The 67,076-nt window shown below is 45.5% G+C and overlaps 1 protein-coding gene across 1 annotated transcript; it reads left to right on the top strand.

Moving 5' to 3' along the window:
- The first annotated feature begins 11,405 nt into the window (after positions 1-11,405).
- LOC109876419 (retinoschisin-like) lies at positions 11,406-51,994 on the top strand. The gene is made up of 4 exons (XM_031821625.1): positions 11,406-11,649; positions 26,472-26,613; positions 47,333-47,528; positions 48,433-51,994. Exons 1-4 carry the CDS (start codon positions 11,406-11,408, stop codon positions 48,583-48,585), a joined length of 735 nt encoding a protein of 244 aa, XP_031677485.1. The 3' UTR covers positions 48,586-51,994.
- Positions 51,995-67,076: the final 15,082 nt, after the last annotated feature.

The raw sequence follows: 67,076 nt of genomic DNA on the forward strand, positions 1-67,076 counted from the left end.
GGTTAGTGTTAGGTTAGTACTGTTGGGTTGGGGTTAGTACTGTTGGGTTAAGGTTAGTACTGTTGGTTAGTACTGTTGGGGTTGGGTTTAGTACTGTTGGGTTAGTACTGTTGGGTTGGAGTTAGAACTGTTGGGTTAGGGTTAGTACTGTTGGGTTAGGGTTAGTAATGTTGGGTTGGGGTTAGTACTGTTGGGTGGAGTTAGTACTGTTTGGTTAGGGTTAGTACTGTTGGGTCAGGGTTAGTACTGTTGGTTAGTACTGTTGGGTTGGGGTTAGTACTGTTGGGTTAGTGTTAATACTGTTGGGTTAGTACTGTTGGGTTGGGGTTAGTACTGTTGGGTTAGTACTGTTGGGTTGGGGTTAATACTGTTGGGTTAAGGTTAGTACTGTTGGGTTAGGGGTCAATACTGTTGGGTTAGTACTGTTGGGTTGGGGTTAGTACTGTTGGGTTAGGGTTAGTACTGTTGGATTAGTACTGTTTGGGTTAGGTTTAGGGTTAGTACTGTTGGGTTAGTACTGTTGGGTTGGGGTTAGTACTGTTGGGTTGGGGTTAGTACTGTTGGGTTGGGGTTAGAACTGTTGGGTTAGGGTTAGTACTGTTGGGTTAGGTTTAGTACTGTTGGGTTAGGGTTAGTACTGTTGGGTTAGGGTTAGTACTGTTGGGTTGGGGTGAGTACTGTTGGGTCAGGGTTAGTACTGTTGGGTTAGGGTTAGTACTGTTGGGCTGGGGTTAGTACTGTTGGTTTGGGGTTAGTACTGTTGGGTTAGGGTTAGTACTGTTGGGTTGGGGTTAGTACTGTTGGGTTAGGGTTAGTACTGTTGGGTTAGGGTTAGTACTGTTGGGTTAGGGTTAGTACTGTTGGGTTAGGTTTAGTACTGTTGGGTTGGGGTTAGTACTGTTGGGTTGGGGTTAGTACTGTTGGGTTAGGATGAGGGTTAGTACTGTTGGGTTGGGGTTAGTACTGTTGGGTTAGGTTTTGTATTGTTGGTTTGGGGTTAGTGCTGTTGGGTTAGGATTAGGGTTTGTACTGTTGGGTTAGTGTTGGCGTTAGTACTGTTGGGTTGGGGTTAGTACTATTGGGTTGGCATTAGTACTGTTGGGTTGGGGTTAGTACTGTTAGGTTAGGGTTAATACTGTTAGGTTGGGGTTAGTACTGTCGGGTTAGGGTTAGTACTGTCGGATTTGGGTTAGTACTGTTGGGTTAGGGTTAGTACTGTTGGGTTGGGGTTAGTACTGTTGGGTTGGGGTTAGTACTGTTGGGTTGGGGTTAGTACTGTTGTGTTGGGGTTAGTACTGTTGGGTTAGGGTTAGTATTGTTGGGTTAGTGTTAGTACTGTTGGGTTAGGGTTAGTACTGTTGGGTCAGTAATGTTGGGTTAGGGTTCGTATTGTTGGGTTGGGTTAGTACTGTTGGGTTGGGTTAGTACTGTTGGGTTGGGATTAGTACTGTTGGGTTAGGGTTAGTACTGTTGGGTTAAGGTTAGTACTGTTGGGTTGGGGGTAGTACTGTTGGGTTGGGGTTAGTACTGTTGGGTTAGGATTAATGTTAGTACTGTTGGTTAGGGTTAGTACTGTTGGGTTAGGACTAGGGTTAGTTCTTTTTGGTTAGGGTTAGTACTGTTGGGTTAGGGTTAGTACTGTTGGGTTAGGGTTAGTACTGTTGGGTTAGGGTTAGGGTTAGTATTGTTGGGTTAGGGTTAGTACTGTTGGGTTAGGGTTAGTACTGTTGGGTTGGGGTTAATACTGTTGGGTTAGGGTTAGGACTGTTGGGTTGGGGTTATTACTGTTGGGTTGGGGTTAGTACTGTCGGGTTAGGGTTAGTACTGTTGGGTTGGGGTTAGTACTGTTGGGTTGGGGTTAGTACTGTTGGGTTGGGGTTAGTACTGTTGTGTTGGGGTTAGTACTGTTGGGTTAGGGTTAGTACTGTTGGGTTAGTGTTAGTACTGTAGGGTTAGAGTTAGTACTGTTGGGTCAGTAATGTTGGGTTAGGGTTAGTATTGTTGGGTTGGGTTAGTACTGTTGGGTTGGGTTAGTACTGTTGGGCTGGGATTAGTACTGTTGGGTTAGGGTTAGTACTGTTGGGTTAAGGTTAGTACTGTTGGGTTGGGAGTAGTACTGTTGGGTTAGTACTGTTGGGTTAGGATTAATGTTAGTACTGTTGGGTTAGGGTTAGTACTGTTGGGTTAGGACTAGGGTTAGTACTTTTTGGTTAGGGTTAGTACTGTTGGGTTAGGGTTAGTACTGTTGGGTTAGGGTTAGTACTGTTGGGTTAGGGTTAGGGTTAGTACTGTTGGGTTAGGGTTAGTACTGTTGCGTTAGGGTTAGTACTGTTGGGTTGGGGTTAGTACTGTTGGGTTAGGGTTAGTACTGTTGGGTTGGGGTTATTACTGTTGGGTTGGGGTTAGTACTGTTGGGTTAGGGTTAGTACTGTTGGGTTAGGGTTAGTACTGTTGGGTTAGGGTTAGTACTGTTGGGTTAGTGTTAGGGTTAGTACTGTTGGGTTGGGGTTAGTACTGTTGGGTTAAGGTTAGTACTGTTTGGTTAGTACTGTTGGGTTGGGGTTAGTACTGTTGGGTAGTACTGTTGGGTTGGAGTTAGTACTGTTGGGTTGGGGTTAGTACTGTTGGGTTGGAGTTAGTACTGTTTGGTTAGGGTTAGTACTGTTGGGTCAGGGTTAGTACTGTTGGGTTAGGGTTAGTACTGTTGGGTTGGGGTTAGTACTGTTGGGTTAGTGTTAATACTGTTGGGTTAGTACTGTTGGGTTGGGGTTAGTACTGTTGGGTTAGTACTGTTGGGTTGGAGTTAATACTGTTGGGTTAAGGTTAGTACTGTTGGGTTAGGGTTAATACTGTTGGGTTAGTACTGTTGGGTTGGGGTTAGTACTGTTGGGTTAGGGTTAGTACTGTTGGATTAGTACTGTTTGGGTTAGGTTTAGGGTTAGTACTGTTGGGTTAGTACTGTTGGGTTGGGGTTAGTACTGTTGGGTTGGGGTTAGTACTGTTGGGTTGGGGTTAGAACTGTTGGGTTAGGGTTAGTACTGTTGGGTTAGGTTTAGTACTGTTGGGTTAGGGTTAGTACTGTTGGGTTAGGGTTAGTACTGTTGGGTTGGGGTGAGTACTGTTGGGTCAGGGTTAGTACTGTTGGGTTAGGGTTAGTACTGTTGGGCTGGGGTTAGTACTGTTGGTTTGGGGTTAGTACTGTTGGGTTAGGGTTAGTACTGTTGGGTTAGGGTTAGTACTGTTGGGTTAGGGTTAGTACTGTTGGGTTAGGTTTAGTACTGTTGGGTTGGGGTTAGTACTGTTGGGTTGGGGTTAGTACTGTTGGGTTAGGATGAGGGTTAGTACTGTTGGTTGGGGTTAGTACTGTTGGGTTAGGTTTGTACTGTTGGGTTGGGGTTAGTGCTGTTGGGTTAGGATTAGGGTTAGTACTGTTGGGTTAGGGTTAGTACTGTTGGGTTAGTACTGTTGGGTTAGGGTTAGGGTTAGTACTGTTGGGTTAGTACTGTTGGGTTGGGGTTAGTACTGTTAGATTAGGGTTAGTACTGTTGGGTTAGTACTTTTGGGTTGGGGTTAGTACTGTTGGGTTAGTACTGTTGGGTTTGGGGTTAGTACTGTTGGGTTAGGGTTAGTACTGTTGTGTTAGGGTTAGTACTGTTGGGTTAGTACTGTTGGGTTAGGGTTAGTACTGTTGGGTTAGTACTGTTGGGTTAGTACTGTTGGGTTAGTACTGTTGGGTTATGGTTAATACTGTTGGGTTGGGGTTAGTACTGTTGGGTCAGGGTTCGTACTGTTGGGTTAGGGTTAGTACTGTTAGGTTAGTACTTTTGGGTTGGGGTTAGTAATGTTGGGTTAGGGTTAGTACTGTTGGGTTAGTACTGTTGGGTTAGGGTTAGTACTGTTGGGTTGTGGTTAGTACTGTTGGGTTGGGGTTAGTACTGTTGGGTTAGGGTTAGTACTGTTGGGTTAGTACTCTTGGGATAGGGTTAGTACTGTTGGGTTGGGGTTAGTACTGTTCGGTTAGGGTTAGTACTGTTGGGTTAGTACTGTTGGGTTAGTACTGTTGGGTTAGGGTTAGTACTGTTGGGTTATGGTTAGTACTGTTGGGTTGGGGTTAGTACTGTTGAGTTAGGTTTAGTACTGTTGGTTTGGGGTTAGTGCTGTTGGGTTAGAGTTAGTCAGGGTTCGTACTGTTGGGTTAGGGTTAGTACTGTTAGGTTGGGGTTAGTACTGTTGGGTTGGGGTTTGTACTGTTGGGTTAGGGTTAGTACTGTTGGGTTAGTACTGTTGGGTTAGGGTTAGTACTGTTGGGTTGTGGTTAGTACTGTTGGGTTTGGGTTAGTACTGTTGGGTTAGGTTTAGCACTGTTGGGTTAGAGTTAGTCAGGGTTCGTACTGTTGGGTTAGGGTTAGTACTGTTAGGTTGGGGTTAGTACTGTTGGGTTGGAGTTAGTACTGTTGGGTTGGGGTTAGTACTGTTGGGTTGGGGTTAGTACTGTTGGGTTAGTACTCTTGGGACAGGGTTAGTACGGTTGGGTTGGTGTTAGTACTGTTGGGTTAGTACTGTTGGGTAGGGTTAGTAATGTTGGGTTGGGGCTAGTACTGTTGGGCTGGGGTTAGTACTGTTGGGTTGGGGTTAGTACTGTTGGGTTGGGGTTAGTACTGTTGGGTTGGGGTTAGTACTGTTGGGTTAGCTTTAGGGTTAGTACTGTTGGGTTAGCTTTAGGGTTAGTACTATTGGGTTAGCTTTAGGGTTAGTACTGTTGGGTTGGGGTTAGTACTGTTGGGTTAGTACTGTTGGGTTGGGGTAAGTACTGTTGGGTTGGGGTTAGTACTGTTGGGTTGGGGTTAGTACTGTTGGGTTAGCTTTAGGGTTAGTACTGTTGGGTTAGCTTTAGGGTTAGTACTGTTGGGTTAGCTTTAGGGTTAGTACTGTTGGGTTGGGGTTAGTACTGTTGGGTTAGTACTGTTGGGTTGGGTTAGTACTGTTGGGTTGGGGTTAGTACTGTTGGGTTAGTACTGTTGGGTTAGTACTTTTGGGTTGGGGTTAGTACTGTTGGATTAGGGTTAGTACTGTTGGGTTGGGGTTAGTACTGTTGGGTTGGGGTTAGTACTGTTGGGTTAGGGTTAGTACTGTTAGGTTGGGGTTAGTACTGTTGGGTTAGGTTTTGTATTGTTGGTTTGGGGTTAGTGCTGTTGGGTTAGGATTAGGGTTTGTACTGTTGGGTTAGTGTTGGCGTTAGTACTGTTGGGTTGGGGTTAGTACTATTGGGTTGGCATTAGTACTGTTGGGTTGGGGTTAGTACTGTTAGGTTAGGGTTAATACTGTTAGGTTGGGGTTAGTACTGTCGGGTTAGGGTTAGTACTGTCGGATTTGGGTTAGTACTGTTGGGTTAGGGTTAGTACTGTTGGGTTGGGGTTAGTACTGTTGGGTTGGGGTTAGTACTGTTGGGTTGGGGTTAGTACTGTTGTGTTGGGGTTAGTACTGTTGGGTTAGGGTTAGTATTGTTGGGTTAGTGTTAGTACTGTTGGGTTAGGGTTAGTACTGTTGGGTCAGTAATGTTGGGTTAGGGTTCGTATTGTTGGGTTGGGTTAGTACTGTTGGGTTGGGTTAGTACTGTTGGGTTGGGATTAGTACTGTTGGGTTAGGGTTAGTACTGTTGGGTTAAGGTTAGTACTGTTGGGTTGGGGGTAGTACTGTTGGGTTGGGGTTAGTACTGTTGGGTTAGGATTAATGTTAGTACTGTTGTTTAGGGTTAGTACTGTTGGGTTAGGACTAGGGTTAGTTCTTTTTGGTTAGGGTTAGTACTGTTGGGTTAGGGTTAGTACTGTTGGGTTAGGGTTAGTACTGTTGGGTTAGGGTTAGGGTTAGTATTGTTGGGTTAGGGTTAGTACTGTTGGGTTAGGGTTAGTACTGTTGGGTTGGGGTTAATACTGTTGGGTTAGGGTTAGGACTGTTGGGTTGGGGTTATTACTGTTGGGTTGGGGTTAGTACTGTCGGGTTAGGGTTAGTACTGTTGGGTTGGGGTTAGTACTGTTGGGTTGGGGTTAGTACTGTTGGGTTGGGGTTAGTACTGTTGTGTTGGGGTTAGTACTGTTGGGTTAGGGTTAGTACTGTTGGGTTAGTGTTAGTACTGTAGGGTTAGAGTTAGTACTGTTGGGTCAGTAATGTTGGGTTAGGGTTAGTATTGTTGGGTTGGGTTAGTACTGTTGGGTTGGGTTAGTACTGTTGGGCTGGGATTAGTACTGTTGGGTTAGGGTTAGTACTGTTGGGTTAAGGTTAGTACTGTTGGGTTGGGAGTAGTACTGTTGGGTTAGTACTGTTGGGTTAGGATTAATGTTAGTACTGTTGGGTTAGGGTTAGTACTGTTGGGTTAGGACTAGGGTTAGTACTTTTTGGTTAGGGTTAGTACTGTTGGGTTAGGGTTAGTGCTGTTGGGTTAGGGTTAGTACTGTTGGGTTAGGGTTAGGGTTAGTACTGTTGGGTTAGGGTTAGTACTGTTGGGTTAGGGTTAGTACTGTTGGGTTGGGGTTAGTACTGTTGGGTTAGGGTTAGTACTGTTGGGTTGGGGTTATTACTGTTGGGTTGGGGTTAGTACTGTTGGGTTAGGGTTAGTACTGTTGGGTTAGGTTAGTACTGTTGGGTTAGGGTTAGTACTGTTGGGTTAGTGTTAGGGTTAGTACTGTTGGGTTGGGGTTAGTACTGTTGGGTTAAGGTTAGTACTGTTTGGTTAGTACTGTTGGGTTGGGGTTAGTACTGTTGGGTTAGTACTGTTGGGTTGGAGTTAGTACTGTTGGGTTGGGGTTAGTACTGTTGGGTTGGAGTTAGTACTGTTTGGTTAGGGTTAGTACTGTTGGGTCAGGGTTAGTACTGTTGGGTTAGGGTTAGTACTGTTGGGTTGGGGTTAGTACTGTTGGGTTAGTGTTAATACTGTTGGGTTAGTACTGTTGGGTTGGGGTTAGTACTGTTGGGTTAGTACTGTTGGGTTGGAGTTAATACTGTTGGGTTAAGGTTAGTACTGTTGGGTTAGGGTTAATACTGTTGGGTTAGTACTGTTGGGTTGGGGTTAGTACTGTTGGGTTAGGGTTAGTACTGTTGGATTAGTACTGTTTGGGTTAGGTTTAGGGTTAGTACTGTTGGGTTAGTACTGTTGGGTTGGGGTTAGTACTGTTGGGTTGGGGTTAGTACTGTTGGGTTGGGGTTTAGAACTGTTGGGTTAGGGTTAGTACTGTTGGGTTAGGTTTAGTACTGTTGGGTTAGGGTTAGTACTGTTGGGTTAGGGTTAGTACTGTTGGGTTGGGGTGAGTACTGTTGGGTCAGGGTTAGTACTGTTGGGTTAGGGTTAGTACTGTTGGGCTGGGGTTAGTACTGTTGGTTTGGGGTTAGTACTGTTGGGTTAGGGTTAGTACTGTTGGGTTAGGGTTAGTACTGTTGGGTTAGGGTTAGTACTGTTGGGTTAGGTTTAGTACTGTTGGGTTGGGGTTAGTACTGTTGGGTTGGGGTTAGTACTGTTGGGTTAGGATGAGGGTTAGTACTGTTGGGTTGGGGTTAGTACTGTTGGGTTAGGTTTTGTACTGTTGGGTTGGGGTTAGTGCTGTTGGGTTAGGATTAGGGTTAGTACTGTTGGGTTAGGGTTAGTACTGTTGGGTTAGTACTGTTGGGTTAGGGTTAGGGTTAGTACTGTTGGGTTAGTACTGTTGGGTTGGGGTTAGTACTGTTAGATTAGGGTTAGTACTGTTGGGTTAGTACTTTTGGGTTGGGGTTAGTACTGTTGGGTTAGTACTGTTGGGTTGGGGTTAGTACTGTTGGGTTAGGGTTAGTACTGTTGTGTTAGGGTTAGTACTGTTGGGTTAGTACTGTTGGGTTAGGGTTAGTACTGTTGGGTTAGTACTGTTGGGTTAGTACTGTTGGGTTAGTACTGTTGGGTTATGGTTAATACTGTTGGGTTGGGGTTAGTACTGTTGGGTCAGGGTTCGTACTGTTGGGTTAGGGTTAGTACTGTTAGGTTAGTACTTTGGGTTGGGGTTAGTAATGTTGGGTTAGGGTTAGTACTGTTGGGTTAGTACTGTTGGGTTAGGGTTAGTACTGTTGGGTTGTGGTTAGTACTGTTGGGTTGGGGTTAGTACTGTTGGGTTAGGGTTAGTACTGTTGGGTTAGTACTCTTGGGATAGGGTTAGTACTGTTGGGTTGGGGTTAGTACTGTTCGGTTAGGGTTAGTACTGTTGGGTTAGTACTGTTGGGTTAGTACTGTTGGGTTAGGGTTAGTACTGTTGGGTTATGGTTAGTACTGTTGGGTTGGGGTTAGTACTGTTGAGTTAGGTTTAGTACTGTTGGTTTGGGGTTAGTGCTGTTGGGTTAGAGTTAGTCAGGGTTCGTACTGTTGGGTTAGGGTTAGTACTGTTAGGTTGGGGTTAGTACTGTTGGGTTGGGGTTTGTACTGTTGGGTTAGGGTTAGTACTGTTGGGTTAGTACTGTTGGGTTAGGGTTAGTACTGTTGGGTTGTGGTTAGTACTGTTGGGTTGGGGTTAGTACTGTTGGGTTAGGTTTAGCACTGTTGGGTTAGAGTTAGTCAGGGTTCGTACTGTTGGGTTAGGGTTAGTACTGTTAGGTTGGGGTTAGTACTGTTGGGTTGGAGTTAGTACTGTTGGGTTGGGGTTAGTACTGTTGGGTTGGGGTTAGTACTGTTGGGTTAGTACTCTTGGGACAGGGTTAGTACGGTTGGGTTGGTGTTAGTACTGTTGGGTTAGAGTTAGTACTGTTGGGTTAGTACTGTTGGGTAGGGTTAGTAATGTTGGGTTGGGGCTAGTACTGTTGGGCTGGGGTTAGTACTGTTGGGTTGGGGTTAGTACTGTTGGGTTGGGGTTAGTACTGTTGGGTGTTGGGGTTAGTACTGTTGGGTTGGGGTTAGTACTGTTGGGTTAGCTTTAGGGTTAGTACTGTTGGGTTAGCTTTAGGGTTAGTACTATTGGGTTAGCTTTAGGGTTAGTACTGTTGGGTTGGGGTTAGTACTGTTGGGTTAGTACTGTTGGGTTGGGGTAAGTACTGTTGGGTTGGGGTTAGTACTGTTGGGTTGGGGTTAGTACTGTTGGGTTAGCTTTAGGGTTAGTACTGTTGGGTTAGCTTTAGGGTTAGTACTGTTGGGTTAGCTTTAGGGTTAGTACTGTTGGGTTGGGGTTAGTACTGTTGGGTTAGTACTGTTGGGTTGGGTTAGTACTGTTGGGTTGGGGTTAGTACTGTTGGGTTAGTACTGTTGGGTTAGTACTTTTGGGTTGGGGTTAGTACTGTTGGATTAGGGTTAGTACTGTTGGGTTGGGGTTAGTACTGTTGGGTTGGGGTTAGTACTGTTGGGTTAGGGTTAGTACTGTTAGGTTGGGGTTAGTACTGTTGGGTTGGTGTTAGTACTGTTGGGTTAGGGTTAGTACTGTTGGGTTGGGGTTAGTACTGTTGGGTTAGGGTTAGTACTGTTGGGTTGGGGCTAGTACTGTTGGGCTGGGGTTAGTACTGTTGGGTTGGGGTTAGTACTGTTGGGTTGGGGTTAGTACTGTTGGGTTGGGGTTAGTACTGTTGGGTTAGCTTTAGGGTTAGTACTGTTGGGTTAGCTTTAGGGTTAGTACTGTTGGGTTAGCTTTAGGGTTAGTACTGTTGGGTTGGGGTTAGTACTGTTGGGTTAGTACTGTTGGGTTGGGGTTAGTACTGTTGGGTTGGGGTTAGTACTGTTGGGTTAGTACTGTTGGGTTAGTACTTTTGGGTTGGGGTTAGTACTGTTGGATTAGGGTTAGTACTGTTGGGTTGGGGTTAGTACTGTTGGGTTGGGGTTAGTACTGTTGGGTTAGGGTTAGTACTGTTAGGTTGGGGTTAGTACTGTTGGGTTGGTGTTAGTACTGTTGGGTTAGGGTTAGTACTGTTGGGTTGGGGTTAGTACTGTTGGGTTAGGGTTAGTACTGTTGGGTTGGGGCTAGTACTGTTGGGCTGGGGTTAGTACTGTTGGGTTGGGGTTAGTACTGTTGGGTTGGGGTTAGTACTGTTGGGTTGGGGTTAGTACTGTTGGGTTAGCTTTAGGGTTAGTACTGTTGGGTTAGCTTTAGGGTTAGTACTGTTGGGTTAGCTTTAGGGTTAGTACTGTTGGGTCGGGGTTAGTACTGTTGGGTTAGTACTGTTGGGTTGGGGTTAGTACTGTTGGGTTAGTACTTTTGGGTTGGGGTTAGTACTGTTGGATTAGGGTTAGTACTGCTGGGTTGGGGTTAGTACTGTTGGGTTGGGGTTAGTACTGTTGGGTTAGTACTGTTGGGTTGGGGTTAGTACTGTTGGATTAGGGTTAGTACTGTTGGGTTGGGGTTAGTACTGCTGGGTTGGGGTTAGTACTGTTGGGTTGGGGTTAGTACTGTTGGGTTAGGGTTAGTACTGTTGGGTTGGGGTTAGTACTGCTGGGTTGGGGTTAGTACTGTTGGGTGGGGGTTAGTACTGTTGGGTTAGTACTGTTGGGTTGGGGTTAGTACTGTTGGATTAGGGTTAGTACTGTTGGGTTGGGGTTAGTACTGCTGGGTTGGGGTTAGTACTGTTTGGTTGGGGTTAGTACTGTTGGGTTAGCTTTAGGGTTAGTACTGTTGGGTTAGGTCTAACCTTAACCCTAACCCAGTGGCACCATTGTAAAGGTTGTCACACTACACTGCACTTCAACCCATCATGCTAATAAAAAGGCCTTCTTCAATTGCACAAGTCAATATGCCCTTGAGCAAATCACTTAACCCTAGTTGCTCCTTTAAATCGCTCTGGATAACTGTGTTTGCTAAATGACAAAAACAATCAAATCAATTACATTTTATTTTAGAACTTAATGCAATATTCATTCAACTCAGTTTCAAATCATGAAATACAAGTAAAATTGATGAATTCAATGATTCAATTTGTGCATCACAAATTCCAAAATATTACATCCAAATTCAATATCCTAATACAAATTCAAATACAATTTCTGTTGGCACTGAAATCGCTCCATAGGAGAGTCAGTTAGGAAGAGAAGAAAGAAGGAGAGATAGCATATGTTGGATGCCATTAGATGATCTCATTACTGTAGTGGCAATGTGATGAACAGATTACGTCCCTAAATAAGCCTGTCACTCAAAAGCCCTACTGCTCCCTGATACTGGGCCCAGGAGCACACGTGATGGAGGGCAGCCTGTGGACTTTGGAGCTGGCAACCATAGTTGATCCAGCATAGTGGATTAGAAGCTGCCTTTTACATAAACTGCTGGTGGGATGAAGCACCACTTTAGGGGACGACTGACCATCTGCTCCCAGCAGCCTCCCTCTCAGTCTCACTGCATGGGGTCAGAGCATCCAGTAGCCTCCCTCTCAGTCTCCCTGCATGGGGTCAGAGAACCCAGCAGCCTCCCTCTCAGCCTTCCAGCATGGGGTCAGAAGATCTGGCAGCCTCCCTCTCAGCCTCCCAGCATGGGGTCAGAGCAGCCAGCAGCCCCCTAGCATGGGGTCAGAGTCTGTCCTGGATGTTGAGCTCCCAGCAGCCTTCCTCTCAGCCTCCAAGCATGGGGTCAAAGCCTGTCCTGGATGTTGAGCTCCCAGCAGCCTCCCTCTCAGCCTCCAAGCATGGGGTCAGAGCACCCAGCAGCCTCTCTCTCAGCCTCCCAGCATGGGGTCAGAGCACCCAGCAGCCTCCCTCTCAGCCTCCCAGCATGGGGTCATAGCACCCAGCCACCTCCCTCTCAGCCTCCCAGCATGGGGTCAGAGCCTGTCCTGGATGTTGAGCTTCCAGCAGCCTCCCTCTCAGCCTCCCAGCTAGGGGTCAGAGCCTGCTTGTGTTCCCAGCTCCAACAGTGCAGTAATATTTAACTAAATGCTTGTGTTCCTAGCTCCAACAGTGCAGTAATATCTAACTAAATGCTTGTGTTCCTAGCTCCAACAGTGCAGTAATATCTAACTAAATGCTTGTGTTCCTAGCTCCAACAGTGCAGTAATATCTAACTAAATGCTTGTGTTCCTAGCTCCAACAGTGCAGTAATATCTAACTAAATGCTTGTGTTCCTAGCTCCAACAGTGCAGTAGTATCTAACTAAATGCTTGTGTTCCTAGCTCCAACAGTGCAGTAATATCTAACTAAATGCTTGTGTTCCTAGCTCCAACAGTGCAGTAATATCTAACTAAATGCTTGTGTTCCTAGCTCCAACAGTGCAGTAATATCTAACTAAATGCTTGTGTTCCTAGCTCCAACAGTGCAGTAGTATCTAACAATTCACAACAATACACACACATCTAAAAGTAAAAGAATGGAATTAAGAAATATATAAATATTAGGATGAGCAATGTCGGAGTGGTATTGACTAGAATACTGTCGTGACGTTGTATTAGTTCATGTGACGACTGTTGCTCATCGAATGATTAAAGGTTTCTAATTGTGTGATTAAATGAATCAAGCAATTATTAACTCATTAACCTGGGGCACTATGGGAAATTTGTTTTATTGAGTTTCTATTTCCCAAATTAACTCAAAGAATATCAGAATATCGATTTTACAACAGTCGCTAATTAATCAGTTTCCTCTACAGTCTCGTTCTGAACGTCGCATAATCCGGGAATCTGCATGGACCCGGGTCCCACCAATCTTAGTTGAGTATTTATGTACTAGAAAGCTAAAATGATGATAAAATATACACATACACAAAAACAGTCTAGGCTATTAATTAGAACTTAGTATAACGGGCCAACACACTAAGGCGCGTGTTACCCAAAATGGGGATTTAAAAGAGAGAGAAAAAGAGAACGTACACGAGAGAAATATAAATTTGGGTGCATTTGTCAGCTATACTTATTTTAACCCTTGCCCCAATCTGCCGCTCTTATGGGTCAGAATATAATGATGTAATTACGTGTGGGAGGTCTCAGATGGGAAGCTCCTCGTGGACCGTTTAGGCTTCTCAATGACGCACTTCTCCGGCGCAACTCTCTGGCTGTCCTCACGATGTCAGGGTCCTTTTGGCTTAGTGGTCTGTTCCCTCGCTCTTGCTCTGGAAGGGGTCTTCTGAGGACAGATAGCTCAGAGCTCACAGTGTAGGAATGAAACAGTGTAGATACCACGATTCGATGGAGAGTGGAGGCTAGGTGGTCCAGCTTGAATTCACCCGCTTAGACACAACTACTCATCCGTAGCTTGGGTAGAAAAAACCTTGTGTTGCATTTTGGGTTCGTTGACTTTTTAGACCATGGCTGCAGCTTGGGTCACTTAGTCTGATATGTTAATTCTTAACTCACATGTCTTATACCCTCGGGTCAGAAGTGGGAGTAACTGGGTGTACCAAGTTAAGAGGCAAGGTCTAGATTTTACTCAAATCCAATTTTAGACAACTAACTTCACATTTCATCTTTACCAAAACATTCTCTTTGATTTGGACATTTTCCACACAACGTACAATGTATAAACATCAAACATATACTAGGAAAACTCTTAAAGTTACAATGTTTTCATAATAACGTCATCTATTAACCTTTAATAACAAAACAAAAATGACATACATTTTCATATTCCATCTATCATCATGACCACCATTGTGGCTGACGGAAACCATTGTTCCAAAGTCCCTTTATTTCATGTTTAATGTTCTGAGGCTGGTTCTCCATAGTGAGAAGACAAAGGAATGTTGTCTGTGGCCTAAGATTTACCAGGGGCGTGAGGGGTCATAAAACCCCAACATCTTCAGACCCCTAGATCTCTCCTCCTCTGTTGGGGGTGAGAGATAATCTGTAGGGTTATGGTCTCCTGTAACCTGACCTGATCGGGACAGTCATGACAATACAGTAGAATAGAATACAGTATATACATATGAGATGAGTAAAGCAGTATGTAAACATTATTAAAGTGACCAGTGATTCCATGTTTATCTATATAGGGCAGCAGCATTTAAGTTGCAGGGTTGAGTAACCGGGTGGTACCCTGATAGTGATGGCTGTTTAACAGTCTGATTGTAACACGGGGCGAAGCAAGTGAACCCAAGTGCAGACTCAGACGGGGAGACAGGGATAAGGTAACTAAGGTATTTATTGAAAAGCGGGGGGAGATGGGGTGCAGGCCAGGGGGAGCTGGGGCGGGTAGCAGGGAACCAGGAACTGGGGCTGAGGCTGGGGCAAGTGGAGAAAGGGCAGACTAAGCAGGTCCGGAGCGGAATCCAAGGAAGCAGTAGAGCGGGGTTCCAGGGCAGAGAAGCAGGATTGACGTAACGAGGGATTGGACACAGGAACCAGTCAGAGCGGACAGAACTGTAGAGGAGAGAAAAGCAGCGTTGGGCTAGGGAAAAACAGGCACAACAAGATAACAAGATCTATGCGGGAACAAACGGCTGACTGAACAGGGGCTACGAACTGGCAGCGTGGAAGTGGCAGGGTTGAGTATTTGTAGATGCTTTGATTATGGAACAGGTTGCAACTGCCACCACTCACACAATCACACACACACATACACAGAGGTCTAATGTCCATTGCTCGTGTTTCTTGTCCCAAGCAAGTCTAATCGTCTTACTGGTGTCCTTTAGTATTGGTTTCTTTGCAGCAATTCGACCTGGTTCACGCAGTCTCCTCTGAACAGTTGATGTTGAGATGTGTCTGTTACTTGAACTCTGTGAAGCAGAGGGGAGGTATGTGAGGTGACATTGGCTCCCTCTGCTGGGATTACGGGAGCTGGGCACCCCCCGACACAGACAGATCTAAGTGGAGGTAATTAGAGGAAAGTGCCAACCAGCCATGGAGGCTAAATAAAAGGAGCACGATGGCACACCACGGGAGAGAAGGGAGATAGACGGAAACCAGTCAAGAGAGAAAAGGGAGAGAGAGAAGGGAGAGAGACGGACACCAGTTAAGAGAGAGAAGGGAGAGAGACGGACACCAGTCAAGAGAGAGAAGGGAGAGAGACGGACACCAGTCAAGAGAGAGAAGGGAGAGACGGACACCAGTCAAGAGAGAGAGACGGACACCAGTTAAGAGAGAGAGACGGACACCAGTCAAGAGAGAGAGAGACGGACACCAGTTAAGAGAGAGAGACGGACACGAGTTAAGAGAGAGAAGGGAGAAAGACGGACACCAGTTAAGAGAGAGAGATGGACACCAGTCAAGAGATAGAAGGGAGAGAGACGGACACCAGTTAAGAGAGAGAAGGGAGAGAGACGGACACCAGTCAAGAGAGAGAAGGGAGAGAGACGGACACCAGTCAAGAGAGAGAAGGGAGAGAGACGGACACCAGTCAAGAGAGAGAAGGGAGAGTGACGGACACCAGTTAAGAGAGAGAGACGGACACCAGTTAAGAGAGAGAAGGGAGAGAGACGGACACCAGTTAAGAGAGAGAGAGATGGACACCAGTTAAGAGAGAGAAGGGAGAGAGACGGACACCAGTCAAGAGATAGAAGGGAGAGAGACGGACACCAGTTAAGAGAGAGAGAGACGGACACCAGTTAAGAGAGAGAAGGGAGAGAGACGGACACCAGTTAAGAGAGAGAGACGGACACCGGTCAAGAGAGAGAGACGGACACCAGTTAAGAGAGAGAAGGGAGAGAGACGGACACCAGTTAAGAGAGAGAGACGGACACCAGTCAAGAGAGAGAAGGGAGAGAGACGGACACCAGTTGAGAGAGAGACGGACACCAGTCAAGAGAGAGAAGGGAGAGAGACGGACACCAGTTAAGAGAGAGAGACAGACACCAGTTAAGAGAGAGAAGGGAGAGAGACGGACACCAGTTAAGAGAGAGAGACGGACACCAGTTAAGAGAGAGAAGGGAGAGAGACAGACACCAGTCAAGAGAGAGAGACGGACACCAGTTAAGAGACAGAGACGGACACCAGTCAAGGGAGAGAGACGGACACCAGTTAAGAGAGAGAGACGGACACCAGTTAAGAGAGAGAGACGGACACCAGTCAAGAGAGAGAAGGGAGAGAGACGGACACCAGTTGAGAGAGAGACGGACACCAGTCAAGAGAGAGAAGGGAGAGAGATGGACACCAGTTAAGAGAGAGAGACGGACACCAGTTAAGAGAGAGAAGGGAGAGAGACAGACACCAGTTAAGAGAGAGAGACGGACACCAGTTAAGAGAGAGAGACGGACACCAGTTAAGAGAGAGAAGGGAGAGAGACGGACACCAGTTAAGAGAGAGAGACGGACACCAGTTAAGAGAGAGAGACGGACACCAGTTAAGAGAGAGAGACGGACACCAGTTAAGAGAGAGAAGGGAGAGAGACGGACACCAGTTAAGAGAGAGAAGGGAGAGAGACGGACACCAGTTAAGAGAGAGAAGGGAGAGAGACGGACACCAGTTAAGAGAGAGAGACGGACACCAGTTAAGAGAGAGAAGGGAGAGAGACGGACACCAGTCAAGAGAGAGAGACGGACACCAGTTAAGAGAGAGAAGGGAGAGAGACGGACACCAGTTAAGAGAGAGAGACGGACACCAGTCAAGAGAGAGAGACGGACACCAGTTAAGAGAGAGAGACGGACACCAGTTAAGAGAGAGAAGGGAGAGAGACCGACACCAGTTAAGAGAGAGAGACGGACACCAGTCAAGAGAGAGAGACGGACACCAGTTAAGAGAGAGAAGGGAGAGAGACGGACACCAGTTAAGAGAGAGAAGGGAGAGAGACGGACACCAGTTAAGAGAGAGAAGGGAGAGAGACGGACACCAGTTAAGAGAGAGAGAGACGGACACCAGTTAAGAGAGAGAAGGGAGAGAGACGGACACCAGTTAAGAGAGAGAGAGACGGACACCAGTTAAGAGAGAGAGAGACGGACACCAGTCAAGAGAAAGAAGGGAGAGAGACAGACACCAGTTAAGAGAGAGAGACGGACACGAGTTAAGAGAGAGAGACGGACACCAGTCAAGAGAAAGAAGGGAGAGAGACGGACACCAGTCAAGAGATAGAAGGGAGAGAGACGGACACCAGTTAAGAGAGAGAAGGGAGAGAGACGGAAACCAGTCAAGAGAGAGAAGGGAGAGAGACGGACACCAGTCAAGAGAGAGGAGGGAGAGACGGACACCAGTCAAGAGAGAGAAGGGAGAGAGACGGACACCAGTCAAGAGAGAGAATGGAGAGAGAAGGACACCAGTCAAGAGAGAGAAGGGAGAGAAACAGACACCAGTCAAGAGAGAGAAACGGCCACCAGTTAAGAGAGAGAAGGGTGAGAGACGGACACCAGTTAAGAGAGAGAGACGGACACCAGTTAAGATAGAGAAGGGAGAGAGACGGACACCAGTCAAGAGAGAGAGACGGACACCAGTTAAGAGAGAGAGACGGACACCAGTTAAGAGAGAGAAGGGAGAGAGACGGACACCAGTTAAGAGAGAGAGACGGACACCAGTTAAGAGAGAGAGACGGACACCAGTTAAGAGAGAGAGACGGACACCAGTCAAGAGAGAGAAGGGAGAGAGACGGACACCAGTTAAGAGAGAGAGACGGACACCAGTCAAGAGAGAGAAGGGAGAGAGATGGACACCAGTTAAGAGAGAGAGACGGACACCAGTCAAGAGAGAGAAGGGAGAGAGACGGACACCAGTTAAGAGAGAGAGAGATGGACACCAGTTAAGAGAGAGAAGGGAGAGAAACGGACACCAGTTAAGAGAGAGAGACGGACACCAGTTAAGAGAGAGAAGGGTGAGAGACGGACACCAGTTAAGAGAGCGAGACGGACACCAGTTAAGAGAGAGAAGGGAGAGAGACGGACACCAGTCAAGAGATAGAAGGGTGAGAGACGGACACCAGTTAAGAGAGAGAGATGGACACCAGTTAAGAGAGAGAAGGGAGAGAGACGGACACCAGTCAAGAGAGAGAGACGGACACCAGTTAAGAGAGAGAGACGGACACCAGTTAAGAGAGAGAAGGGAGAGAGACGGACACCAGTTAAGAGAGAGAGACGGACACCAGTCAAGAGAGAGAGACGGACACCAGTTAAGAGAGAGAAGGGAGAGAGACGGACACCAGTTAAGAGAGAGAGAGACGGACACCAATCAAGAGAGAGAAGGGAGAGAGACAGACACCAGTTAAGAGAGAGAGACGGACACCAGTTAAGAGAGAGAGACGGACACCAGTCAAGAGAGAGAAGGGAGAGAGACGGACACCAGTTAAGAGAGAGAAGGGAGAGAGACAGACACCAGTTAAGAGAGAGAGACGGACACCAGTCAAGAGAGAGAAGGGAGAGAGACAGACACCAGTTAAGAGAGAGAGACAGACACCAGTTAAGAGAGAGACGGACACCAGTTTAAGAGAGAGAGGGGAGAGAGACGGACACCAGTTAAGAGAGAGAAGGGAGAGAGACGGACACCAGTTAAGAGAGAGAGACGGACACCGGTCAAGAGAGAGAGACGGACACCAGTTAAGAGAGAGAAGGGAGAGAGACGGACACCAGTTAAGAGAGAGAGACGGACACCAGTCAAGAGAGAGAAGGGAGAGAGACGGACACCAGTTAAGAGAGAGAAGGGAGAGAGACAGACACCAGTTAAGAGAGAGAGACGGACACCAGTCAAGAGAGAGAAGGGAGAGAGACAGACACCAGTTAAGAGAGAGAGACAGACACCAGTTAAGAGAGAGACGGACACCAGTTTAAGAGAGAGAGGGGAGAGAGACGGACACCAGTTAAGAGAGAGAAGGGAGAGAGACGGACACCAGTTAAGAGAGAGAGACGGACACCGGTCAAGAGAGAGAGACGGACACCAGTTAAGAGAGAGAAGGGAGAGAGACGGACACCAGTTAAGAGAGAGAGACGGACACCAGTCAAGAGAGAGAAGGGGGAGAGACGGACACCAGTTGAGAGAGAGACGGACACCAGTCAAGAGAGAGAAGGGAGAGAGACGGACACCAGTTAAGAGAGAGAGACGGACACCAGTTAAGAGAGAGAAGGGAGAGAGACAGACACCAGTCAAGAGAGAGAGACGGACACCAGTTAAGAGACAGAGACGGACACCAGTCAAGGGAGAGAGACGGACACCAGTTAAGAGAGAGAGACGGACACCAGTTAAGAGAGAGAGACGGACACCAGTCAAGAGAGAGAAGGGAGAGAGACGGACACCAGTTGAGAGAGAGACGGACACCAGTCAAGAGAGAGAAGGGAGAGAGATGGACACCAGTTAAGAGACAGAGACGGACACCAGTCAAGGGAGAGATACGGACACCAGTTAAGAGAGAGAAGGGAGAGAGACGGACACCAGTTAAGAGAGAGAGACGGACACCAGTTAAGAGAGAGAAGGGAGAGAGACAGACACCAGTCAAGAGAGAGAGACGGACACCAGTTAAGAGAGAGAAGGGAGAGAGACGGACACCAGTCAAGAGAGAGAGAGACGGACACCAGTTAAGAGAGAGAGACGGACACCAGTCAAGAGAAAGAAGGGAGAGAGACAGACACCAGTTAAGAGAGAGAGACGGACACGAGTTAAGAGAGAGAAGGGAGAGAGACGGACACCAGTTAAGAGAGAGAGACGGACACCAGTCAAGAGAAAGAAGGGAGAGAGACGGACACCAGTTAAGAGAGAGAGACGGACACCAGTCAAGAGATAGAAGGGAGAGAGACGGACACCAGTTAAGAGAGAGAAGGGAGAGAGACGGAAACCAGTCAAGAGAGAGAAGGGAGAGAGACGGACACCAGTCAAGAGAGAGAAGGGAGAGAGACGGACACCAGTCAAGAGAGAGAAGGGAGAGAGACGGACACCAGTCAAGAGAGAGAGACGGACACCAGTTAAGATAGAGAAGGGAGAGAGACGGACACCAGTCAAGAGAGAGAGACGGACACCAGTTAAGATAGAGAAGGGAGAGAGACGGACACCAGTCAAGAGAGAGAGACGGACACCAGTCAAGAGAGAGAAACGGCCACCAGTTAAGATAGAGAAGGGAGAGAGACGGACACCAGTCAAGAGAGAGAGACGGACACCAGTTAAGAGAGAGAGACGGACACCAGTTAAGAGAGAGAGACGGACACCAGTCAAGAGAGAGAAGGGTGAGAGACAGACACCAGTTAAGAGAGAGAGACGGACACCAGTTAAGAGAGAGAGACGGACACCAGTTAAGAGAGAGAGACGGACACCAGTTAAGAGAGAGAAGGGAGAGAGACGGACACCAGTTAAGAGAGAGAGACGGACACCAGTTAAGAGAGAGAAGGGTGAGAGACGGACACCAGTTAAGAGAGAGAGACGGACACCAGTTAAGAGAGAGAAGGGAGAGAGACGGACACCAGTCAAGAGAGAGAGACGGACACCAGTTAAGAGAGAGAGACGGACACCAGTTAAGAGAGAGAAGGGAGAGAGACGGACACCAGTTAAGAGAGAGAGACGGACACCAGTCAAGAGAGAGAGACGGACACCAGTTAAGAGAGAGAAGGGAGAGAGACGGACACCAGTTAAGAGAGAGAGAGACGGACACCAATCAAGAGAGAGAAGGGAGAGAGACAGACACCAGTTAAGAGAGAGAGACGGACACCAGTCAAGAGAGAGAAGGGAGAGAGACAGACACCAGTTAAGAGAGAGAGACGGACACCAGTCAAGAGAGAGAAGGGAGAGAGATGGACACCAGTTAAGAGAGAGAAGGGAGAGAGATGGACACCAGTTAAGAGAGAGAAGGGAGAGAGACGGACACCAGTCAAGAGAGAGAAGGGAGAGAGACGGACACCAGTCAAGAGAGAGAAGGGAGAGAGACGGACACCAGTTAAGAGAGAGAGACGGACACCAGTCAAGAGAGAGAGACAGACACCAGTCAAGAGAGAGAGACAGACACCAGTCAAGAGAGAGAGACGGACACCAGTTAAGAGAGAGAGACAGACACCAGTCAAGAGAGAGAGACAGACACCAGTCAAGAGAGAGAAGGGAGAGAGACAGACACCAGTTAAGAGAGAGAGACGGACACCAGTTAAGAGAGAGAGACGGACACCAGTCAAGAGAGAGAAGGGAGAGAGACAGACACCAGTCAAGAGAGAGAGACAGACACCAGTTAAGAGAGAGAGAGACGGACACCAGTCAAGAGAGAGAAGGGAGAGAGACAGACACCAGTTAAGAGAGAGAGACGGACACCAGTTAAGAGAGAGAGACGGACACCAGTCAAGAGAGAGAAGGGAGAGAGACAGACACCAGTTGAGAGAGAGAGACGGACACCAGTTAAGAGAGAGAAGGGAGAGAGACGGACACCAGTTAAGAGAGAGAGACGGACACCAGTTAAGAGAGAGAGACAGACACCAGTTAAGAGAGAGAGACGGACACGAGTTAAGAGAGAGAGACGGACACCAGTTAAGAGAGAGAAGGGAGAGAGATGGACACCAGTTAAGAGAGAGAAGGGTGAGAGACGGACACCAGTTAAGAGAGCGAGACGGACACCAGTTAAGAGAGAGAAGGGAGAGAGACGGACACCAGTCAAGAGATAGAAGGGTGAGAGACGGACACCAGTTAAGAGAGAGAGATGGACACCAGTTAAGAGAGAGAAGGGAGAGAGACGGACACCAGTCAAGAGAGAGAGACGGACACCAGTTAAGAGAGAGAGACGGACACCAGTTAAGAGAGAGAAGGGAGAGAGACGGACACCAGTTAAGAGAGAGAGACGGACACCAGTCAAGAGAGAGAGACGGACACCAGTTAAGAGAGAGAAGGGAGAGAGACGGACACCAGTTAAGAGAGAGAGAGACGGACACCAATCAAGAGAGAGAAGGGAGAGAGACAGACACCAGTTAAGAGAGAGAGACGGACACCAGTTAAGAGAGAGAGACGGACACCAGTCAAGAGAGAGAAGGGAGAGAGACGGACACCAGTTAAGAGAGAGAAGGGAGAGAGACAGACACCAGTTAAGAGAGAGAGACGGACACCAGTCAAGAGAGAGAAGGGAGAGAGACAGACACCAGTTAAGAGAGAGAGACAGACACCAGTTAAGAGAGAGACGGACACCAGTTTAAGAGAGAGAGGGGAGAGAGACGGACACCAGTTAAGAGAGAGAAGGGAGAGAGACGGACACCAGTTAAGAGAGAGAGACGGACACCGGTCAAGAGAGAGAGACGGACACCAGTTAAGAGAGAGAAGGGAGAGAGACGGACACCAGTTAAGAGAGAGAGACGGACACCAGTCAAGAGAGAGAAGGGAGAGAGACGGACACCAGTTAAGAGAGAGAAGGGAGAGAGACAGACACCAGTTAAGAGAGAGAGACGGACACCAGTCAAGAGAGAGAAGGGAGAGAGACAGACACCAGTTAAGAGAGAGAGACAGACACCAGTTAAGAGAGAGACGGACACCAGTTTAAGAGAGAGAGGGGAGAGAGACGGACACCAGTTAAGAGAGAGAAGGGAGAGAGACGGACACCAGTTAAGAGAGAGAGACGGACACCGGTCAAGAGAGAGAGACGGACACCAGTTAAGAGAGAGAAGGGAGAGAGACGGACACCAGTTAAGAGAGAGAGACGGACACCAGTCAAGAGAGAGAAGGGAGAGAGACAGACACCAGTTAAGAGAGAGAAGGGAGAGAGACGGAAACCAGTCAAGAGAGAGAAGGGAGAGAGACGGACACCAGTCAAGAGAGAGAAGGGAGAGAGACGGACACCAGTCAAGAGAGAGAAGGGAGAGAGACGGACACCAGTCAAGAGAGAGAGACGGACACCAGTTAAGATAGAGAAGGGAGAGAGACGGACACCAGTCAAGAGAGAGAGACGGACACCAGTTAAGATAGAGAAGGGAGAGAGACGGACACCAGTCAAGAGAGAGAGACGGACACCAGTTAAGAGAGAGAGACGGACACCAGTTAAGAGAGAGAAGGGAGAGAGACGGACACCAGTTAAGAGAGAGAGACGGACACCAGTTAAGAGAGAGAGACGGACACCAGTCAAGAGAGAGAAGGGTGAGAGACAGACACCAGTTAAGAGAGAGAGACGGACACCAGTTAAGAGAGAGAAGGGAGAGAGACGGACACCAGTCAAGAGAGAGAGACGGACACCAGTTAAGAGAGAGAAGGGAGAGAGACGGACACCAGTTAAGAGAGAGAGACGGACACCAGTTAAGAGAGAGAGACGGACACCAGTTAAGAGAGAGAGACGGACACCAGTTAAGAGAGAGAAGGGAGAGAGACGGACACCAGTTAAGAGAGAGAGACGGACACCAGTTAAGAGAGAGAAGGGTGAGAGACGGACACCAGTTAAGAGAGAGAGACGGACACCAGTTAAGAGAGAGAAGGGAGAGAGACGGACACCAGTCAAGAGAGAGAGACGGACACCAGTTAAGAGAGAGAGACGGACACCAGTTAAGAGAGAGAAGGGAGAGAGACGGACACCAGTTAAGAGAGAGAGACGGACACCAGTCAAGAGAGAGAGACGGACACCAGTTAAGAGAGAGAAGGGAGAGAGACGGACACCAGTTAAGAGAGAGAGAGACGGACACCAATCAAGAGAGAGAAGGGAGAGAGACAGACACCAGTTAAGAGAGAGAGACGGACACCAGTCAAGAGAGAGAAGGGAGAGAGACAGACACCAGTTAAGAGAGAGAGACGGACACCAGTCAAGAGAGAGAAGGGAGAGAGACGGACACCAGTTAAGAGAGAGAAGGGAGAGAGATGGACACCAGTTAAGAGAGAGAAGGGAGAGAGACGGACACCAGTCAAGAGAGAGAAGGGAGAGAGACGGACACCAGTCAAGAGAGAGAAGGGAGAGAGACGGACACCAGTTAAGAGAGAGAGACGGACACCAGTCAAGAGAGAGAGACAGACACCAGTCAAGAGAGAGAGACAGACACCAGTCAAGAGAGAGAGACGGACACCAGTTAAGAGAGAGAGACAGACACCAGTCAAGAGAGAGAGACAGACACCAGTCAAGAGAGAGAAGGGAGAGAGACAGACACCAGTTAAGAGAGAGAGACGGACACCAGTTAAGAGAGAGAGACGGACACCAGTCAAGAGAGAGAAGGGAGAGAGACAGACACCAGTCAAGAGAGAGAGACAGACACCAGTTAAGAGAGAGAGAGACGGACACCAGTCAAGAGAGAGAAGGGAGAGAGACAGACACCAGTTAAGAGAGAGAGACGGACACCAGTTAAGAGAGAGAAGGGAGAGAGATGGACACCAGTTAAGAGAGAGAAGGGAGAGAGACGGACACCAGTCAAGAGAGAGAAGGGAGAGAGACGGACACCAGTCAAGAGAGAGAAGGGAGAGAGACGGACACCAGTTAAGAGAGAGAGACGGACACCAGTCAAGAGAGAGAGACAGACACCAGTCAAGAGAGAGAGACAGACACCAGTCAAGAGAGAGAGACGGACACCAGTTAAGAGAGAGAGACAGACACCAGTCAAGAGAGAGAGACAGACACCAGTCAAGAGAGAGAAGGGAGAGAGACAGACACCAGTTAAGAGAGAGAGACGGACACCAGTTAAGAGAGAGAGACGGACACCAGTCAAGAGAGAGAAGGGAGAGAGACAGACACCAGTCAAGAGAGAGAGACAGACACCAGTTAAGAGAGAGAGAGACGGACACCAGTCAAGAGAGAGAAGGGAGAGAGACAGACACCAGTTAAGAGAGAGAGACGGACACCAGTTAAGAGAGAGAGACGGACACCAGTCAAGAGAGAGAAGGGAGAGAGACAGACACCAGTTGAGAGAGAGAGACGGACACCAGTTAAGAGAGAGAAGGGAGAGAGACGGACACCAGTTAAGAGAGAGAGACGGACACCAGTTAAGAGAGAGAGACAGACACCAGTTAAGAGAGAGAGACGGACACGAGTTAAGAGAGAGAGACGGACACCAGTTAAGAGAGAGAAGGGAGAGAGATGGACACCAGTTAAGAGAGAGAAGGGAGAGAGACGGACACCAGTTAAGAGAGAGAGAGACGGACACCAGTTAAGAGAGAGAAGGGTGAGAGACGGACACCAGTCAAGAGAGAGAAGGGAGAGAGACGGACACCAGTTAAGGGAGAGAGACGGACACCAGTTAAGAGAGAGAGACGGACACGAGTTAAGAGAGAGAAGGGTGAGAGACGGACACCAGTCAAGAGAGAGAAGGGTGAGAGACGGACACCAGTTAAGAGAGAGAGACAGACACCAGTTAAGAGAGAGAAGAGAGAGAGACGGACACCAGTCAAGAGAGAGAAGGGAGAGAGACGGACACCAGTCAAGAGAGAGAAGGGAGAGAGACGGACACCAGTCAAGAGAGAGAAGGAAGACCGAGCAAAACCTAAGTTATTTCTTTGATATATTTATTTTCTGTTTTAGTAAAATTGTTTTTCGGACCAAAGCCTCCCTGTCTCTGTGTCAATCTCTGGAGGCTCAACCCAACACCCCACAGTTTACCACATTATCCTCTGCAGCAGAGAACTCTGGGTCTTCCTTTCCTGTGGCGGTCCTCATGACAGCCAGTGACTGCGACTGCACTTGAAGAAACTTTTAAAGTTCTTGAAATGTCTGGGTTGACTGACCTTCATGTCTTAAAGCAATGATGGACCCTCTTTGCTTAATGGAGCTGTTCTTGCCATAATATGGACTTGGTGTTTTACCAAATAGAGCTATCTCCTGTATACCAACCCTACTTTGTCACAACAAAACTGATTGGCTCAAACGCATTAAGAAGGAAAGAAATTCCACAAATGTACTTTTAACAAGACTCACCTGTTAATTGAATTGCATTCCAGGCGACTACCTCATGAAGTTGGTTGAGAGAATGCCAAGAGTGTGCAAAGCTGTCATCAAGGCAAAGGGTGGCTACTTTGAATAATCTCAAATATAACATATTTTGATTTGTTTAACACTTTTTTGGTTACTACATGATTCCATATGTGTTATTTCATAGTGTTGATGTCTTCACTATTATTCAACAATGTAGAAAATAGTGAAAATAAAGAAAAACCCTTGCAAGAGTAGGTGTGTCCAAACTTTTGACTGGTACTGTATGTATATATAAAATATATAATGAAGATTGGAAATGATGCAGACATTGATAGAAGCCACAATCTATGTGCAATATTAAACCTGATCTACCCCCTAAAAAAACAAAATCACTCATATTACACTGAGCTCAGTGGTGTGAAGGACCCTTACATGGTGAAGGTGACAATGTGGCAATGTGTCCAGATTGATGTCCAGCCAACATATACATGCACAGAGAGCATGATGTGAGCCACAATACTTTACATCCAACAGGAACAGACTGGCAGACTGGCAGAGACAAACCCCAGCAGGAGATTTACACAGAATCTCAAACATCTGTAAATCTCTGTAAACATTTGCCGTTGATCAACTTCCCAGATTGTCTCTCTGTGTCACGCTAGGATAGCATCAGGGGTTTGATGGAGTGTTACGCAACACTAGGAGCCCTGACATTTTAACGTTTCATAACCAGATTACAATTTAGATACCGTGCTCTGATTTGTACCACTCCAACTGTGAGAATACAAATGAGATTGTGAAAAATGTTATGTTGAAAATAGACTCTTCAGCAATGTGCCATAGCACTTTATGACTTGATAGATGAGTTGTTAAACAGTGTGCCTGTGCTCCACAGAGTGTCTCTATCACAAGCCCCTGGGGTTCGAGGCTGGTTCAGTGGCACCGGACCAGATTAGCTGTTCTAACCAGGAAGAGTACAGCGGCTGGTATTCGTCCTGGACCTCCAACAGGGCACGACTCAACAGCCAGGGCTTCGGGTCAGTTCTGCTGTCTATACTCATGTCCTATCTGTCTGTCTGTCTGTCTGTTCATAATACTGTCGTCCCATAGAGTTTCCCGGTTTCACATCATACACTCACATTGTCAAAGATCTCTTAACCATCCTCAGAAGAGCTTGGTGGTTAATATGTGCTTGTGGTAACATTTTGCAACAAGGATCTGTTGTACCTCAGGTGTCATAATCTTGGTGTTGTCCTTCTGTATTATAATGTGTATGTTGGTCTCCTGTCCTAAATCAGGTGTATGCATCACAATGTGTATGACCCTCTCTCCTCTCCAGGGGTGTAAACTACAAGCAGGATCAATGTGTAGGACCCTCTCTCCCCTCCAGTGGTGTAAACTACAAGCAGGATCAATGTGTATGACCCTCTCTCCTCTCCAGGGGCGTAAACTACAAGCAGGATCAATGTGTATGACCCTCTCTCCTCTCCAGTGGCGTAAAGTACAAGCAGGATCAATGTGTATGACCCTCTCTCCTCTCCAGGGGCGTAAACTACAAGCAGGATCAATGTGTATGACCCTCTCTCTTCTCCAGTGTGGTAAACTAACTACAAGCAGGATCAATGTGTATGACCCTCTCTCCTTTCCAGTGGCATAAACTACAAGCAGGATCAATGTGTATGACCCTCTCTCTTCTCCAGTGTGGTAAACTAACTACAAGCAGGATCAATGTGTATGACCCTCTCTCCTTTCCAGTGGCATAAACTACAAGCAGGATCAATGTGTATGACCCTCTCTCTTCTCCAGTGTGGTAAACTAACTACAAGCAGGATCACTGTTTATGACCTCCTCTCCAGGGGCGTAAACTACAAGCAGGATCAATGTGTATGACCCTCTCTCCTCTCCAGGGGCGTAAACTACAAGCAGGATGATCAATGTGTATGACCCTCTCTCTTCTCTAGTGTGGTAAACTACAAGCAGGATCAATGTGTATGACCCTCTCTCCTCTCCAGGGGCGTAAACTAACTACAAGCAGGATCAATGTTTATGACCCTCTTCTCCAGTGTGGTAAACTACAAGCAGGATCAATGTGTATGACCCTCTCTCCTCTCCAGTGGCGTAAACTACAAGCAGGATCAATGTGTATGACCCTCTCTCCTCTCCAGTGGCGTAAACTACAAGCAGGATCAATGTGTATGACCCTCTCTCCTCTCCAGGGGCGTAAACTACAAGCAGGATCAATGTGTATGACCCTCTCTCCTCTCCAGGGGCGTAAACTACAAGCAGGATCAATGTGTATGACCCTCTCTCTTCTCCAGTGTGGTAAACTAACTACAAGCAGGATCAATGTGTATGACCCTCTCTCTTCTCCAGTGTGGTAAACTAACTACAAGCAGGATCACTGTTTATGACCTCCTCTCCAGGGGCGTAAACTACAAGCAGGATCAATGTGTATGACCCTCTCTCCTCTCCAGGGGCGTAAACTACAAGCAGGATCAATGTGTATGACCCTCTCTCTTCTCTAGTGTGGTAAACTACAAGCAGGATCAATGTGTATGACCCACTCTCCTCTCCAGGGGCGTAAACTACAAGCAGGATCAATGTGTATGACCCTCTCTCCTCTCCAGGGGCGTAAACTACAAGCAGGATCAATGTGTATGACCCACTCTCCTCTCCAGGGGCGTAAACTACAAGCAGGATCAATGTGTATGACCCTCTCTCCTCTCCAGGGGCGTAAACTACAAGCAGGATCAATGTGTATGACCCTCTCTCCTCTCCAGGGGCGTAAACTACAAGCAGGATCAATGTGTATGACCCTCTCTCCTCTCCAGGGGCGTAAACTACAAGCAGGATCAATGTGTATGACCCTCTCTCCTCTCCAGGGGTGTAAACTACAACCAGGATCAATGTGTATGACCCTCTCTCCTCTCCAGGGGCGTAAACTACAAGCAGGATCAATGTGTATGACCCTCTCTCCTCTCCAGGGGCGTAAACTACAAGCAGGATCAATGTGTATGACCCTCTCTCCTCTCCAGGGGTGTAAACTACAACCAGGATCAATGTGTATGACCCTCTCTCCTCTCCAGGGGTGTAAACTACAACCAGGATCAATGTGTATGACCCTCTCTCCTCTCCAGGGGTGTAAACTACAAGCAGGATCAATGTGTATGACCCTCTCTCCTCTCCAGGGGTGTAAACTACAACCAGGATCAATGTGTATGACCCTCTCTCCTCTCCAGGGGTGTAAACTACAACCAGGATCAATGTGTATGACCCTCTCTCCTCTCCAGGGGCGTAAACTACAAGCAGGATGATCAATGTGTATGACCCTCTCTCCTCTCCAGGGGCGTAAACTACAAGCAGGATCAATGTGTATGACCCTCTCTCTTCTCCAGTGTGGTAAACTAACTACAAGCAGGATCACTGTTTATGACCTCCTCTCCAGGGGCGTAAACTACAAGCAGGATCACTGTTTATGACCTCCTCTCCAGGGGCGTAAACTACAAGCAGGATCACTGTTTATGACCTCCTCTCCAGGGGCGTAAACTACAAGCAGGATCAATGTGTATGACCCTCTCTCCTCTCCAGGGGCGTAAACTACAACCAGGATCAATGTGTATGACCCTCTCTCCTCTCCAGGGGCGTAAACTACAAGCAGGATCAATGTGTATGACCCTCTCTCCTCTCCAGGGGCGTAAACTACAAGCAGGATCAATGTGTATGACCCTCTCTCTTCTCCAGTGTGGTAAACTAACTACAAGCAGGATCACTGTTTATGACCTCCTCTCCAGGGGCGTAAACTACAAGCAGGATCACTGTTTATGACCTCCTCTCCAGGGGCGTAAACTACAAGCAGGATCACTGTTTATGACCTCCTCTCCAGGGGCGTAAACTACAAGCAGGATCAATGTGTATGACCCTCTCTCCTCTCCAGGGGCGTAAACTACAAGCAGGATCAATGTGTATGACCCTCTCTCTTCTCTAGTGTGGTAAACTACAAGCAGGATCAATGTGTATGACCCTCTCTCCTCTCCAGGGGCGTAAACTACAAGCAGGATCAATGTGTATGACCCTCTCTCTTCTCCAGTGTGGTAAACTAACTACAAGCAGGATCACTGTTTATGACCTCCTCTCCAGGGGCGTAAACTACAAGCAGGATCAATGTGTATGACCCTCTCTCCTCTCCAGTGTGGTAAACTAACTACAAGCAGGATCACTGTGTATGACCCTCTCTCCAGTGTGGTAAACTACAAGCAGGATCACTGTTTATGACCTCCTCTCCAGTGTGGTAAACTACAAGCAGGATAAATGTGTATGACCTCCTCTCCAGTGGTGTAAACTACAAGCAGGATCACTGTTTATGACCTCCCCTCCAGTGTGGTAAACTACAAGCAGGATAAATGTGTATGACCCTCTCTCCAGTGTGGTAAACTACAAGCAGGATCACTGTTTATGACCCTCTCTCCAGTGTGGTAAACTACAAGCAGGATCACTGTTTATGACCCTCTCTCCAGGGGTGTAAACTACAAGCAGGATCACTGTTTATGACCTCCTCTCCAGTGTGGTAAACTACAAGCAGGATCACTGTTTATGACCTCCCCTCCAGGGGTGTAAACTACAAGCAGGATCACTGTTTATGACCTCCTCTCCAGTGTGGTAAACTACAAGCAGGATCACTGTTTATGACCTCCCCTCCAGTGTGGTAAACTACAAGCAGGATCACTGTTTATGACCTCCTCTCCAGGGGTGTAAACTACAAGCAGGATCACTGTTTATGACCTCCCCTCCAGTGTGGTAAACTACAAGCAGGATCAATGAGGTAGCCAGCTAACTTGTCTAAATATCTATATTATATATATCTGTATTAGAAAGACCAGCTTAAAATGGGCGTGGTCTAATGGACTCAACAACCAAAACCAAATGTGAGCGGGCCAAGTAATTGGGCGTCACTCTAAAGCGGGAAGGTGGAATAAACGAGTCAGGAGTAGGTTTTCTTGATTGAACACAGTTCTCTATTGAGGGCATTTGGTCAACACAAACACTCCAACATAATCAATGAAAATCTTCCAAGGAAAAACATACATCTTCTTCTCCAGATGAAACAGGAACACAATAGGCTTATCTTTAACACAACAAAAAGTCACGGGATTGTCACCGTCTTAGTGGTTCTTCCTGGATAGCTCCTCTCTCTCGGTGGCCATCTTCCAGAGATAGTCCCACCCCCCCCTTCTCTGCTGATTCCATTCTCTCTCTTATAGGGGAAGGAGAGTATGTCATTAGTACCGTCAGCTGTGCTTAATTGCCTCTGGTTACCTTGTCTCCCATGCCTTGTTGGGCTACTATCCATGAGCCCAGCCTGCCCTCTGGTGGTCCTTCCACATACCTTCCCCCCCAGGACCGAACCGGAGGGTCGGCGCCAGACGCACCGTCTTGGTCGCGTCGGGACAGCGCGTCTGCATTCCCGTTCCTCGATCCGGCCCTGTGGATGACATGGAAAGAGAACGGTTGTAAAGACAAAAACCATCTGGCTATTCTGTTGTTATTGTTTCTCTTACCAGCCATCCATGTGAGGGGCGCATGGTCAGTAACTAATGCAAACCTCCGACCCAGTAGGTAGTACCGGAGATAATCGAGGGCCCACTTGATGGCTAAGGCCTCTTTCTCTACGGTCGCATACCTCTGTTCCCGATCGCTGAGCTTTCTACTAATGAAGAGAATCGGCTTCTCTGCTTCACCTTTACCCTGAGCTAGTATGGCCCCGAGCCCTGTATCCGAGGCGTCAACCTGCACAATGAACTCTTGTGAGAAGTCCGGAGCCTGTAGAACGGGATCAGAACACAGGCCATCTTTTAGCAATTGAAAGGCCTCTTCGGTCTCGTCTTTCCACTCTACCTGGTTTGGCAGGTTTTTCCTGATGAGGTTTGTGAGGGGGTTGGCAATGGTTGCATATCCCGGGATAAAACGGCGATAATATCCTGTTATCCCTAAGAAGGCCCGAACGTCTCGCTTGGTCCGGGGTCGAGGCCAGTCACGAATTGCCCTGGTCTTCTCTGCCTGTGGGCGTATTTTCCCATTCCCCACGGTGTACCCCAGGTATTCCGCTTCGGACAGGCCCAGGCAGCATTTATTTGGATTGGCTGTCAACCCTGTGGCTTCCAAACTCATGAGCACCACTCGTAATCGCAGGAGGTGACTATCCCAGTCCTCGCTGTGGATGACCACATCGTCTATGTACGCCGCTGCATACTCTTGATGGGGCCGTAGAATGGCATCCATGAGGCGTTGGAAGGTTGCAGCGGCACCGTGCAGTCCGAAGGGCATCCTCACATACTGGAAAAGCCCCTCTGGGGTGGCGAAGGCAGTCTTTGGACGATCCTCCGGAGCCACCGGCACTTGCCAATATCCCTTCGTCAAATCCAGGGTAGTGATGAACTTGGCCTTTTCTAAGCGCTCCAAGAGTTCATCCACACGGGGCATGGGATACGCATCGAATGTAGAGATGGCATTCACGCCCCTAAAGTCGTTGCAGCGTCTCATACTACCATCGGATTTGGGGACCAGGACTATGGGACTGGACCACTCACTCGTCGAGGGCTCGATCACGCCCATCCTCAACATCTCCCTCACCTCTTTCTTAGCGATGACTCGGCGAGCCTCAGGAATCCTGTAAGGGCGGATATGCACCTTCTTGCCGGGTTCAGTGTGGATATGGTGGAACAGGACATCTGTTTGTCCTGGGAATGGAGAGAATATTCGACCGAAGTTCATAATCAGCTTGTCTAGCTGTCTTGACTGCTCCGGTAGGAGAGTTTGGCCACGGCGCACCTGTGGTAGAGCCTCCTCTTTTCCTTTGCCCTCCAGAGCCATCAAAGCCACCTCCTCCTCTCGTCCATGGTACGTCTTCAGCAGGTTTATGTAATAGAGTTGGACCTTCTTCCTCCTGTCAGGTTGCTTGATGAGGTAATTGACCAGTGAGACCCTTTTCATTACCTCGTAGGGCCCCCTCCACTGCGCCATCACTTTCTCTCCCACGGTGAACTCACGGGGGGTGGAGAGGGTCCTTTGGGCCCTCTCCATATGCTCCTTGACTATGGGCCACACTGCTGACAGGCGGTCTCTCATCAGGGTAATGTGTTCTATTGTGGATCGAAAGGGGCATGGTTGGGTCTCCCAGGTCTCCTTGGCTAAGTCGAGGATTCCTCAACAGGGTCTGCCATAGAGCAATTCAAACGGAGAGAATCCAGTGGATGCCTGGGGTACTTCTCGCAGGGCAAACATTAAGTGTGGGAGAAGCATGTCCCAGTTTTTCCCGTCTCGGGACACCACTCTTCTCAACATCCTTTTAATCGCTTTGTTCAAGCGTTCACACAACCCGTCTGTTTGTGGGTGGAATATGCTTGTACGTATCTGTTGAACCTGATATAACCGACACAAGTCCTTCATCAACCGGGACATGAACGGGGTTCCTTGATCGGTTAAGATAGTCTTGGGGAGGCCCACACGAGAGAACATCAGGAATAACTCCTTGGCAATTCCCTTTGACGACATGTTACGCAGGGGTATGGCCTCCGGGAACTTGGTAGCGTAATCTATAACCACTAGGATGTACTCGTGTCCTCTGGCGGATTTTGGGAGGGGTCCTACGAGGTCCATAGCTATGCGTTCAAAGGGAGTCTCTATGATGGGGAGAGGAATCAAAGGGTTACGTAGGTGTGGCCGTGGGGCTGTACGTTGACATTGATCACACGTCCTACAATACCTGGCCACATCCCGGGTGACCCGGGGCCAATAGAATCTCTGCATGATTCTGTCAATAGTCTTGTCTCATGCCAGGTGTCCTCCTAGGACGTGGGAATGGGCTAACTGTAGAACTGTATCCCTGTATGGCCTAGGCACCATTAGTAATTCCTGGTTTTCCCCCCTTCGTCTTACGACCCAGTATAAGAGACCCCGCCTGATTGCATAGTAAGGAAGAGGGGGCTCACCTGATCCGTCGACGTTCCTCCCGTCGATCACCTTCACCTTCCTCATGGCCTCCCTTAGGTCTGGGTCTCTATGCTGCGAGGTGCCGAACTGTCCCTTTAATTCCTGGGGCAGGTCGACCTCGGTAGAGGGATGTGGAGGTTGTTCCACATCCCCATCAGGGGTGACCGAGGATAATCCCTTCCATGTTCCCTCCTCGGATGGAGCTTCAAATATATCCCTTAGCGCCTGGTTGCTCCTCCCTTCCTGCGTTGTGTATAACCCTTCACATGTGTCTTCTTCGGTGGTTTCCTGGAATATCTGTCGTAAACGTTGGGTCGCTATTTCTTCCTCTGCTGCAGAGGACGAGGACGCGGCTACGTCTCCTTGTAGGACTACTACCTCGGGCTTGGATTTTCTCTTCTTTCCTGTCCCCCTTCTTCCCGTGCATAACGTCATCTGCCGAAGCTCCTTATATAGGGGACAGTCTCTCCCGATCAATAATGGCACCTTCAGCTGCGGCACTTTCCCTGCCCTGACTGTACACCTTCCTTTTGGAGTGAGAATAGGCAGATTCACAGTGGGGTAATAGTGGGTGTCTCCATGGATACAGGATACGGCTACTTTGTCTGGTAGCAATGTTGCGGAGGTCACCATCCGCTCCTCTACTAACGTAACCATACTTCCCGAGTCGAGAATAGCTACCACATCTTGTCCTTCGACTCGCACCGGAATCTCTGAGGCTGGGGCTATCTCTGCTAACCAGCAGTGTTGATCCTGCCCCCTCAAAACGGGATGTGTGGGGGTAGGCAGTGATGACTCCGTAACCATGGGCTCATCCTTGGGAGACTGACATTTTTAACACTGACATGTTAAATATAATACAGCTATTAGATCTAGGATACTGGTCCATGTTCTACAACATGTTAAATACCATACAGCTATTAGATCTAGGATATTGATCCATGTTCTACAACATGTTAAATATCACACAGCTATTAGATCTAGTCTAGGATACTGGTCCATGTTCTACATCATGTTAAATATCATACAGCTATTAGATCTAGTCATGGATACTGGTCCATGTTCTACAACATGTTAAATATAATACGGCTATTAGATCTAGGATACTGGTCCATGTTCTACAACATGTTAAATACCATACAGCTATTAGATCTAGGATATTGATCCATGTTCTACAACATGTTAAATATCATACAGCTATTAGATCTAGTCTAGGATACTGGTCCATGTTCTACATCATGTTAAATATCATACAGCTATTAGATCTAGTCTAGGATACTGGTCCATGTTCTACAACATGTTAAATATCATACAGCTATTAGATCTAGGATACTGGTCCATGTTCTACAACATGTTAAATATCATACAGCTGTTAGGGGTAGGGGGATCTTGAGCTGAAATAAAAATTTCCCAAAAATATATTTCTCTCAAATGTTGTGCACAAATTTGTTTACATCCCTGTTAGTGAGCATTTCTCCTTTGCCAAGATAATCCATCCACCTGACAGGTGTGGAATATTAAGAAGCTGATTGAACAGCATGATCATTATACAAGTGCACCTTGTGCTGGGGACAAATGGCCACTAAAATGTGCAGTTTTGTCACACAACAAAGCCACAGATGTCTCAAGTTGAGGGACTGCAATTGGCATGCTGACAGTGCAAATGTCCACCAGAGCTGTTGCCAGAGAATTTAATGTTCTTTTCTCTACCTTAAGCCAACTTCAATGTCATTTTAGAGAATTTTGCAGTACGTCTAACAGGCATCACGTGTAACCATGCCAACCCAGGACCTCCACATCTGGCTTCTTCACCTGCAGGATGGTCTGAGATGAGCCACCCAGACAGTTGATGAAACTGTGGGATTTAACAACCAAATCATTTCTGCACTAACGGTCAGAAAAAGTCTCCGGGAAGCACACCTGCATGCTCATCGTCCTCACCAGGGTCTTGACCTGACTGCAGTTTGGCATCGTAACTGACTTCAGTGGGCAAATGCTCACCTTTGATGGCCACTGACATGCTGGAGAAGTGTGCTCTTCACTGATGAATCCCGGTTTCAAATGTACCGGACAGATGGCAGACAGTATGGCATTATGTGTCTGAGTGTACCTTGGTGGCGGTGGGGTTATGGTATGGGCAGGCATAAGCTATGGACAACGAACCCGATTGCTTTTTATTGATGGCAATTTCAATGCACAGAGATACCGTGACGAGATCCTGAGGCCATTTGATGTGCCATTCTTCTGCCTCCATCACCTCATGTTTCAGCATGATAATGTATAGCCCCATGTAGCAAGCATCTGTACACAATTCCTGGAAGCTGAAAATGTCCCAGTTCTTCCATGGCCTGCATACAGACATGAGCACATTTGAGTTGCTTTCGATCAACTTGTACGACAGTGTGTTCCAGTTCCAGCCAATATCCAGCAACTTCGCAGCCATTGAAGAGGAGTGGGACAGCATTCCACAGGCCACAATCAACAGCCAAATCAACTCCATGTGAAGGATAGAGGGCTAGGGTGACTACGATGATGAGGCAAATCGTGCACGATGCATGAGGCAAATCGTGGTCACACCAGATACGGACTGGTTTTCTGATTCACACCCCTACATTTTCTAAAAGGTATCTGTGACCAACAGATGCATATCTGTATTTCCAGACATGGGAAATACATAGATTAGGGCTAGCTACTAGTCACAAGTTACTACTCCTAGAATTTGGATAATTTGCTTAACTAAATCTTTTGACCTGAGAACTAAAATGAAAACAATATCTATGGTACATGGAATGGAAAATCTGTCCTGATTAAAATCCTTGTGGAAACGTAGAGTTGAATCTACAGTAGAGGCTTTCGGTCATGGCATGCTAGCTCAACATTTTCACGTGGTTAACAGCTGAAAAAAAAAATTGTACAACATTGTGAAAATGTTGCTGTAAGGTTGCGAAAATGATCTCAAAAACAATGTTTAGGTTTTTTGTAGTGTACCAATAACGTTCTACAAACGTTAGTCAGGAAAACGTTCCTGGGACATTTCAAAATTGTCACGGTTTACTTCTGTTGAAGGAAAGGCGGACCAAAACGCGGCATGGTTTGTGTTCATCTTGTTATTTAATTAAAGAAAGTACTGGACACTGAATACAAAAACAATAAACAAATGACAACCGTGAAGCTAAATGAGAACTGTGATGACACAAGCAATCAACATAGACAATCACCCACCAACAAACAGTGCAACCCAGGCTACCTAAGTATGATTCTCAATCAGAGACAACTAATGACACCTGCCTCTGATTGAGAACCATACTAGGCCGAAACATACAAATCCCCAAATCATAGAAAAACAAACATAGACTGCCCACCCAACTCACGCCCTGACCATACTAAATAAATACAAAACAAAGGAAATAAAGGTCAGAACGTGACAAAAATGTTTGAGATGTTCCAAAGCCTTTCAGGAACGTTCCCAATGTGCTCCAAAATGTTGCAGGAATCCTACAAAACATTTTGAAAACGCTTCAAAACATTCCACGTTTCAATTAAATGATTGAGTTAAAAACAACTCATGTGAATAAGTGTCACCAAAATGTATTGGATGAAATCACTGTACATTTGTGATCTTCTCTCTGATCCATACTGTAGGCCCCTGAAACAAAGTAACAATATTCAGTTGGAGATTTCACTGTGGTTGCTAATGACAGTTGCAAGATAACTGGTCTGCATAATATAAGTAATTCGGTAGTAATAAAACAAGGACATTCTCCAAACACCCGACATGGCAAACATCCCCGTTATTTGCAAGAGGAGGAGACGCAGGTATAGAGGACACAGAACTGGATGCCTCGTGAGGACCCGCAGAAGGCGAGTGGGAAATCTGCCGTTACTGTCAATATTATTCGCCAACGTGCAATCATTGGACAATAACCTGGACGAGGTACAATCACGAATATCCTACCAACGGGACATCAAAAACTGTATCTTATGTTTCACGGAATCGTGGCTGAATAACAACATGGATATTCAGCTAGCGGGATATACGCTGCACTGGCAAGATAGTACAGCATACTCCGGTAAGACGAGGGGGGGCGGTCTGTGCATATTTGTAAACAACAGCTGGAGCACGAAATCTAGGAAGTCTCTAGATTTTACTTGGCTGAAGTAGAGTATATGGTGATAAACTGCAGGCCACACTACTTGCCTAGAGAGTTTTCAGCTATACTTTTCGTGGCCGTTTATTTACCACCACAGACAGATGCCGGCACTAAGACCGCACTCAGTCAGCTGTATAAAGAAATAAGCAAAGAGGAAACCACTCACCCAGAGGCGGCACTCCTAAATGGGCAACCAGAGGGAAAACAATTCTAGATCACCTGTACTCCACACACAGAGATGTGTACAAAGCTCTCTCTCGCCCTCCATTTGGTAAAACTGACCACAACTCTATCCTCCTGATTCCTGCTTACAAGCAAAAATGAAAGCAGGAAGCACCAATGACTCGGTCTATAGAAAAGTGGTCAGATGAAACATATATTAAACTACAGGACTGTTTTGCTATCACAGACTGGAACATGTTCCGGGATTGTTCCGATGGCATTGAGGAGTACACCACATCAGTTAATGGCTTTATCAATAAGTGCATTGAGGATGTCGTCCCCACAGTGACTGTACATACATGCCCTGCGACGAATCATACTACACCGGCTCCGAGGCTCGTCTTATGTGGCCGGGCTTGCAAACTATTACAGACTACAAAGGGAAGCACAGCCTCGAGCTTCTCAGTGACACGAGCCTACCAGATGAACAAAACCACTTCTATGCTCGCTTCGAGGCAAGTTGTACTGAAGCATGCATGAGAGCATCAGCTGTTCCGGACGACAGTGCGATCACGCTCTCCGTAGCCGACGTGAGTAAGACCTTGAAACATGTCAACATACACAAGGCTGCTGGGCCAGACGGATTACCAGGACGTGTGCTCCGGGCATGTGCTGACCAACTGGCAGGTGTCTTTACTGACATTTTCAACATGTACATGATTGAGTCTGTAATACCAACATGTTTCAAGCAGACACAATAGTCCCTGTGCCCAAGACCACTAAGGCAACCTTCCTAAATGACTACAGACCCGTAGCACTCACGTATGTAGCCATGAAGTGCTTTGAAAGGCGGGTAATGGCTCACATCAACACCATTATCCCAGAAAACCTAGACCCACTCCAATTTGCATACCGGTCAAACAGATCCACAGATGCAATCTCTATTACCCTCCACACTGCCCTTTCCCACCTGGACAAAAGGAACACCTATGTGAGAATGCTGCTCAATGACTACAGCTCAGCGTTCAACACCATATTACCCTCAAAGCTCATCTCTAAGCTAAGGATCCTGGGACTAAACACCTCCATCTGCAACTGGATCCTGGACTTCCTTACGGGCCACCCCCAGGTGGTGAGATTAGGTAGCAACACATCTGCCACACTGATCCTCAACACTGGAACCACCCAGGGGTACGTGCTCAGTCCCCTCTTGTAGTCCCTGTTCACTCACGACTGCATGGCCAGGCATGACTCATACACCATCATTAAGTTTGCAGACGACACAACAGTGGTAGGCCTGATCACCGACAACGACGAGACAGCCTATAGGGAGGAGGTCAGAGACCTGGCCGGGTGGTGCCAGAATAACAAGCTATCATCAAATTTCAAATCAAATGTATTTATAAATTCCTACTTATATCAGCTGATATCTCAAAGTGCTGTACAGAAACCCAGCTTAAAATCCCAAACAGCAAGCAATGCAGGTGAAGAAGCACAGTGGCTGGGAATAACTCCTTAGAAAGGCCAGAACCTAGGAAGAAACCTAGAGAGGAACCAGGCTATGAGGGGTGGCCAGCCCTCTTCTGGCTGTGTCGGGTGGAGATTATAACAGAACATGACCAAGATGTTCAAATGTTCATAGATGACAATCAGGGTCAAATAATAATAACCACAGTGGTTGTCGAGGGTGCAACAGGTGCAGCAAGTCAGCACCTCAGGAGTAAATGTCGGTTGGCTTTTCATAGCAAATCATTCAGAGTATCTCTACCGCTCCTGCTGTCTCTAGAGAGTTGAAAACAGCAGGTCTGGGACAGTTGGCACGTCTGGTGAACAGGTCAGGGTTCCATAGCCGCAGGCAGAACAGTTGAAACCGGAGCAGCAGCATGGCCAGGTGGACTGGGGACATCAAGGAGTCATCAGGCCGTGTAGTCCTGAGGCATGGTCCTAGGGCTCAGGTCTTCCGAGAGAGAGAGAGAATTAGAGAGAGCATACTTAAATTGACACAGGACACCGGATAAGACAGGAGAAATATTCCAGATATAACAGACTGACCCTAACCCCCCGACACATCAACTACTGCAGCATAAATACTGGAGGCTGAGACAGGAGGGGTCGGGAGCCACTGTGGCCCCATCCAACGATACCCCCGGACAGTGCCAAACAGGCAGGATATAACCCCACCCACTTTGCCAAAGCACAGCCCCTGCACCACTAAAGGGATACCTTCAACCACCAACTTACCATCCTGAGACATGGCCGGGTATAGCCCATGAAGATCTCCGCCATGGCACAACCTGGGGGGGGGGGTGCCAACCCGGACAGGAAAATCACGTCAGTGACTCAACCCACTCAAGTGGCGCACCCCTCCTAGGGACGGCATGGAAGAGCACCTGTAAGCCAGAGACTCAGCCCCCCGTAATATGGTTTGAGGCAGAGAATCTCAGTGGAGAGAGGGAAACCGGCCAGGCAGAGACAGCAAGGGCGGTTCGTTGCTCCAGTGCCTTTCCGTTCACCTTCACACTCCTGGGCCAAACTACACTCAATCATAGGACCTACTGAAGAGATGAGTCTTCAATAAAGACTTTAAAGGTTGAGAGAAAGTCTGCGTCTCTCACATGGATAGGCAGACCATAAAAATGGAGCGCTATAGGAGAAAGCCCTGCCTCCAGCTGTTTGCTTAGAAATTATAGGGACAGTTAGGAGGCCTGCATCTTGTGACCGTAGTGTTGGTGTAGGTATGTACGGCAGGACCAAATCGGAAAGATAGGTAGGAGCAAGCCAATGTAATGCTTTGTAGGTTAGCAGTAAAACCTTGAAATCAGCCATTGCCTTAACAGGAAGCCAGTGTAGAGAGGCTAGCACTGGAATAATATGATCCAATTTTTTGGTTCTAGTCAATATTCTAGCAGCCGTGTTTAGCACTAACTGAAGTTTATTTAGTGCTTTATCTGGGTAGCCGGAAAGTAGAGTATTGCAGTAGTCTAACCTAGAGGTCACAAAAGCATGGATTCATTTTTCCTCCGTCATTTTTAGACAGAAAGTTTCTGATTTTTGCAATGTTACGTAGATGGAAAAAAGCTGTCCTTGAAACAGTCTTGATATGTTCGTCAAAAGAGAGATCAGGGTCCAGAGTAACGCCAAGGTCCTTCACAGTTTTATTTGAGACGACTGTACAACCATTAAGATTAATTGTCAGATTCAACAGAAGATCTCTTTGTTTCTTGGGACCTAGAACAAGCATCTCTGTTTTGTCCGAGTTTAAAAGTAGAAAGTTTGCAGCCATCCACTTCCTTATGTCTGAAACACAGGCTTCCAGCGAGGGCAATTTTGGGGCTTCACCATGTTTCATTGAAATGTACAGCTGTGTGTCATCCGCATAGCAGTGAAAGTTAACATTATGTTTCCAAATGACATCACCAAGAGGTAAAATATATAGTGAAAACAATAGTGGTCCTAAAACGTATCCTTGAGGAACACCGAAATGTACAGTTGAATTGTCAGAGGACAAACCATCCACAGAGAGAATGTCACGATTTACTAGGAGTGGTGGGTGGAATCAGGCGCAGAGAGCAGGGTTCAGTAGATTGTCAATTTATTCTCCGGCGCACAAAAACGGTCACGCCAACACACAGGAAGCATACAATAGACCAGCCCAAACACAGGACCAAAATAGTCCGGAGAATAACCACACGAAAAAACCACCATACAACAGAGTAACAAAAACAATCCCGCACAAAACAAGGGCGGGACAACCTACTATATATAAGGACACTAATTAAACTAAAATACACACAGGTGAAACTAATAAGACAAAACCAACAGACAAACGAAAAAGGGATCGTAGTGGCTAGTAGGACGGTGACGACGACCGCCGAGCACCACCCGAACAGGCAGGGGAGCCAACTTCGGCGGAAGTCGTGACAGACAAACTGATATCTTTCTGACAGATAAGATCTAAACCAGGCCAGAACTTGTCAGTGTAGACCAATTTGGGTTTCCAATCTCTTCAAAATAATGTGGTGATCGATGGTATCAAAAGCAGCAGTAAGGTCTAGGAGCACGAGGACAGATGCAGAGCCTCGGTCTGACGTCATTAAAAGGTAATTTACCACCTTTACAAGTGCAGTCTCAGTGCTTTGATGGGGGCTAAAACCAGAATGAAGCGTTTCGTGTGCATTGTTTGTCTTCAGGAAGAGTTGCTCCGTAACAGCTTTTTCTACAATTTTGGAGAGGATTGGGTGATTCGATATAGGCCGATAGTTTTTTGATGATCCTTGGTTGGGGTCTGAGCAGATTATTTGTTGTGATTGCAAACATAATAAAATGGTGGTCCGGTAGTCCAGGTTTATGATGAAAAACATTAAGATCCACAACATTTATTCCACGGGACACAACTAGGTCCAGTGTATGACTGTTGCAGTGAGTAGGTCCGGACACATGTCGGACAAAACCCACTGAGTCGATGATAGCCCTGAAAGCCTTTTGAAGTGGGTCTGTGGACTTTTCCATGTGTATATTAAAGTCACCAAAGATTAGAATATTATCTGCTATGACTACAAGGTCCGATAGGAATTCAGGGAAGTGAGGAAGGCTGTATATGGCCTAGGAGGCCTGTAAACAGTAGCTAATAAAAGTGATTGAATAGGCTGCATAGATTTCATGACTAGAAGCTCAAAAGACAAAAACGTCATTTTTTGGGGGGTAAATTGAAATTTGCTATCGTAAATGTTAGCAACACCTCCGCCTTTGCGGGATGCACGGGGGATATGGTCACTAGTGTGCCCAGGAGGTGAGGCCTCATTTAACACAGTAAATTCATCAGGCTTAAGCCATGTTTCAGTCAGGCCAATCACATCAAGATTATGATCAGTGATTAGTTCATTGACTATAATTGCCTTTGAAGTAAGGGATCTAACATTAAGTAGCCCTATTTTGAGATGTGAGGTGTCATGATCTCTTTCAATAATGACAGGAATGGAGGAGGTCTTTATCCTAGTGAGATTGCTAAGGCGAACACCGCCATGTTTAGTTTTGCCCAACCTAGGTCGAGGCACAGACACGGTCTCAATGGTGATAGCTGAGCTGACTACACTGACTCTGCTAGTGGCAGACTCCACTATGCTGGCAGGCTGGCTAACAGCCTGCTGCCTGGCCTGCACCCTATTTCATTGTGGAGCTAGAGGAGTTAGATCCCTGTCTATGTTGGTAGATAAGATGAGAGCACCCCTCCAGCTAGGATGGAGTCCGTCACTCCTCAGCAGGTCAGGCTTGGTCCTGTTTGTGGGTGAGTCCCAGAAAGAGGGCCAATTATCTACAAATTCTATCTTTTGGGAGGGGCAGAAAACAGTTTTCAACCAGCGATTGAGTTGTGAGACTCTGCTGTAGAGCTCATCACTCCAGGTTCTGATGGTCGATGATGTCCGTACTCAAGCCAACTCCTCTAATGCCAACTTCACCTTCAGGACCTCTCGATCACCGATGTTGTACTTCCTCTCTGCAGGAGACAGTATGGTGTTGAAGCTCATTTGGAGGTTTGTTAGCACAGTGTCCAAAGAAGGGCCAGATGTATACAGAATGGTGTCATCTGTGTAGAGGTGGATCACAGAATCACCAGCAACAAGAGCGACATCATTGATATATACAGAGAAAAGTGTCGGCTAGAGAATTGAACCCTGTGGCACCCCCATAGAGACTCCCAGAGGTCCGGACAGGTCCTGGTATACCTCTGGGATGTTGGGCTGAAGGGAAACCACAGGACTCTCAACCGACGTGGAACCACAGAGGACAGGAAAACAGGTCCTCCAGCATTCGGGTGGTTAGTCCATGATTTTAATCCTTGACCATGAGATGGTGGAGTTATGGTGTTGAAGCCAAGGGAGGTTGAGGATGTTATTGTGAGCTGGTTTTTGAGGTGATGTTAAGAGAGGAGGCAAGGGTCTGGTCTATAAAGTTCCCCGTGACACCGGAATCCACTAACGCTGTAGATACAGTACATGAGGGACAGTCAACTAGTGTGATCGACACCAAAAAGGGTTTGGCAGAAAGTGATGAAGAGGGTTACTCACACCCTCTTGCTCTCCTGGATCCCGAGTTGGGACGTATCGAACACTGCTAGAGTTGGTGCCCTCCTTGACCACAATAGAGACAGAGCCCAAGCTGTTTCCTTCTGCTTCACTCAGCCGCTGGGAAGCGTGTGGCCGTCATATTTATCAAGGAGGGACAAACGGGAATCGCTGACCTGAGTGGGTTGCTGAATGGGCTGGTGTGCTGGCTCTCTGGATCGACTGGTGGTAGACTATCCTCTGCTGAAGGCAACGCCTCTTGGGTATGTTTGAGACATTGAGCACTGCAAAGAACCTCTTCCATAGCCGTCCCCAGTTGCACCAGCTGGTCGTGGTGTTGACGAAGTAGGTATCTCTGCTCGTCGACCGTCTGGGAGATGTTCTGATTTCCTGTTGCTTCCATTTGTTGAGGCAGTACTCTGTAACGTAGACGCTGGGAGTCGAGAAGCAGGTGCAGGTGATAAGTTTAATACAACATAGGAGTAGCTTCTTGACATGAAACACAGAAACAATACTGCCTGGGGAATATGTGAGGTAATGGAGTCCAGGTGTGCCTCATGATGAAGCAAAGGTGCGCGTAATGATTGCTGCTAGGTGTGCATAATGATGGTTGCCAGGACCGGTGGTTAGTTAACCGGCGACATCAAATGCCGGAAGGGAGGAGCAGGAGAAGATGTGGCATCATGTTTACTAAAACCTGTTACGTTTGGGTACTGTCTAATTATTTCTGCAGGCGGTTCAATTGCTAGTGCAAACAGGAGGGGGAGAGGGAACATCCCTGTCTTGTGCCCCTTTTTTTAGATAATATATTATTTGTGTATATTTTAGCTTTAGGACATGTATAGTTGAAGTCGTAGCACGTCAAGCACGTTGTTCTCTACAGTTGAAGTTGGAAGTTTACATACACTTAGGTTGGAGTCATTAAAACTCATTTTTCAACCACTCCACAAATTTCTTGTTAACAAACTACAGTTTGGCAGGTCGGTTAGGACATCTACTTTGTTCATGACACAAGTAATTGTTCCAACAATTGTTTACAGACAGATATTTTCACTTATAATTCACTGTATCACAATTCCAGTGAGTCAGAATTTGACATACACTAAGTTGACTGTGCCTTTAAACAGCTTGGAAAACTCCAGAAAATTATGTCATGGCTTTAGAAGCTTCTGATTCAATTGGGGGTGTACCTGTGGATGTATTTCAAGGCCTACCTTCAAACTAAGTGCCTCTTTGCTTGAGATCATGGGAAAATCAAAAGAAATCAGCCAAGACCTCAGAAGAAACATTGTAGACCTCCACAAGTCTGGTTCATCCTTGGGAGCAATTTCCAAATGCCTGAAGGTACCACGTTCATCTTTACAAACAGTAGTACGCAAGTATAAACACCATGGGACCACGCAGCCATCATACCGCTCAGGAAGGAGACGCGTTCTGTCTCCTAGAGATGAACGTACTTTGGTGCAAAAAGTGCAAATCAATCCCAGAACAACAGCAAAGGACCTTGTGAAGATGCTGGAAGCAACAGGTACAAAAGTATCTATATGCACAGTAAAACAAGTCCTATATCGACATAACCTGAAAGGGCGCTCAGCAAGGAAGAAGCCACTGCTCCAAAACCACCATAAGAAAGCCAGACTACGGTTTGCAACTGCACATGGGGACAAAGATCATACTTTTTGGAGAAATGTCCTCTGGTCTGATGAAACAAAAATAGAACTGTTTGGCCATAATGACCATTGTTATGTTTGGAGGAAAAAGGGGGATGCTTGCAAGCCGAAGACACCATCCCAACCGTGGAGCACGGGGGTGGCAGCATCATGTTGTGGGGGTGCTTTGCTGCAGGAGGAACTGGTGCACTTCACAAAATAGATGGCATCATGTGGCAGGAAAATGATGTGGATATATTGAAGCAACATCTCAAGGAAGTTAAAGCTTAGTTTCAAATGGGTCTTCCAAATGAACAATTACCCAAAGTTGTGGCAAAATGGCTTAAGGACAACAAAGTCAAGGTATTGGAGTGGCCATCACAAAGCCCTGACCTCAATCCTATAGAACATTTGTGGGCAGAACTGAAAAAATGTGTGCGAGCAAGGAGTCCTACAAACCTGACTCAGTTACACCAGCTCTGTCAGAAGGAATGGGCCAAAATTCACCCAATTTATTGTGGAAGGCTACCCAATACGTTTGACACAAGTTAAACAATATAAAGGTAATGCTACTAAATACTAATTGAGTGCATGTAAACTTCTGACCCACTGGGAATGTGATGAAAGAAATTAAATCTGAAATAAATAATTATCTCTACTATTATCCTGACATTTCACATTCTTGAAATAAAGTGGTGATCCTAACTGACCTAAGAAAGGATTTTCATTGTAGGACTAAATGTCAGGAATTGTGAAACTGAGTTTAAATGTATTTGGCTAAGGTGTATGTTAACTTCCAACTTCAACTGTATATAATATTTTTTATTAAATATATTATTTCAGCTGGAAAGTTGAAAGCTTCCAAATAGAAAACACCATTCATGACGGTCATAAGTCTTTCCGGCATGAATAGCCATTATTGATCAATCTATATATTTTGTTTTTTGCATATTGATATTAAACTAAAATATGTTATTGTATTTGTTTGTAAGTGCCTATTTTTAATAAACCCTGTTTGAATGATACTGTATGTATCAAGTCTTAATGATTTTGCCATTCTATTACATATGAGCTTTGTTATTATTATGTTTTCACAATTTATTAAACTAATGGGTCCGTAATCAGCAGGGACTCTCCAGATTTACCTGGTTTTAACACTGAAAAAATAGTTTGACACATGGAACTGAAACTGAAATCTAATTACAATGTTGCAGAACGTTGAAGTAAACATTTTGTGAGAAATATTGTAAACTGTAATTCAAACGTTGAGTTTCCCTAAATGAAAATCGTTGAGACAATTGTTGACACAATGCTTTATCTATCGCAGGGATATTCAACTTTTACACTATGGGTTCCAGAGCCTGCTGGTACTCTGTTCTACCTGATAATGAATTTCACCCACCTGATGTACCAGGTCTAAATCAGTCCCTGATTAAAGGGGAACAATGAAGAAATGCAGTGGAACTAGATAAGAGGACCAGAGTTTAGTTTGAGGGTTCTATCATACAACCTAATACAATGTTGTAGAAAGTAACGAAAACGTTTTGTGCCAGCTGGGTCTTCAGCTGCTAGCTGCAAAGAGCAAACAGATAGCATTGTGTTTTATGCTCAAAGGGGTCCGTGCGGAAACAGACTTTTGAAACTTTTGGGTGAAAAATGGAGATGTGAAAAAAAAAATCAAAATAAATGAACAGCGTTAACTTCGACAGCCCTAATTTTAACATGTATGTTCCCCCTCCTTTCCAGGTGTGCATGGCTGTCTAAGTTCCAGGACAACAGCCAGTGGATCCAGATTGACCTGCAGGATGTGGGTGTGGTCTCAGGTATCCTGACCCAGGGTCGCTGTGATGCTGATGAGTGGCTGACTAAGTACAGTGTCCAGTACCGCACCGATCAGAACCTAAACTGGATCTACTACAAGGACCAGACTGGCAACAACAGGGTCAGTATAGAGTAGGACCAACAACCGGGTCAGTATACAGTAGGACCAACAACAGGGTCAGTATACACTAGGACCAGACTGGCAACAACAGGGTCAATATAGAGTAGGACCAACAACAGGGCCAGTATACAGTAGGACCAACAACAGGGTCAGTATAAATTAGGACCAACAACAGGGTAAGTATACAGTAGGACCAACAACAGAGCGTGTATACAGTAGGACCAACAACAGGGTCAGTATACAGTAGGACCAACAACAGGGTCAGTATACAGTAGGACCAACAACAGGGTCAGTATGCAGTAGGACCAGCAACAGGGTCAGTATACAGTAGCACCAACAACAGGGTCAGTATAAATTAGGACCAACAACAGAGTCAGTATAAATTGGGACCAACAACAGGGTCAGTATGCAGTAGGACCAACAACAGGGTCAGTGTGCAGTAGGACCAACAACAGGGTCAGTATGCAGTAGGACCAACAAACAGGGTCATTATGCAGTAGGACTAATAACAGGGTCAGTGTGCAGTAGGACCAACAACAGGGTCAGTGTGCAGTAGGACCAACAACAGGGTCAGTATGCAGTAGGACCAACAACAGGGTCAGTATGCAGGCTGGGCATTCTGGATTATGCTACTAGTAATACTACTAAATCACAAGGGGACAATTGTCAGTTCCTCTTAGGCTCTGTGTTCTAAATGGCACTCTATTTCCTATCTAATGGAGTAGTTTTGACCAGAGCTCTATGGGCTCTGGAAAAGTGGTGCACTACATAGGGTGCCATTTGGGATTCAGGCCATCTCGCTTGTACATCCTTCTCTATATTCTATAGGCTGTTAGTCAGCTGATTGGTTGATGTCAGATGGGCATGTTATCGACTGGCCAATGTCGTGTCTCTGTTCCCGCAGGTGTTCTATGGGAACTCGGACCGCTCGTCGTCCGTTCAGAACCTGCTGCGTCCTCCTATTGTGGCCCGCTATGTTAGGCTCCTCCCTCTGGGTTGGCACACCCGCATTGCACTGCGCATGGAGCTGCTGATGTGCATGAGCAAGTGTACCTAAAACCTATGACCCTAATAACCCTAACCCCTAACCCCTAACCTCTAACCCTGTCTATCCTACTGGGCACAGATGTCAGTTCAACATCTTGTTTTGATTTACATTTGTTTACGTTGTAAATGTAAATTCAACGTGAAATCAAGAAACAAATTCACCATGTCATGTGATTTAGGCTAAAAGGTTAGGTGAAACTATGAGGAAATGCTCTCAAGTTGATTTGTTTTCCACATTTATTCAAACCTATCAAATTTATTTTTTTGTGTTGAAATTACATGGAAACCACATTGATGGACCCAGTTTTTGCCCAGTGAGGTCAGAGTCCACCTTGCCCTTCCATCTTAACTCCCAGACGCTTGCCAAAGGGCGACATTATTTAAGCATTTCATTGTACACTTGGCTGTATGACGTCCATATGACAAACTAAACTTTGATTTGTCCCTGGTCCGGTAACCCTGTCAAGACACAGTACCGAGCTAGTAGCAATAGAATGATGTCTTGATCTCTTTCCCTGTTTGTCTTCTAGGGGCTGTGGCTGTCAGTGTGTTTTATTGGCAGAGACCATTGTGTGTTTACCTTTTTTAACTATAGTAAATAATACAGTATTTAATTTGCATATACCCTGCCCATTCCCCTCCCCATATTCCAATTTGTGCCACCCACAAGTTGAAAACGACATGCCAAGTACACTATATGACCAAAAGTATGTGGACACCTGCTCGTCGAACATCTCATTACTAAATCATGGGCATTAATATGGAGTTGGTCCCCCCTTTGCTGCTATAACAGCCTCCACAATTCTGGGAAGGCTTTCCACTAGATGTTGGAACATTGCTGCTTTAACAGCCTCCACTCTTCTGGGAAGGCTTTCCATGAGATGTTGGAACATTGCTGCTATAACAGCCTCCACTCTTCTGGGAAGGCTTTCCATGAGATGTTGGAACATTGCTGCTTTAACAGCCTCCACTCTTCTGGGAAGGCTTTCCATGAGATGTTGGAACATTGCTGCTATAACAGCCTCCACTCTTCTGGGAAGGCTTTCCATGAGATGTTGGAACATTGCTGCGAGAATTTACTTCCATTCAGCCACAAGAGCATTAGTGATGTTGGGCATTGATGTTGGGCCCAACACAAGTTGCATTCTTTCAGAGACAGAAAAAAATGTGTCTGCTTGTATATTTAGCAATGAATCCACCGATAGGAACATCGCTGAAAGACTCTATGGAACAAGGACAACCATATCTACACCCACAAAAATGTGAATTGCAATCAATATAACATAGAGCCATCGTGAAATGCCACTAAGCAGGACTTCATTTATTTTTAGATCTCGCCCCCATCAATACACCTGAAGCCGTCATAGGGTGTATCGATCAGCGCGCAACGCCCTGCCCTGCTTTCCTCCTGGGCTATTATGTGTGAAACACATCTCACTGTCCTAGAAATGCCTCAGACATTATGAAACCAAACCCAGATTCCCCCAGGGTGAAATTCCCCTTTAACTATTAAGTTGTTAATATTCTTAGCTTTATCCTTTGAAAATAGACAAGTGGAAAAATTCTGGGGATGAGCATGTGTATCTTCAATATGTACACATTGTTCCGCTTTAGTGCATTTAACTTTATGTCGCAAGTAAAAGCCTTTGGTGGCGAGTCAGTACAATACAAGGTTAAAACCCCCCTCAGACTCAGGAAGGTTAAAACCACCCCCAGTCTCAGGAAGGTTAAAACCACAGTCAGACTCAGGAAGGTTAAAACCACCCTCAGACTTGAAGATGTAAAACTTTCCTTTTATTTGCCCATTTAACATCTATGCCATTCTGAAGAGGTTTATTCTGCCTGTGAGATTTATGGGAAGATTGTTTCCATTTAATTAGATCTGCTTTCATATTGTTGAGTAATGGAATAATGTTAACTTTATATATTTGTTGTCACTTGTTAAGCATCCCAAGTATTTCATATTGTTTTGTGGTCCACATAAAGGATTGCTGTAGATCGTGAGTTAATATTTTTCTTATTACCATCATTTTTCCCCACGATAATTATATCATGAGATTTTTGAGCATTCTGAGTTTTCGATATTGGTCAGCCATATCAGGAGATCATTTGCAAATAAGTTTAGTTTATATTCATGTTCACCAATACTGATACCTGTTACATTTGGGTTCTGTATATTTCTTTCTGCAAGCGTTTCAATTGCTATTGCAAACAGGAGGTTGGAGAGGGGACATTCCTGTCTATTGCAAACGGGAGGTTGGAGAGGGGACATTCCTGTCTATTGCAAACAGGAGGTTGGAGAGGGGACATTCCTGTCTATTGCAAACAGGAGGTTGGAGAGGGGACATTCCTGTCTATTGCAAACAGGAGGTTGGAGAGGGGACATTCCTGTCTATTGCAAACAGGAGGTTGGAGAGGGGACATTCCTGTCTTGTGCCCCTTTTTTAATGCAATTTTATCAGATAATGTGTTATTTTTGTATGTTTTAGCTTTAGGACATTTATATAATATTTCTTATTAAATTGATTATTTCAGCTGGATGTGGCTGAAATAGCTGAATCCACCAATTTGAAGGGGTGTCCTCATACTTTGTATATATAGTGTATATACCATATATTGTGTACCAGGTTATAGAATAGAGCAGAAGCTCTGAACTAGCCGGTCAGACCCCAGTCCTACCTACCTACCTACAGGTTATGGGAAATATGCTATTTTACTATTTCTCCAATTGGTTTCCTGAAGGTGATATCCTCCACAAAGATAATAAAACTAAAACACTATAATAAATACTACAGTGATGTTCTCCAAAACACTACAGCAAATACTACAGTATACTACAGTCCGCAAAACACTACATTAATTACTATAGTTTATACTACAGTTTATTTTACTACAAAATGTATACTATTAGTTAGCTGTACATACTACACTATACTACAGCACATACATACGTATACTAAACACTACATTGAATACTACAATATTTATACCATAGTATACTATAGTATTTTTTTATTTTTTTGTGAGTGAGAACAAGGAGCTGTAAACATGATCATTGGGGGCCGGTTTACTGGACACAGATTAAGCCTGGTCCTGATTCTCCATTGAGCATGCTTTTTAGTCCAGGACGAGGCGTAATCTGTGTCCGGGGAACTAGCCCCTAATGATCTAAAGCCCAGAGTCAGATGAGATGTGGACATGTTGTTGAATGTCCTGTAAACTAAAGTACTGTACTGTCTGTGTCTATCTGTTTGAATGTGACTTTTATTGTGATGTGTAACAGTAAGGTATAGTGTTGCTGTATTTCAGTGGTGTCTCCAATGTCCTGTTCTGTTGAATCACATTAGATTGTATATTCAGGGTTAGGCTTAGGGTTAGGCCAATACACCCCTCAATAAAGTGACAGCATTGAAAGCAAAGGAAACTAGTTGTATACATTATTTCAGGTGCTACTCAGATACTGTATCCTTACTGACATACAGTACATTTGGAAAGTATTCAGACCCATTTACTTTTTGCACATTCTGTTACGTTACAGCCTTATACTGAAATTATACTAAAATATAGATTTTTTTTTTTAACTCAATCTACACGCAATACCCCATAATCATAAAGTAAATCAGGTTTACAGACATTTTTCCAAATGTATTAAACATTTCAAAAACTATCACATTTGTATAAGTATTCAGACCCTTAACTTCTTATGGCAGCAGGGGCAGTATTGAGTAGAGAAACTGGAGCTCTGTCAGAGTGACCATCAGGTTCTTGGTCACCTCCCTGACCAAGGCCCTTCTCCCCAGACTGCTCAGTTTGGACGGGCGGCCAGCTATAGGAAGAGTCTTGGTGGTTCCAAACTTCTTCCATTTAAGAATGATGGTGGTCAATGTGTTCTTGGCGATTTTCAATGCTGCAGGTATATTTTGATACCCTTCCCCAGATCTGTACCCTGGACACAATCCTGTCTCCGGAGCACTACGGACAATTCATTCGACCTCATGGCTTGGTTTTTGCTATGACATGCATTGTCAATTGTGGGACCTTATATAGACAGGTGTGTGCCTTTCCTAATATTGTCCAATCAATTTAATTTACCACAGATGGACTACAATCAAGTTGTAGAAATACCTCAAAGATTATCCATGGAAACAGGATGCACCTGAGCTCAATTTCGAGTCTCATAGCAAAGGGTCTGAATACTTATGTAAATAAGGTATTTCTGTTTTAATACATTTGCCAAAATGTCTAAAAAACCTTTTTTCCTTTGTCATTATGGGGTATTTTGTGTATTTTTATTTAATACATTTTAGAATACGGCTGTAACGTAACAAAATGTGGAAAAAGTCAAGGGGAGTCTGAATACTGGAAACATATTAGGAAACATTCTCCAGACAGGAAGTTGCTTGTTTACAAGCAGAGAACAATAGAAGTGATGGTGTTCTTTGTGTTTAATAAACCCTGCATTAAAGTTAATCCTAGATAGCTGTGTCCTATAAGAGAGAGATTAAAGTAGATGTCACGTGTCAAAATTTTGATTGATGACCCTATGTGAACCTATGTGAACGCTATGTGAACCCTATGTAGTGATGACGTGTGCATGTCTTCTGGTCAGGCAAGCCTGGTTAGGTGGGGGCTATGGGGTGAGTAAGGGTCCATTTGACAGGCCGTTAATGATTGATGACCCAAGCCTGATAGGCAAGCCTGGTTAGGTGGGGGCTATGGGGTGAGTAAGGGTCCATTTGACAGGCCGTTAATGATTGATGACCCAAGCCTGATTTATGACCCTATGTAATGATTTATGACCCTATGTCATGTAGAAGGGTGCATGCCCAGGGTTGAGTAAGTGACCATGTGTCAGGTCAACCTGTTACTGTTTCTCACGGTTTGGGTTGGTTAATGCCCCTTATAAAGCGCCTGAACAATACCTGTTTAAGAGTGCACAAGATCTTAAGAATAACCATGGAATTTGGGATCGGTACCAAACAAGTGATGACGGTAACAACTGAAGCAGGCCCTCGGGTTGCCCATAGAGCAAGGGCAAAGTATCAACCAGCAATATATGATGCGCCAAAAAAACGTTTTTTAAATGTGTATAGAACCCAAATACCGCCAGCAAATGCTCTGACAGATCAAGTGTTGATGTCTAATGGCCAGCAGTGGGGGTATCGGTTTGATTACCTGGCCTGTAGAGTGACCCTCTATACGGTAGATAAAGGAGAAGAATATACAGACCAGACTGTAGGCTTGGAATATGGTGTTGAAGACTGGTCGGTTTTTCGCAAGGTTGTGTGTCCTGAACTGAGCCTTATCACCAAGGGGTATAGTGTGTTCACGGGCCACGAGACCCGTTGGGAAGGTACCCCGGACTCCTCAGGACAAATATTTCACAGGGTGAAAATACAAAGAAAGAATGGCCGACCGTGCGGCAGCGTGGAGTTCTATATCGGCACCGAGGCAATCCGAAACCACAACCTTAGGGGTGGTGGCCTGACTGGGGATACCCGACTGCGTCTGCTTATTCCTTTTAAGAGTTGGGATGTACTGGAATTGAAAATGTTGCAACCGTTGGATGCTCTCTTTGTACAGAGCCAACAGCGTCAGAGCCTTGTTCATTTAAAGAAGTGCATAATATATACGAATCGTAAAGATTACGATGCAAAAGAGCCTCAAGAAGATACAGCGTCAGAAGAAAACTAAGTAAGCGGATGCTTTAACCCCGCCCCCCAGATACCCAATGGCCTTGTTCTACAATAAAAAGAAAAAAAGCAGCCAGTTCTTCATTTCAGCATACACCATGGATCTCCAGACCATCTACGAGGAAGCCACTACGTCATGGGGGCCCGACACTAAAGACTCTATGCCACGAAGCCCTACACTCTACGCACCCCTGGCAAGACCCGTGACACCCCCGACATTTACCCAGCCTGAGGATGTGTTTGATGGGGTGGCCAGTACTATTTTTGTGGATACAATCAAGGCCTCTGTAGCTACACTTTTAAACGTGGTGATTGGCGAATATATACGAGAAAAATGCATCGGCTGTGAGATCAATCATCCCAGCCAGCGTCGTCATCCTTGCCTCTACGACCCTCCTAGATACTACTTTTTCAATCATTTTGAGGAGCTGGTGAAAAGACTGTGGTCCTGCCGTTTTATACCAGCGCTGGTCATCGCCCTGGAGTCTATGGGTATTGCGCCGTCTATCCCTAGAGTTTACGGGGTAACCGAAGCCTTCCTACATGAACTGAAGGAGGCCATCTTCATCCATGAGAAACTCAAAGAAATCCGACACACCCTGGTGGACGACAACAAATACAGGGAAGCTGTGGTGGCTGATGTGATGCTTTTCTGGCTCAATAAATCCCAAGAGACCGAGTGACATTTTGTTTATTTAGAGCTATGGGTAACTATGTGTCTACGATGTTTGAGCGAATAAATACATTTTTTCTTTTGAGAGACCTTACAAATGTTATGCATCAGATTATTGAAAATAAAGTGAACAATGTAAAGTTCTACACAACCCACAATACAGGGGTTATTGTAGAGCGTGTGTTAAAAATGGAGCAAATCATGAAACATGTCCGACATACGGGCGAGAGTTTACAATGGTCACATATGGTATCAAGGCTTGTTGAGGATTCTGAAGAACTAGAAATAACTTTGGCTAAGATTTTACATTATTTGTTTGAACCACCCTTTAATGTGAATGTGTATCATATTTGTTGTTTATATACTTATATATCAGACGTGTGTGTTTTAAAAATTCAGCGAAACAAACCTGTAAATCTAAACAATATATACAGGGTGTTGCATGCTGTGATTGTTGAGAAAACGGGGACTTGTATCTTGCAACAAATCCTGAATTGTCTGTATACGTAATAATTGTTGCATTCTTAAAATAAAAATTCACAAACTGAAATGTTGTCGTTATATGAAAGTGGCTCATTACAGTTATTGTACCTCAGAGAGGCAAGAAGGATGGCTGAGCAGCTGTTGAAAAACATATATTATAATCCCTCTAACCCCGGGTCTTATGGGGGTAAAGAGCGTTTACAGAGAGCTATAGTCGAAGAAACAGGTAGTCTGTTAAGCGATGCTAAAGTGAATGAATGGTTATCAGAGCAAGATGCCTACACTCTACATAAACCTGTAAGAAAACATTTTCCAAGAAATAGAGTTTTTTCTACGCATCCATTATCCCAATTTCAGGCGGATCTATGTGACATGCAGTCCCTTGCCGATAAAAATGATGGAAATCGCTACATGCTAACGGTTATAGATATTTTCTCTAAATTAGCCTATGTAAGGGTGTTAAAAAATAAGAGCGGGGCAGAGGTGACCAGGGCCTTTGAATCGATCTTGAAGGCAGGAGGCGCCCCCAAGAAAGTGCAGACGGATGGCGGAAAAGAATTTTTTAATAAAACATTTCAGAAGCTAATGAATAAGTATAATATAGTACATTTTGCTACAGGCTCTGATTTGAAAGCTTCGGTTGTGGAACGCTTTAATAGGACTTTGAAAGAGCGGATGTGGCGCTATTTTACAGCTCACAACACCAACCGATATACAGACATAGTTCAGGATTTAGTAAACGGGTACAACCACAGCTACCATAAGACTATACGTATGAAGCCCTCGGAGGTCTCTTCGGAAAACTCTTTTCAAGTCTTTAAAAATATGTATGGTTTGTTCCCACTTCGCCGTAAGAAAAAAATGACTTTTAAATTCCTAGTGGGTGACTTGGTGCGTATATCAAAGTTGAGGGGTGTTTTCGACAAAAAATACGAACAAGGCTTTAGCTCGGAGTTGTTTACCGTTACCGAATGTCTGCCACGCATTCCGCCGGTCTACAAATTAAAAGATTATGACGGGGATCTTATAGAGGGATCTTTTTATGAGAAGGAATTACAGAAGGTCCAGTTGGGTAAAGACAAAGTCTTTCACGTGGAGGAGATTCTAGATCAGAAGAGAGAAAAGGGTAAAAAATGGTTACTGGTCCGCTGGAAAAACTGGCCTCAAAAGTTCAACAGTTGGGTATTGGAGCAGGATGTGGTGGAGGCAACGGGGGTTAATTTAAACCCCTAGTCATGATAACTAGCGCATCATTCGCGTGTACACAGTTGGGCATCATGGAACACAGCGGCTTCTACCTGACTCTCCCCAGTAATGCGTCGGCACAGATATATCGTAATAATCAGAGTTCGAAATATACAACCAATTTTCCAAAGCCTATAGAGTTATCAGAGGCTTGGGAAGTAGGTCTCAGCGAGATTACATACCCCCATAGTTGGTATAATATCAAAGCTAAGGACCGTGATTTTTATTGCAAAAGGTTCTCGGAACCTGCGAAACTTATTAAGCTTAAAAAAGGTTTCTATAGAACCGTCGACAGGATCGTCTCAGAGTTGAATGAACACCTAACCCTGAACAAGATGGAAATATTCCTATTCTACAATCCAATCCATAAAAGGATACAAATCTCAGGGCCTGCTAACGGAGGTATAAAGACCAGCGGTAATTTATCCTACATGTTGGGGATGGGTCCCAATAAATGGACGTATGTGAACGATAAATTATTCCCATTCCCTGCGGATATACATGCAGGCTTTTACAACATATTTGTCTATACCGACATCATAACCTATCAAAGGGTCGGAGACAGCTGTGTGCCCCTCCTGCGAACAGTTCATATAGACGGCAAGGATGGGGACATCGTCACTGTCAATTATGACAAGCCGCACTACGTACATGTCAGCAAGAACTATATTGAAAACATTCTGGTTGAGCTTAAAACGGATCAGAACGAAAACATTGAATTTACTTATGGTAAAACGATTGTAAAACTCCACTTTAGACCCACCAAAACCTCTCTACATATATAATAGCTGTATTATATTTATAAACATAATACAAATAAAAGTGTTATGGAGCACCATCAGCTCGACCCTAACCGTTATGTTTCATACTATGTGGATCAAGTGGGTAATGGACTACCAGGATATCATGGAGCGCCGACAATGTATGGTTCGGGGATAGGCGGTATATTCCGTAACCTCTTCAGGATGGTTTTACCGTTTATGAAGAGAGGCTTCAGCATAGCCAAACCACATTTAAAATCAGCGGCTAAAAATATAGTAAGTGAGGTTGTAGCCAATGCTATGACCCAAAGGGCGTCACCAGAGGTGGAGCATCAAGAAGGCTCGGGGCTTATGATATTGTCTCGAAGGCCAAAAAAGAGACCCCCTGGTTTAAGGCGTAGACCGGCACCTAAAAAGCGGCGGTTAACTGTTAAAAGAACCTCAGTAAGTCAAAGACGGGGTAAAGTGAGGAGGTCTGTACCAAAACAGGCTAAAAGAATACTAGGAAGTATTTTCTAAAAGAATAAGTGACATGGCTCTTTTACATCGAATGTCCTCTGAAGCTATAAAGACAGAACTTGATCTTTTCACGGCACCGTTAACGCAGCATTCAATAGATAGATCCAGTTATGTGGAGATAGCCCCTCTCTCTGCTATTACCGATAACGGGCCTATCGAATTTTTCATACCAGGCCATGGTGACAACTATCTGGACCTCAACAACACCTTGGTGCATTTACGTCTAAAAGTGACCAAAAGAGATGGGTCTAATATTGCAGACGATGCCAAAGTGAGTCTCATTAATTACCCCTTGGCCACCATTTTCTCCCAAGTTGATGTGACTTTGGGTGAACGCCTAATCAGTCAAAGCAGCGCTACATACCCTTATAGAGCCATCATGGAGTGTTTACTAAACTACTCCGAAGACACTCTCAAAACCCAATTTAGCGCCGGGCTGTTTAGCAAGGATACTGCAGGAGCCTCTATGGAATCGACAGACCCTTCCACCGGTGCAAACAAAGGACTAGCGGCACGAGCTCGCTACTGCGCCGAATCTCGAGAGTTTCATTTGCTAGGCCCTATACACTCTGACATTTTCTTTCAAGAACGGTTACTCTTAAATTCGGTTGATTTAAGATTAAAATTAACCAGGGCCAAGGATGATTTTTGCCTGATGTCTCCCCAAGACGGGGATTTTAGTTTGAAAGTGTTGGGGGCAACCCTTTTTATTAAAAAAGTATCTGTATCTCCGGCCGTGCGCCTGGGTCACTCACATGCTTTGATGAAAGGAAATGCCCTTTACCCTCTCCAAAGAATTACCATGAAAACCTTTAGCATACCTGTGGGCAGTAGAATCTGCAGTCAAGAAAACCTATTTCTAGGCCCTTTACCTAGATATGTGGTTATAGGTCTGGTTGATCACGCCTCTAATACGGGCAGTTTAGATAAAAAACCCTTTAATTTTCAGCACTTCAATGCAGAGTATGTAGCGCTCTGTCAGGACGGACGTCAGGTTCCGGCGAAGGCTTTCCAACCACAATTTAATAACAACATATCTGTGCGAGAATTTTACAATCTATTCCTGGCTACAGGGCGACATCTAAAAGATCTCTCTTTACCTATTGACAGAAATGATTTTGCAGAGGGTTACACATTGTATGCTTTCAATTTATCACCTGATGATGACACCTCAGGAAATCTGTCTGTGGTGTCCCAAGGTAACCTCAGGCTGGAAATGCGTTTCCGTACACCTTTAGCCTGTACAGTTAGCATGATTGTTTACGCATGCTCTGATTCAATCTTGGAAGTGAATGCCCGAAGACAGGTCTTAGTGGATTATTATTAAGGACCTTTGAACAAAGACATGAATACCCAAGAGTTGGACGGTCTCATGAGCCGCTTGATTGGAAAACAATTTTGTGGAGTGTTGGCTTGTGATGAATTACCTATTGAGATATGGTCTGAGAGGCCTGCAATGTTTATTGTCAATACCCATCCTAAACACATGCCTGGTGAACATTGGCTAGCTATGACATTAGAACAGGAAGGTGGACGAAAAATCTCAACTTTTTTTGATTCCTATGGCTTTCCCCCCGGTTTTTCACATTTCCCTAAATCTATTAAAGATTTTTTGACCCTAAACGGTACAAAGATCTACTACAACATCAAACAAGTGCAAGATAACCTTTCCACTACATGCGGTCACCACTGTGTATTTTACCTGTGCCAAAGAGCCCGGGGAGTTTCTTTTGAAGATGTTATGTCTCTTTATAAGGATGATTTAAGAAGTAATGATAACCTTGTATCTTGTTTTGTTAGAAAATATCAAAAGTGTTCAAATGTGTGTCCTTTAAGAACGCGTAATCAAGGCGTATGCTCACGTCATATGTTTCAAGAATGCCACAAATGTTAACTTGCTTATTTTTCAAATAAAAAATGTATTGAATTTAATCATAGTCATTCAAAAGTCATTTTCAAAAGTCTAACCACGCCGAGAGATCGGGTTTAGGAAAAGGTCCTGAGACGTTCATGGGAGTAAATGAGTTAGCATCATCGCTTTCATATGGGGCCGGTGTCGTTGGGGCATCTTTAGGGGTGCTGTATCTCGTTGAAGGCTTTTGTTTTAAAGCTTGAATCTGTTGACGAAGCTTATGGTTGGGTACACCGGAGAGGGGGATGTTGAGGATTGCCAGGGCCTTAAGAAACTGACGCCAGCCGGGAGGCCTTCGGTCATCAGCAACCTTGTGGGCAGCCGTGGTACTTTTAAGCAAGTCCTGCATATGGGACCCCCTAACCACAGAGCCCTGAAGGATAAACTCTCCAGAGTCGTTCCAAGCAGCTATCCCCTTTGAGTCTTTTATCTTGTTCATAATGTATTTAACATTCTTCCTGTTACGTAAAGGCACATGTGTCAGTAGGTCATGCATAACTTTATCTTCAAATGGCATTTGAGCTTCACCCGACATATTATCTCCACTAGGTAAGATCGACGGTACAGGCCTTACAGGGGCATGGCTATCGTTAGGTTCGACATCTGTTAAAGGGTCCGGTAGGGAAAGGGTTAAATGGTTAGTCTCTCTCTCCCCTTGCTTTACCCGAGTCAAATACCTTTGCATTAGGTTTGTGTATTTTTGAATCTTATCATAGGGGTTCAATCCTTTTCGGTTCAAAACATCCTTCATGGCCGTATCCAAATCATTTTCCGCTGTTTGTCTGATATCTTCAGGACCCTGCATTTGTTTTTTAAGTCTATCCAACTCTTGTTGAGGCACCAAGTACATTTTAGTGGCCATCACACCACGTGTTCAACCCCCACGTCTGGCCGCAATAAGGCTGGTGATGAAGGGCACGGCTATACTGAGTAAAGGTAGAAGAAAACCCCCAGACTGTTGTATACTATGTCTTTTCTTTTGAAGACTGGCCCTTTTATTGGCAAAGAGTTTGATCGCTGTCTTTTGTCTCCTTAATTTTTTCAATTGGTTCAGGGTGAGTGGAATGCGTCCTTTGAGAAGATTCAAAGCAATCTCACATAGGGCTAATATGAGATCTGAAGAACAGCGACCCAAGATGGCCTTCCGTTCTTTAGCTGTAGAACCTACTAGCCTTCTCAAGAGGGGGAGGTTTCTTTTTAAACGCAGAGACATAGCGTTTACTTTTTAGGAAGGTATGCAGCAGGCCTCTCCCCCGGAAACAGCCCTGTACGTAGCCTAAGGTGTTCTGGAGTATTTGCTTTTAAATCCACGATTAAATAAGAAAATGGCTCTTTGGTAGCGTCCTCATAGCTCTCCATAAAGTATGATTTCCGTCCAGGGTACATCTGCTGAGCTAGAGTGCTAATTTGCAGTTTGTCTCTAGGATTTTTAAACAATACCATGTAGTTGGCATTCAAGCTAATGGTCCGACTATTTTTACCTTGGTGAAACACATTCTGGACCAAGTAAAGCACGGACAGGTTTCTATGATGAGTATATTGGGTACAAGCTCGTGCAATTTCAGGGTGTTCGCTACCAGCAAATAGCATATCGTCCAAAACCAGCAGATTATTTACATGTGGGGGGAGAAGTTCATCATCAGACAGAGAATCGGGTATTCCTTCAACAAACTTGATTTTTATTGTCTTCAATAATTCATCATACAGAGGTTGGTAACATGAATAACACCATACAATATTGTCAGGCTTTTGAGATAACACATGTTCAGAATTCTCTAAAATACTTTTTACAAAAAAAGTTTTACCACTGTTTGAAGGGCCTGCAATTAATGCTGAAAAAGGCAATTGTAGCCGGGGGTCAAAACCCTCGACAGCAGTCATAATATCTTAAGCTTTAAGACACATTGGGGCTTGTAGCATAAGTCAGTAGCCAAAGGGCAATGTGGTACCGTCAGGCAATAGCTGTCTCTTGTCATAGACTACCCTGAATCTTTTAGTGAGTGGTGCGTTTCTTAGATGGAACCCCTTTTTATCCCTCACTATTTTGTTGTAGGAGCTCAAAATCTCCAAGTCACTATTCTTGTCCTTTACGAACCCCTCGACCAAGCGCGTGATTGATTCCAAGTTTACACGCGGTGCATTTTCATAGTTTTGAGTCACGCCTTTGGCTTTCAACACCACGTGATTGGCTTTAGTCCTAAAAGCATAGCTTTTTGGACCACATGAGGACCATTCTGTAATATGGTCACCCTCTTCGAGTTCACTCGTTAAACCCCCAAGATAGTTGCTAAGTGGGGGGGTCCAATCCCCCGGTTTGCTTACATAGACCACAGAGTCTGTGTCGTGGTAAAGAACCCGCCTCTGAAGCTGTTCCATGAGGGTGTACAGTTCAAGGCGGCCATAGGCTGTGGTAAATGCTGCAAGAAACACATTTACATTACCCGGGGGTAGAACCCACTTTTGGTGGCGCCTCCATTGCACCAAGGCAATGTCTTGACTCAAGAAGGAAAAATGTGAAATTTCGTATTGGTCCGAAAAAACAAATTCCAAAAATTCTTCGGGGTCTTTAATGATCGAAGTTGTTAGCATATTGCATCTCTGCGCTAATTTCCCCCAAAGGGAGTTCAAGTACAATTTCGACACATTTCTTTTGGTTTTGTTGACCTCTATTCTGTCAGGGTCAAGAAGTATGCCTTCTCTGTCATGGTAGTCTTGAATGTACTGGTCTTTACTTTCTTGATCTGTGACCGATGCAGGATAGCCTGAAGCCATCTGCTTGCATCTCAAGAAGGTTTTGATGTACTCTTTAAAAAGTGTGTCTGATTTCCTGGAAAAGTTCCACACTTCAAAGATTTTGGCCACACGATACCCCTTCTCTAAAGCCTTAGAGAATTCTACAGTGACCCATACACCGGTCAGGGCTCTTTCTTGATCTGTGTGATCACAGGGGTTTTCCTGGTTGTGGTTTTCACAGCATGTGCGACAAAGGGGAAAGAAAAGTTTTCCTTTAGGACCCTTGTAAGGCAACACAGGTATAAACAGCCCCCTAGGAGGGTAGACAGTCGCTTTGATTAAACCAAAATAATTTTGGGGTTCGTCAAAGTCGCTGTGAATAATTTCAGGATGCCCTATAGGATAGAATGAGGAACTCATTACATGAGGATATAGGGATGTAAAATCTACATAGCCTATTGTCTCGTCGGGTTGAGCTACATAACGCAATGTCAAAGCATTGGTCCGGCCTCCAAACAAGGCCTGTCGCGGTTCCAGGGGCTCTGGAGGGTCATAATGGGTAAGGAAGGCCTTAACACTAGGATCTGCCTTTTTGAGGGCTGTCCATTCGTGCTCCCACAAAACCACAACTTTTAACCCGTAAGTAGCCTTTAAAGAATTCAGTTTGTCTTGAAACTCTTGGTACATTTCCCCAAAAGTCTTTTGGGTTAGGACACACAAGGTGTGGGGGACAAAGCATAATTTACAACCGTGGAAGAAACAACCGTTGTACTCATACACTGTCTCAACCCCGTCAATCTGTGTGTATCCATCTACATGGTAAGGCCCAAAAGCCTTCTCCCCCCGATTCAAAGCATGTTGGATAAAAATATCTTTATCCTGGGCCAAGTACTCCAACCATTGAATGGAACCACTAGAGTAGGCCTTGAATTGGCGTCGGTAGTTGTCTGGCGATGGGATAGCTATAGATTCAGGAGTTAGATAGTGTGTACGATAGGTTTTCATGCACGCTGATGCAATAGTTGTACAGCTCCAGGGGTCAATGCCCGCATCTTTGATTACCTCTTCTCTGAATCTGAGGCATCCTTCACGAAGTATAACAACGTCATTGTCACAGTATGATTCCATCTCTTTATGGAAATCAAAAGTGCCATGTCTTACGGTGTCGTACCATGTCATGAATCTCTCACGCTCTTTGGGAGACATTTGATCACACCCGTACATTTCGGGGGCTGGATAAGATCCTATATAATGTAGATTCTCCTCAGATGTGAAGAAATGAGGGAAATAGCCTTTGACAGAGTTTTCAAAACCCAAGGCCTCTGGCATTTGAGCCAATCTCATGGGTAAGAAGCTTAAGCTGTCAATGTATCTCTGTTTGAAGGCGGGGTCAACAAAGCATAATATTTTACTCCCTTGAGCTATGACACTGGGGGCCACGCCTTGCTGTATCAAAGGGTTCAGAAGCAGATAGGAGTCATAGGCCCTAGCATTGTGAGCTATAAACGTGAAGTTTCTGTACTGGGCTTTTCTAAAATGTTTTAGAAAGAGCCGGGCACAATTGGGTCCCTCGGCCGACCATTTTTCACCCTTGAAAGTCATGGTTGACACAAAAATAGGCAAATGAACCCCTGATTGCTGATTTGTCTCAAAATCATAAAACACATATTTCTCTGTATGTTCATCTTCAGCCAAGGGCTGAATGTAACACTCATGTGTTACTTCTTGAACCGCTTCCGCGTCTCTGCTTTTCAAAGGACCTTTACAGATTGGGCAGTGTATAATTCCACAAACATGAGGTTTAGGGCTATCTATTTTAAGGTTGTAATTGCAATGACATTTTGGACATTTCTTGTTAATGTCACAACTGCTTACAGATTTACATGCCTTGGGATGCCATGTTTCAGTTTTGTGTTTTTCGTAACAGTAGGCCGAACGACATGTGCGGTGACAATCCGCACAGGGGGTCAAGTTTAGCGGCTGCATAGGGCAATGTTTATCCAGACATACTGAACAGTTGTAACGGCACGAGTGCCCCCCCATGCGTGTGTAGCCGGTATGACAGGCTGGACAGACATATGGCGCGCCTAAAAAGGCTGTGATGTTAGTTACGGCATAGTAATGCTCATTTTGCACATAAAAGTACATAGTCTTAGGATGTGGTTCGGGTATATTTTGGAACTTGAGGAGAGCGTCATTAGCCCTACTGTGGTACAAAACCACAATCTTGATGTTCAGAAAGTTTTCAAATTTGACTATGTCTGAGAAAGCCACAGCATCCTGTATACCGAGACCCACCGCAGTTTGTAGCTCTCGAGCTTTTTGTAACGCGGCTTGATCAGTACATCCTGGGCTGAGTAAGTGGGCCAAACCTATGGCAAAACATAGCTTATTACCTGGATTGTGAACGTTTATGAGATAGGCCCTTTTATTGCTTATGATTTCGGACTGCATTAAACTCTCGAGCTTTCGTCTCTGACCCCCGCCCCCTTGTGGTTGTCGTACTAATTGTACTACAAGTTCGAGGGTCCTATCTGCTAGCACGTTTAAATTTGACTGAACAAGGCGTTCTAGCAGTTTAACAAATTGTTCAAGCTCTGCTTCACCATTCTGTAAAATAAGCGATACCTTGCTCTGTAGACTGTCTCCACAAATTTCCAACTGTAAGAGATCCCTAGGTTCGCTATAATCTCTAATCCTCGCTAACAGTTCATTCAAAGTGTCCATAAGCATTACGTAAAACACAGCATATTCCCGAATCTGACCCCCCCATGCGAAATTGAAAAACTGGCGAACCTCAATATTGTTGAATTTATTTCGACGCAAAACATGTACACTTCGATCAAGACCTCCCCCCTCCAGATTTGCTAGGCAATTGTCCAACTGTTCAAAACATCGTATTGGGTTTCAGACTCTTCGGACATTGGTGTTAAAGGCTGATTTATAGGTGTCTGGGGTGCTGAATTAAACCTAGCGCTCTCGTTCTGTACACTGATCTCAAGACCGCCCCCTCCAGATTTGCTAGACATTTGTCCAACTGTTCAAAAACATCATATTGACTTTCAGACTCTTCGGACAATGTTGTTAAAGGCTGTCTTAGAGGTGTCTGTGGGGCCGAATTAAACCTAGGGCTCGCGTTAAGCTGGGTAATTAGAGATATGATGGTTTCGGGAATCTGTGTTAACATGTTTTCCTCGGAAGGCCCTGACTCATTCATACGTGTAATAATGTCTATGAGTTCGGAGGGAATCTGGGATAATACATTTTCATCTATTGTCATTATGTCAATTACCCCCGAATCATTCATATGTTAACTATATCTTGGAGCTCTGTAGGGATCCTGGCTAAGAGGGTTTCAATTGTCTCACTTTGGTCTATAGGGGGCGCCATCTGTCTAATTAAGGATGTGTGTGTGTGTGTGTGTTTACATGTGTGTTTTTTAACGGCGGTATTTGCTTGTTTTAGCCCTAATGTTTTTTAACATACGGGGTAGCTCGCTACGCCAGAATGACACATCCTGATTGTATTGATGCTCGAGTAGAATACACATGCGCCTCTGGAGTAGAGCCTTTCGTGATTTTAAACCCAGGGTAAACGCTTTGAAAAAACGTTCTTGGTCTATTTCAGAATCTGCTGTTTCCCCCACAGAATTGGCCGATTCAAGAAGGTTGGCAGCTTCACAGAACATCAAATCGTCTACCTCAGAAATGTCATTTAAATCTTTGACATCATCAGGTTTCGCTGTTTTCTTGCTGGTGTCTTTGGAGCCTCCTCGGGATGCTTGTCTGGGCATCCTCCGATGTTTGTGCGTTGTGTTTATAAGCCGGTGAGGAGTCTGAAATAAAAATAATACATACAAAATAGGTTATTAACCCTAAAATATGTTAAAAATGCCAAATACATTTCAGATATAAGCCTATATATTAACAATACATTAATTAAATACCTCGGCTTTTTTGACGAGGGCTGTTCTGAAGAAGCTCTGAAACCAGGGGCTGTTGTCTTTGTTCAACCTGTATTACAACATCTGCAGGTTCGGTAGATGGTGAGCCTGAAAAAAAAAAAAAAAAAAAAAAAACAGCATTAGGCCTTGTTTTAACATATTCCGGCATAAAAAAAATATATAAATATTAAAATAATAATATATATAAATAATAATATATAATTGATTCATACCTAGTCCTTGGAACGACGTCTCGTGAATATCGGCCAAGTAGAATTGTTCGGGTGAAGCGGAACTGTGGATCTGAGCACTAATTATCCTTTGGTGTTTAGAAATATGGGGGACAACGTTGTCCTGGCCAAGGGGAGTTGACCTGCCGTTTAAAGTCTCTGTTCGCTGCTTTTGTGTAAATACATCCTGGGAGTAGGGCAGAATTGTCTCGTAGTCATATGCTTCGCAGAAACCGTTCAGGCTCCATAGGGCCTCTGTTTAACCTTCTAGGCTTTAGGTCCTCTGTAAACATATAAAATAACTTTAAA

Source organism: Oncorhynchus kisutch, unplaced genomic scaffold (genome assembly GCF_002021735.2).
Source record: "Oncorhynchus kisutch isolate 150728-3 unplaced genomic scaffold, Okis_V2 scaffold4000, whole genome shotgun sequence".
In the NCBI taxonomy this organism is placed as follows: Eukaryota; Metazoa; Chordata; class Actinopteri; order Salmoniformes; family Salmonidae; genus Oncorhynchus; species Oncorhynchus kisutch.

Coding starts and splice junctions, on each gene's coding strand:
- LOC109876419 (XM_031821625.1), top strand. CDS start 11,406: ATGGGGTCAGAAGATCTGGCAGCCTCCCTCTCAGCCTCCCAGCATGGG. Junction 11,650..26,471: donor TCTCAGCCTCCCAGCATGGG/GTCAGAGCACCC, acceptor TGTGCTCCACAG/AGTGTCTCTATCACAAGCCC. Junction 26,614..47,332: donor CTCAACAGCCAGGGCTTCGG/GTCAGTTCTGCT, acceptor CCTCCTTTCCAG/GTGTGCATGGCTGTCTAAGT.